The 72,089-nt window shown below is 37.0% G+C and overlaps 3 protein-coding genes across 3 annotated transcripts; 2 read left to right on the top strand and 1 right to left on the bottom strand.

Annotated features, from left to right (window-relative positions):
• Positions 1-11,342: 11,342 nt before the first annotated feature.
• On the top strand, positions 11,343-12,149 carry LOC114251353 (NADH dehydrogenase [ubiquinone] iron-sulfur protein 3, mitochondrial). The gene has a single exon (XM_089727463.1). It carries the CDS (start codon positions 11,343-11,345, stop codon positions 12,147-12,149), a length of 807 nt encoding a protein of 268 aa, XP_089583589.1.
• Positions 12,150-12,922: 773 nt separating this feature from the next.
• On the top strand, positions 12,923-49,564 carry LOC114251349 (lachesin). Its single transcript, XM_028185573.2, has 9 exons — positions 12,923-13,086; positions 22,062-22,197; positions 22,352-22,458; positions 22,524-22,709; positions 25,256-25,448; positions 25,972-26,100; positions 27,179-27,298; positions 46,257-46,427; positions 47,780-49,564. The coding sequence occupies exons 2-9, from the start codon at positions 22,131-22,133 to the stop codon at positions 48,124-48,126; spliced, it is 1,320 nt and encodes a 439-aa protein (XP_028041374.2). The 5' UTR covers positions 12,923-13,086; positions 22,062-22,130; the 3' UTR covers positions 48,127-49,564.
• On the bottom strand, positions 22,764-24,966 carry LOC114251350 (sodium-dependent noradrenaline transporter-like). The gene has a single exon (XM_089727635.1). It carries the CDS (start codon positions 24,614-24,616, stop codon positions 22,784-22,786), a length of 1,833 nt encoding a protein of 610 aa, XP_089583761.1. The 5' UTR covers positions 24,617-24,966; the 3' UTR covers positions 22,764-22,783.
• Positions 49,565-72,089: the final 22,525 nt, after the last annotated feature.

Below are 72,089 nucleotides of genomic sequence, written 5' to 3' on the forward strand. Positions count from 1 at the left end.
GTACATAGACATGTAGTAGTGAAGTATTGAAAACCCACTATTCTTAAAATGGAATTCGTATATTATAAAAAAAAATTGGAATGGGGTGGCCTGTTCTGTGTTCATAAAAAAAAGTAGAACCGAAATAACGGCGACGAAGGCTGGCTCTTGAACGGCAATGAATAATCCTCGCGTCAGCTCCACGCAAGCTGACTGCCCAATTAAAAACGTACTCTTGCCACGATTTTTAGCTTAGAATATTGTATAATAAGCCAATAAAATACCCCACTTTACGCCCTACGAGCCGGTGGCTGGCCATGAAATATGCACTTCCCTCCCTCATTACGGAAAGTACAAAATTATATGCAAGAGCCGAGACCGGAATCTCGGTTACTACTTTAATTTTGGATTTTAATGTGTCTATTTTACTTCACTGACCAAGCTCTTGACATTAGTAATGATTTTTTTTATATTCTTTCAAATTGTAAGTGCCAATGGATGTTGGGGAACACTTTTTGTATACGAGGAATTTAAAAACGGGTTGCGGTATGTTGTTTCTATAATTTCTTTCACCTGAAAATCTAACAGAGCATCAGTTTCTTCCGCACGATTCTCCTCCATTGGTTCCGACATTCAGCAAGACGTACCGCTTCGGTGACGTTAATATTGAAGGCTATGCGTATCTGTCCTCTCGAATATTTTGGACTCCTTCCTCTTGACCATACCAGAGTCATTTACTATTGAAGTTATCAAATTAATATGGTATTTTCTTAAAAGTCTAAAGCCATAAATTATCTAAGAGTTGCTTTTTTTCACCATTGTGGACACGACCTGGACACGGTGGAGCATACGCTCGCTGTCTGTCCCGCTTGGGAGGTGCAGCGCCATGTCCTGGTCGCAAAGATAGGATCTGACTTGTCACTGCCTGGCGTCGTGGCGTCGATGCTTGGCGGCCATGAGTCCTGGAAGGCTGTGCTCGACTTCTGCGAGTGCACCAACTCGCAGAAGGAGGCGGTGGGGCGAGTGAGGCAAAGCTTTCCTCACTACGCAGAAACCCGCCGCCGCCGAACAGGGGTCTGGACCGGGGTCGTATCCGTGACCTGGCCCCCTAAGAGCTTGGGCTCCCACTCGCTTTGTGCGGGGAGAGACCCAGACGTAAGGCGGCGTGCTTTGCACACTCACCCGCAATAGGAAGCCGGGTGATGGTAGACCGCGCTCCCCCGTCCGCTCCGGGGGAAGCTATAACGCGGCGCCATCAAGGCGGGCTCTCGGCCCGCTGACCGAGGGAACCGGTAGTCGTGTCGCCGGCGGCCGCCGGTCCGGCGCCTGTGGGACGGCGGGATGGATGTAGTGTGTTCTGCGACAACCCTGTCCCGCCGTCTCAATAGCCCCCCCGACTGGGCTCCGGCCTGGTCCGAGGTAGGGCACCGGTTGTGAGCGGAAAAGAGTTTTTAGTGAAGTTCAACTCCCACATACGGCGATTTTGTCATGTGAAAAAAAAAAAGAGTTGCTTTCTTAGTATAATGCAATTAGCTATCCCATCAATGAATGAGCGGTAACTCGTCAATACCAACCAATCCCAGCTAAAGATTGAACATGTAGCGCAATGTTTTCTGATTAATTGCATTTAAAACATACAAAAATAACTCAGTAAAAGAAAGATTAATACCTACTTCTATTCCCTTCGTTTCAACAGCAATTTTTACTGCAAGGGTAAGTTCATTAAACCGGTGTAAACCACGACAGACATATAAGATACATTGTCACGTCCGTTACATTATTAAAACCGCTAGTGGTCACGCTAGCGTCCATGAAAAATAAAATGAAAAAACTTATTATCTTACTTTGTGTAAATAAAGAAACCTACACATCCTTTTTAAGGGGTGCTTTAAAGAGGTAATTTGTTAATGGAGCGGCCGCAAATCTGCCGCTATCTGATGCCGCAACGACCCGCCTTTTCGAAACAAGTAAACTCCTGATGTTTTTTTTTTTCTAAGTAATGTCCGCGACGCGCCTTGTTTAGTACCCCTTCCGCGATAAGAACTCTTAAAAAGATATTAAGGGCTTTTAAAGAAATTGTCTTGTGCACTCGTTTAAGACAGCGCAGATAATCGTCTTAAGAACCATTTGCCGCAAATGTGAGTCGCTTGCTCAAAGAATTCTGTGTTAAGAAAAGTGCATATTGCAATTGTGTAAAATGTATTTGTGTGTATAAGTATGTACCTAATATTCCCAGAATACATATACATATGTATATATACATCTAATATATACCTATAACATGAAATGACTTCCATAAGTCAATAGTTTAGAAACAGGTTTCACATAGACCACGGTGGTGCTTCCGTGACTTTATTTGACAATGCCCTGAGTAACCACTCAGGTACACTACAGGTACAGGTAAAAATAATAACCATTATTTTTTCATTCAATTACACCAATAACATGTCTTGTTTAATGAATACTAAGTGTTAATGGTCTTAAATGTAACGAAATATAACACGCTAAATTTTCAGATCATTATTTCTAATATAATTCGTTCCACTCTACAGCATAAGTACTCTTAGACATTTTCTTCGCGTGTCCATACTTTTAAGGGAAATGCTATAAAGTTTTCTCCCTCCAGGGTTATCTCCGTTTTTCTGCGAGCTACGTGCCGTTTCGTCTTGCTAAATACTTGCGAGCTTAAAGTATACAAGATCTTAAGATAACCTTTCTACGCTAATTAACGCATTGCCTTTATTTTTGTGTGTACTATGAAGCTGTATCTGAAACTTAAATCAAATACTTATTTGCGTTGGAATAGTGACTACACTGCCCTTCAGACTGAAACAAGTGAAATGAGCAAGAGTCCGGTACCATCACGTTTACTGAAGGTAGGACGTCTTGTGAGTCCGCACTGGTAGGTACCACCACCCTGCCTATTTCTGCCGTGAAGCAGTAATGCGTTTCGGTTTAAAGGGCGGGGCAGCCGTTGTACTGTTAAAAGTGAGACCTTACAACTCATGTCTCAATATCGGCGGCAGCACTTACGTTGTAGATCTATGGGCTAAAAAAAAACGTGCAATAGAGGGAAGGACAACAACAGCAAACCCGCCCTCAAAATACACACGTAACTTCAACCTCATGCCACAATGAGTGAGGGTGATAGAATTCATGATGAAATTATTCTCTTTAGTAACAAACTTCAACAAGTAAGCCGTGAACATATTTTAAATTGATAGGTATAACTTTAATATGTATGTATATAAAACAAGTCAACTCCTTTATTATACTTATTTCACGAACAAAATTTTCAAAGTTACAAAAATATATTTGAAGATATCGGAATATTCTTCGTTAAAAATGAATAAAACAAACATGTTTCGAACAGCAATAAATTCATGTTAAAAAATACCTTACTTTTAATTTTCTGAACATCATCCTACAATTCGTCATCGATGGGATTTGATTTTAAAAACTTAAATCATAAGGTTGAATTTGGTTCAGAATGATGAGCAACTTATTATATCATAATAGGTTCTCATGAAATAGCGATCACACGCCTATCAGACAAACTGTCAACACGTCATAATTAGAGCGCAATGCTTTACAAGTATTGTTTACAATATCTCGGCTACCAGTGATTAACACAAACATACTTAGTCCAAAAGCGCGGTTTTGTTTACATAGGGCCACTTGTTCGACGAACATGCAAGTCGAGGGGAAACAAACAAATTCATAGATTTTTATTGTTAGTTTTAATATTTCAGGAAACACTGCTGAAAGATTTTGGAGATACTCATTAAATACATACTTGTTTTTCGATTTAAACTTTAAAAAAATTAAAAACATAATGATTTACTTATGCGTGTAAATTATATTACTACTACCAATATAAATAATTTTAGTTTTAAAACGTGTTAAATAAAATTTTGTGTCACAATTATTTAAATGTTTACATAACTTTTCTTAAAACAAAAATTATTTAAAACAAAAGTATCAATATACAATGAAATTGCTAAATTAATTAATACTTGAAGGAAGTTAAGTGAGCCAAGTAATCATCGCCCGAGGATCTAAAACCTTTTATTTTTGTTAATGTATTAAATAAAATAGAATCGTATGAACTTCGTTCAAGGTTAAAAAAATATTCAGAAGCGAAATAAAAACGAATACCGATTCAAGCTAGTTAACATTCACGTTATGATATCTATGGAATAAATAGAATCGTTCATCACTTCAAATCAGATGTGCTAGAGCTCTTTAACTTGTCTAAGCAAAAAATAATAATAATAAACTACAGAGAACAAAAACAATCGGTTCAAATCGATCCAGATTATTGAAAATAATGAACTACAAGTAGCATTTAAAGCATTAAAAGTTCGTTTTGAGTGTCGAAAACAGACATTTGATATTACTGTTCAATTTTCATGAATATTGTGTATATAAACATATCTTACTGTATCTGTACTTATGTTACATGAAACATTTCTTACGGCATTGTGTGTTCGTTTATACAAGTAAAAATTGTAGAGTTCATTCGAAATAGCCATTGAACATTTGTTTTAATTATTTGAACAGGCTACTACTAGGCTTAACTAGGCTTTAGTTATTTAAAGATTATACTTTCGGAAAATTTACCACTGCGCATCATATGGAATGGAACTATTTGAACTGGTGGTAGGACCTCTTATGAGTCCGCACGGGTAGGTACCACCACCCCGCCTATTTCGGCCGTGAAGCAGTAATGCGTTTCGGTTTGAAGGGCGGGTCAGCCGTTGTAACTATACTGAGACCTTAGAACTTATATCTCAAGGTGGGTGGCGCATTTACGTTGTAGATGTCTATGGGCTCCAGTAACCACTTAACACCAGATGGGCTGTGAGATCGTCCACCCATCTAAGCAATAAAACAAAAACAAAAAATGGAATATTTTAGGAACTCCATCTAGTGATGACGTTTGAGGCTTGCAATGCTCTCTAAAAAAGACCATATGAAAAATCAAGGAGACTAAAAGTAAAAACGAGACCACGTCCGGTAAAATCGTTTGACATATTTTCTGATCTTGTTTCCGTCCAAAAAAAAAAAAAAACTACTCAATTGGTATTCTACCACTTTTTAGGCAAACTATCTAACTGCAAATAAATTATTAAGGATCGTACTGGAAATTAAATGTTGATTCTCTCACAATGTAGTAGTTATTTTATTAGTAAATTGAATTTCTACAGAATATCAAAAAATTTGCTTGTCGAAGTTAATCGCATTTTTAAATTATTATATCTGGTCCTACTTGTTTTTAACTCGTCTGTAACATGAGTAAACTTAACATAGCAGGAAATTCTAGCTAGATGACTTTATATATCATTTAGCTAGAAAATTTTTTATTGCTTAGATTGGTGGACGACCTCACAGCCCACCTGGTGTTAAGTGGTTACTGGAGCCCATAGACATCTCCAACGTAAATGCGCCACCCACCTTGAGATATAAGTTCTAAGATCTCAGTATAGTTACAACGGCTGACCCGCCCTTCAAACCGAAACGCATTACTGCTTCACGGCCGAAATAGGCGGCGTGGTGGTACCCGTGTGGACTCACAAGAAGTCCTACCACCAGTATAGATAAACTATAAACTTGAAAACTAATAAACTTGAATATCAGCAACATAATTATTTAAATAAATTTCTTGGCAGTTTTAAAATTTCAAAGAGAACACGTCTGTTTAGATTAGAGTGGTACTGTTGGGATGAGATCGCGGTCGCGACCGGAAACTCAGATTCACCTAAATTGCCAGAGATGTTAAGTATCCTGACTCGTTTTAAAATGATTAAATATTAAATAGCTCAGGGTACGCGGAGCAGATGATACTTCTACGGTTTGGAACAGGAAAACGAGTAGTGCCTTTTTATATGTTTGTAGAAGAATCTTTTTAAAAGTGAATACTAGAACATCACTACATAGTATAAAATAAAGTCGCTTTCTCTGTTCCTATATCTGTCTGTCCCTATGTATGCTTAAATCTTTAAAACTACGCAACGGATTTTGATGCGGTTTTTTTTAATCGATAGAGTGATTGGAGAGGAAGGTTTATATGTATAATAACATTCATTAAATAGTTGAGAAATCAATAATAAATTACAGTTTCCTAAGAGAAGCGAGGGCGGGTCGCTGGTATACTATAAAAATAAAACAAACTTTATAAATATTTTGGTAATTACGAGAACTTTTGTAATGACATATCTGATCACAAATCTTCGTCTCATTAAGCCATTAGTTGGATATGCTTAGAACGCTGGTCATCTTCGTTTTAAGTGAATTGCTTCAGGTCAAAGAGCTATCTAAATAACTACATGATGTATCTTTAAAAAATTATGGAATCATCCTGTGTAGCTACAGGCGGCAGATGATATCTAATTAGCCACCCTCCTTTAATTGCATAATTTGAAACCAGTGCCGAAACAAGGAAATTTATTGTCATGTAACGTTATAATTCGTAGAAGAATTTGTAAATACTATCCAATTAATTTAGGCTCGGATTACATTTCGTTTCTATTTGGACCGCGATGAATAAAATAATCCAATCCTATTTTCTACATTAAAGTATTAACATAACCAGGGGTACGTCAAAAACAAACATAGTTGTATATGTACAATGTATTAGGTATTTTATTTAGTGCTCACCATACTGAAAGGATCCTCGTGTAGTTTTTATTAAGTATTTAAAAATACTACAACTAGCCGACAGACGTTGTCCTGTGAATGCATACACAAAAATTCATTCAAGTCGATTCAGCCGTTTAGTTGCAGTATAGATAAATAATCTAGATACCGACTGCAGCGCCATCTGCCGTGCTGATTTGTGAATCTAAACCATCCAGTGTGCCACCCAAATGCATACAAAAACAATCATTTCAATCGGTCCAGCCGTTTCGGAGGAGTTAAGTGACATATACACATATAATAGAATTATAACTAGTCAGGTCATAAGTATTGTCACACAGTAAAAACTTTTCTTTTAGAATGCTGGCCACAAAAAAGTTTATTGAATTCGAATTTCGAATTGTTCATGAAAATAAAAATGTATACTTTTAGAATTTTACTCATTTTTAAATATGGAGTGGACGCTTAAAGAAGACCGTGTTGCAGTTATTGCGTTGCATCGTTGCGGTTACGCGCCAATTCAAATTTTTAACATACTGAAAAATTTTAATATAACCAAAAGATTCGTTTATCGTACCATCAAACGATACAATGAAGACTCTAGTGTAGACGACAGGTCAAGAAGTGGTCGCCCTCGGTCTGTTAGGACTCCAGCAGTGATAAAAGCTGTGAAGGCGCGAATTCAAAGAAATCTCAAACGTAAGCAGAAACTGTTGGCCCTTCAGATGGGGTTAAGCAGAACCACGGTGAAAAGGGTGTTAAATGAAGACTTAGGGCTTCGGGCATATCGAAGAAAAACAGGACATCGTTTGAATGCTCGTCTAATGGACCTGAGACTGAAGAGATGCCGCGCTTTGTTGAAGCGGTACGCGGGAAAAAAATATCGGGAAATTCTTTTTTCGGATGAAAAAATTTTTACCGTAGAAGAGAGCTACAACAAACAAAATGATAAGGTGTACGCATGCAGTAGTGAAGAAGCGAGCAACCGTATTCCGCGTGTCCAACGAGGTCATTTTCCATCCTCGCTCATGGTATGGTTGGGAGTTTCTTATTGGGGCTTAACAGAGGTACATTTTTGTGAGAAAGGTGTAAAAACGAATGCAGTTGTGTATTAAAATACAGTCCTGACGAGCCTTGTGGAACCTGTTTCTCATACCATGTTCAATAACAGGCACTGGGTACTCCAAAAAGATTCGGCGCCAGCTCATAGAGCGAATAGCACACAAGACTGGCTGGCGGCGCGTGAAATCGACTTCATCCGGCACGAAGACTGGCCCTCCTCCAGTCCAGATTTGAATCCGTTAGATTACAAGATATGGCAACACTTGGAGGAAAAGGCGTGCTCAAAGCCTCATCCCAATTTGGAGTCACTCAAGACATCCTTGATTAAGGCAGCCGCCGATATTGACATGGACCTCGTTCGTGCTGCGATAGACGACTAGCCGCGCAGATTGAAGGCCTGTATTCAAAATCACGGAGGTCATTTTGAATAAACTTTAGTATCATAAGAATCTATGTTTTGTTAAGTTCATTTTGGTATATGAATGGTTACATAATGAATAAACTTGTTTCAATTATTTTACATTAAACATGTGACAGAATTTATGACCTGACTAGGTATATATTTTATATATATGTAAAGATATTTCGAAGTTACATTTTTTACGGCTAAGTGTTAGAAGCTACAAGACAATAAAATCTAATTTAAAATAAGTATCTTGCGAGTCCGCACGGGTAGGTACCACCACCCCGCCTATTTCTGCCGTGAAGCAGTGATGCGTTTCGGTTTGAAGGGTGAGCAGCCGTTGTAAGTATACTGAGATCTTAGAACTTATATCTCAAGGTATTTACGTTGTAGATGTCTATGGGCTCCAGTAACCACTTAACACCAGGTGGGCTGTGAGCTCGTCCACCCATCTAAGCAATAAAAAAAAGACGGATTATAATGAATCACTTTCGTATTTTTTAATCCGTCTGTCTGTTACATTTTCACGCCTTAAGTCAATGAACTAACTGATTTTGACGATATTCGGGAAACTCTGGAAAATAATCAAGCCTTCCTTTCATCCTACTGCTAGGTATGGGTCTCCGCACATGCGATATAAATTATAGTTGACGCGGACGAACCTGGAAATGGAAAGCTAGTAAAATAAAGCTAACTCGGACAAAGAATTAGTCTAGCTATTCAAAGGGGGAACGCTGCCAGTATCTTCGGAACCTTGCCTAAGGGGACTCCTTTTAATAATATATTTTAGTTATTACATTACATTTTTTAAGGTTTTTATTTTTAGATTCATTGTTCTAGTATATATTTATTTATAAACAGATATTGTCAACTATCTAAGTTACTCGACATTAAACTTTTTATTGATGTTTTGATCGTACGTTAATATATTTTGAGTCCGAGATCTAAACTAAAACCTTTTAACCACGCCAACAAATATTCAAATTAATCTTGCTCATCTACGTCACTTTTATATGGTCGTATTTTTAATGCTACTTGGCACTATCATGTAGCAGTGACGTGTCGTTCCAGTCCGTGCCCAGAACCACGCATGCGCAGCGCTACCACCGGAAGCCGGAAGTTGTGGTGTTGCGGCGCACAATCTGGAGTTGGACGGCGGGAAATACTGAATCAAGTGCAGCCTGTACCCCGTGTTATATGTATGGCACTGTTAAAGATAAATGGGAACGTTTTCGTAGTATGATATCCAAAACCATAGAGTAATTTTAGTCTGGATTAATTGCCTGACAATACGCGCTTTTGTGTTTTGGTGCAGGAATTGGAATAATAATATTTGTGCTTACAATATCAGCATTTTGATAGTTCGTTGAAAATGTATTTACGTAATTATTTATGGCTTCGGTGAAGTACTAGGAAACGAAAGAAGCGTGGAAAATATGATAAAAATTTTGAGATGAGTGACAGACGTTATTACAACGCATCCACACTCTACAAAACTTGCATACGCCCCGTCATGCGTATGCAAGCGTAGTGTTCGCTCACGGGGCCCGCACCAAATTGAAGCCCCTTCAGGCTATTCAATTCTGATTCTACAGGATAGCCGTCGGAGCACCATGGTTCCTGAGGAACGTGGATCTCCACGATGACCTGGAGCTCGACTCTATCAGTAAGTATCTACAGTCGGCATCATTGCGCCACTTCGAGAAGGCGGCACGACATGAGAACCCTCTTGTCGTGGCCGCTAGAAACTACATACCCGATCCTGTAGACCGAATGGTGAATAGTCGACGTCGCCCAAAGCACGTCATTACGTATCCTCCCGATCCATTAACGGTGCTTTTTGGCACCACAAGCACCGATCACCGTCTTCGTCGCTTGTGACGAAGGGCTCGACGAGCGAATTGACCGATAGACGCAACCCACTGAGTTTCTCGCCGGATCTTCTCAGTGGGGCGCGTTTCCGATCCGGTGGTAGATTCTGCGAAGCACTGTTCTTGCTAGAGCCAGTGTCAGCATCACTCCGGCTTGAGCCCCGTGAGCTCACCTACTAGTTAAGGTTACGCTGAAAATTAGCCTCTCAAGGCTAGATTAGGTAGGGAAAAAAACCAACATAAATAACACAGCATAGATTTCGCCGATCATCTTGAGAGAAAGGTGAAGATCGCAATATGTCTATTCCAACCACTCACAACAGAATGCAATAGTTTATGGCTGAAGTTTGTAGGATAGTTGCATCAATCCGTGTGGTGTTTCAACATGACTCATTACCGATAATAATAACCTACTTTTAAACGCTCGGGATAAATAAAAATTAAAACTGTATTAATTAGCACTTAGACCACTGACAAAACACTTTAAAATTCTTAATTCATTTCTCCGCTTCGCTTTAGGTGATCCGTTCGCTGTTTCGTCTTGAAAACCAATTACTGACTGCTTTGTGCCATCTCTGCAACGCATTTCAAGTCGATACGACATCCCTAGAATTATCGAGAACATTCCACACAAGTCGAGTATTTTCGATGTGTTCTTCCGCTATCTGACAATAGATGGCGTTATACTCCTCGATCTTTCTCGGCGTTACGAGATTCCTTTGATATTCGTTTTGGCTATTCGGCGATAGATGGCGTTACTCTTACCGGCGTAACACTACGTACCCATTGGGATTTCTGAATAACTAATTGATTTGAAACTGTAATATTGATAGAAATTACCTTAAAGCTGTGTAAAAAGGTAATACGAATTTCGTACGTTTCAAGTTTAAAATTGTATTTGTGTGTAGACGTCTAGTCTTACGGGACACATGTCGAAACTTCCACACGGAAACTTCTCCGAACGGAGAGTAAAGCCTTGTTAGTCGTGTACCACATCCCGGGCCTACGGTTTTATGTCTTCATAATTTAATAAAAACAGTAATTTGTGGGCTTTTACCGTAATTATCATTAACGAACCGGAAAGTTAAGCGCCAAGCTGGAACTTTCTTGTTTAGATTAAAGATTCCGTTCGGATGTGTAGGCGTTACACTACATGGTTTGACAATTTTCAATGTAACTTTCAATTTTCTAATAATAACGTAAAAAGTCTTAAAACGAAAAGATTTATTTCATAGATTTGTTTTCATTGTCAAATAAGACAACTGACAACAAATAAGACAGAGTGTCATTACCCTAAAAACGTCAAAAACTTTATCCGAAGCGAATTATAAATTCACATAAAGCTGTATTGATTTTTATTACACAAAAAAGCATTCAATAGTCAAATAATGAACCGTTTTTTCTCGTCTTACAGCAAAAGATCTATCACGTCGATTTTGAGACGTCAATTCCATTTGTCAAATAGGCTCCACTCAGATGACGGCAAACAATCTGTACAAATTGGCAATCCGTTTTGTCTGAAGCCCGTTGAATGCGAGAATCATACGCTCAGGAAACACGACAATTTGAGACGTCAACGACTTTACGAGTTCGGCCTGTACGTTGCCGCTTGTTTACCGAAATACGTCCAGAAGGTGCAGATGCAATTCAACGATCAACTTGAAATACTCATTGTGCCCGACGGCCTGTTCCAAGTTCTGAGTTTCTTGCGCAATCACCAACACGCATGTTGCAACCAGTGTTCCTGCGTTACAGCTATAGACGTTCCGACGAGACAGTTTCGATTTGAAGTCGTATATTGCCTGCTCAGTATAAGGTTCGGCGAACGAATTCGTGTTAAAACCTACACAGATGAATTAACGCCGCTGCACTCCGCGTGCGAGTTGTGGCAAAGCTGCAACTGGTTCGAACGCGAGGTATACGATATGTTTGGTATTGTATTTACTCATCACCCGGATCTGAGAAGGATTTTAACTGACTACGGATTCGTCGGTCACCCCCTTCGAAAAGATTTTCCATTAATCGGCTACACTGAGGTTCGTTACGATGACGAGCTAAAGAAACTTGTATATGAGCCCGTCGAGTATGCTCAAGAGATGCGCCGCTATCAACTGGAGTCTCCTTGGAATTACATGAATAACTTCCATGAGGGATACAACAGTCCAAAGCCAATAGATAAAAAAAAGAAAAATTAAAATCTACTTTTGTAAGATCACAAGTACATAATAATTGTTTTTGAATATTTAAAGTCTAGATTACAATTTGATTGTTCACTACAGTCGAGCGACTAATTACTCTCAGATAGTAGAGCATCTGGCAATTATTCTCACATACTTATGTAAACCTTTCATTTCCGCTCAATCAACCAGATGACGGTCTTTTCAAACGACTCGATTAATAACTTAAGAAATTAGCGGAAAGTGCCTTAATTATTCCATCTTCATTCAATTAATTTGGTAGATTTGTAAGTCAGCCAAATTAGATTCGGATAGATCATTATAATGCAAAAAGGACTGCGATGTTCGTAAAGTAATTAATGTTGGTCAAAGATCAAAATTGTTATTGATATCAAGATTAATTACTGAAAAGGTACTAATTGGCGTCGTTTGATTTCTCGAGAGTTGATGAGAAGATTATTTAATTGTAATTACAATATTTGTGTACAATGGAATTTTAATACATTTTTTGGTAGTATTGTAAATTGGAATAACATTGTAAATTAATATCCTATATAATATATTTATGTCGAATCCTCTTTAACGCCAAGCCATTAATTACCATGAAGCGCAATTTAAATTTCGCCAATAAAATATTTAGGTTTGTGGAAAGAAATACAAGAATATTTTGTAGGTGACATCGGCTTCATATTATCTTCCCCATTATATGGACATCTGCGTATAAGAATAACGACAGAGCGATGGACTGAATGAACAATCTGCTTCAATCGTTGTTGGTGGAGACTGGCGCCTCAGTGTGTAGCGCGCCCTCGCCTCTGCCGTTCGTTTGTTCGCGCCGCGTGCTCCCTCCGGCCCTCTCAAACTTGCCGGGCTAAACAAAAACTTTTTCGAAAACCTAAAATACTTTTACTGCTATATTATATGAACAGTAATGACAAATGTGTTGCTGAGGAAGGTGAGTAACGAAAGAGTTCGGTATTTTTTTCAAAAGAAAAATAAAAGTTTTAATTTGTGTGTATTAGTGGTGGCAGGACCTCTTGTGAGTCAGCGCGGGTGGGTACCGCCACCCTGCCCATTTCTGCCGTGAAGCAGTAATGCGTTTCGGTTTGAAGGGCGGGGCAGCCGTTGTAACTATACTTGAGACCTTAGAATTTATATCTCAAGGTGGGTGGCGCATTTACGTTGTGGATGTCTATGGGTTCCAGTAACCACTTAACACCAGGTGGGCTGTGAGCTCGTCCACCCACCTAAGCAACAAAAAAAAAGTTGTGTTTTGACTTTGATATTGTTATTGCTGGTCTTCAGGTTAATAAGTTAGTGTATACAACAAACTTTCGACTAATCCTAATCTTACGATGGTATTTTCGGTGCTTACATTAATACTTCTACTTAACTATTGTGCTTTCAGGAGCACTGTTTATGTAGGTACAGCGATGATAATGATAACTGTTCAGATATATAATATGTACTTGTCCTTAGATTGCGCAATTTGATAGCGTAAACTTTCCAACAACATCTTAAGAAGCTTTCGCAATTCAGCTGATTTTAGGTCCGGTATAGAAGTAGCGTTTTGTTAATAGGGCATAAACGGTGCGGCTTCTCGATAAAATTCATTCATTGCTCGCTTGGGTCATAGATAACGCGACAAGCGAGTATTATGACTTCAGTATTATTTATTTTTTGAATTTTTATAATAACTAGAGGTCCCGCAGTAGTCGAAATTCGACTATAATTCATTGGAATTGTAAGTTTGTACACTATTATAATTGTATTTTATACTTCTATAATCACAAATTTCGCCAAAGCTACACTATAAAAAATATTAATAAAGACAAACAATATTTAATCTATTCTCAATTTGACCACAGACGTCAAGAACAAAAGTTTGACAATAAATATTATGCATGCGTGTGTGCGTCAAATACATGGTATGTAGTGTGTGTAATGTTTTCTTTATTGATTTAATGTATCTTTTATGCATTATTTAAAAAAAAAAAATTGCATTGTGCACTTCTTCTCTATATTCTCTATAAGTGTGGAAAATTTCATACTCCTCCGTCCGCGCAATTTTCGTAAAAAGGTATATAAAGTTTTTGCTTCACGTATTAATATATAGATTATAGCGATATAAGTTAGTTTAAAAGTACCATTAATGTAAATGTCATTATGAAATCTAAGACTGTCTGATTTGCGGGTGCAAAAATTGTAGTTTACGACTTTTTTTTATTAGAAGGGTGAACGAACTCACAGTCCACATGGTGTTAAGTGACTGCCAGAGCCCACAGACACCACATAGGAATGCTATCATCCACCCTGAGACATGAAGTCTAAGCTACAACTGTATGATATAATCAATGTCCCTTCCCTCAAGCCGGAACGCATTACGGAATGTTTCATGGTATAAATAGGCAGAATGGTAGTAACTACCTACCTTTGCGGGCTCTCAACTCAAGATTACAATAATTACGCAGGTTATAATTTTTCTATCATCCAATCATTTGTCAACACGTGATAAGTATGTAGCATTAGCCATCATAGAAAAGAAGATACTTGACAGATGGCTGAATCTTGCCAACGATAAGCATAAAATATTCGGGCAACAATATTTGGACTGTTGGTCTACCAGAAGATCTTCCATTTGACGTTATCGCCCTAAAGTGGTACGTATTTCATTTAAAAAACATATTTGAGGAGCCGGGAAGATAAAATTGAGACTTAGGCCGTACTTCTCAAGGTCGATGGTTGATACACCCTATGATGCCTAAGGGTGGTGCTAACAATTGACACTAGGTTGAACATGCTCAACAGCTTGTCACAGTTTCTCAGTTTCTATTCTATGGAGCTTAATCCCTATTGTATAGCGGGTAGTAGGGAAGTAGACCGGGTTCCTGCCAATACTTGCCCACGCAGTAGCTACGGGTCTCCCGGTTGAACGTGGCCTCGTTTACCCATATACATCTGACGATGGGTCGGTAGTTAGTGTCCCCGGTGAATCGTGAGTTCGATTCAGGCATCGGGCGTGCGATGAACAGGTTTGTTTGCTCTATGCTTAGGTGTTTAATATCTATATAATTATGTGTAAATAAAAACCTTTATTATTTAAAACTCTTTAGTTTTTAAAAATGATTTTTCTTCAGTATCATAGAATGAAGGCTGTGATTGAGTAAAAAGAGAGCTCTGTTTTGTATAGTTTATTAATACTGTTTACTTTTTTATATTAGTTTTAAAAGAGATTAACGGCTTTAAATGTTGTTTTCTTATTATACATATAACAGAAAACGCAGCTAAGCCTTTTATTGTTAATTCATTCTGAAGTGCCTAATATCATTATATAATAATATTTTATGTACATGCATATTTAAATCAGTCTCTGGTTTCCGTAGTACAGGGAATCCTAGTTTGAGGCCAGTTTACCGAGTGTGACTTGCTGTGAAAATATATCAATGTTGTGGTCTTTGTAAAATGTGAAATCGAAGCCGACGCGTGTTCGAATTTCGTGCTTTATCTAACAACTGTTCAAATATTTGTATCCGGCGCAGAAAGTTTTCGAACGGAAGCCAGAAATATCAGACGCTAATTGTTTTTAAGTTTCCCGCAGTACATCAACAATCCACTAATTGAATTCTATTAGTGCTATCGCCCCTGGACATTACCGGTTATCAACCTAAATTTGTCAATTAATCATCCGATAGCAATCAAGATTGTGAACGAAACTTTTTCACGGTCCAAAGTTGAAGTTACAGACGTGAATGTGATTTCATTCTGAACCACTTCAAGGAGTACACAAGTAACCATTACAAATCATGATATAGATCAGCTTTTAAATTTTATTTTTTGTTACAAATGTTTTACTACCACGAACTACCCACACATTTGGATATGGATACTATTAAAGTAACCTAAAATTGAAAGAAATTGTGATCTAGTTCTTTGGAGTTTTATTTGTACTTTGAAATTTATTTTATGGATTTAGATTTGCATCTAGCATCGAAAGGAATACGTTTGTGTATGATACTTATATAATTTTTATTCTTTTACGATTCGTAGTACAAAATTTTTAGAGCCAACTAAAAATTGTGACTTTCTATAAACAGAGTGACTTACTTACCTTTAGCATTTCTAATTTATTTTTCATTTACCGGAGCCCACCGGAGTTTTGAAAACCTTAGGTACATTTCTATTATATGTACCTACATACCTAACTACATAATATGTACATACATAACTTACTAAGAATGTAAAATATATACATCTAAGTATATACATATAATAATTATTTACATAAATGCGACCGCATAAAAACGATTTCCAATTTTAGTGTAATGATATAGTTTATGGTAATATGGTTTGAATTACATTACATTGCTTCCTCCATAATTGTCTACTTGTAAAACCGAAGTCAGTGTACTCAGTATAAACATTAGGCATGGACTGAGTTTAGCGGCCGGTGCGAAGTTTCCGGCGTTCACAAAGTTTGTTAACACAGCCAACTTAGACTGTAGTCTAAAACAGATCGCTCAAGACAATGCACATCAAAGAGATCCTTGTAAAGTAGCTTCAGTTATTAATATAGATCTTATGATATTACAAATCCTAAAGTTGGTGGTCAATTTGAGGAGTTAACCAAGAGAGAGTATATATTTTGATAGTTTTCATTTATTTAAATTTACAGACTTTTTAATTTGATCTATTTAAAAAAAAAATCGGTGTTATTCATCACATATAATCGTTTATTATTTACTACCATATATTTCATCATTTATTAACTTCTAAGTTTTCTGACTAAGACTGACTGCTTCGATCCAGAAACAGGGAGGATATTGGTACCTGCCGATTCCGTCTCGCAACATGCCTTGTCAACGTTTTCTGCGTGACAGAAATTCAATGCGTAAACACAAAATCGTTACACTTAATTACCTTCTATTTTTTGTAGAAAGGATAGACTCTTTTTTTTAAATCAGAACTAATTATCGTCATAAAGCAAGACGTGAGCAGCAGCAATGTGCGGGACATGAGCCTTCCCCCCAAGGTTCGCTACAATATGCGATCCTGAGTTGTCTTCATACACCGACCTTTCTGTGACCTTCACCAGGTGGTCATTGCAGTCCAATCGAACACCCGACACACGGCTCAGTAATTAGGAATGCTAACTACACCACCGAGTCAGCGTGATCGATAAATTTGATTTAAATAATATTACGACATATTGTGATCATCACCTAATATTGCAAGTATTTCCAAAACGGTTATTAATCCAAATTTGACTTTTATGTATTTACTTAAAACTAACAATTTATAATATTCGGCCTAGGAAAATGTTCAATATTTCCACGGCGTTCACATTCATTTGTTTCATTGTAAGCTTTAAAGGTCAATGTTTACATACGGCCATTTTGAAATGTTGTGGCCCGACAATGTTTGCTTTATTTTGATTTAAAATGTATAATAATTTTGCCACTTCATTTGTTTTGTGTAACTACTAAGCCTTTAATGTTTTAATATTGATTTAAGCCTTGTTTCTTAAAAGGCTTTGTGAAAGTGAATTACAATGTCTGCTTGGAGTCCTCACAGAGTATTTCACTACCTCGCCTCGCACTATGGAGGACCTACTGCACCAACTGTCGAAACTGTGCGTCATATAATTTGTGGATTTGACGACCTAGTAGCGATAACTAAGATGTCTATAGATTCTTGTGTCCAAATGCTGTTACAGGATTTATGCAGGCGGTATTTGGAGATAAGGAGTAGAGGACACCATTTTATCTGAAATTATGGTTTTTTTCTTCAGTCTCAAAACTCTCAGATAGGTTTTTTTTATTGCTTAGATTGGTGGATGAGCTCATAGCCCACCTGGTGTTAAGTGGTTACTGGAGCCCATAGACATCTACGACGTAAATGTGCCACCCACTTTGAGATATAAGTTCTAAGGTTCAAGTATAGTTTCAACGGGTGGAGCAGCCACCCTTTAAACCGAAATTACTGCATTACTGCGTCACGGCAGAAATAGGCAGGGTGATGGTACCTACCCGCGCGGACTCACAAGAGGTCCTACCATCAGTTGCCTCGAGTACTTCATGGTTAAATAAAATATATTAGGTTGGCAAAAAGGCATAATATCTTCAGCCCTCCATGAAAACAAGGGTCATATTAACAGTTAATAGTAAAAATATGTATTTTTTTGTTTTATTTTTAGCTAATTTGGGCTTACGAGTTGACGATCCACGTGACGTGACCCGTCGTTACCGGAGACCATGCACATCAAACATGAAACTGCTGCCACCTGTGTCTGTAGTCTCAATTACATGAGCACAGCGGCTTACTTCCTAAATCCCTTACTTCCTAAGCCCCTGTGTATGATTACATCGTGACAGAAATAGGTCAGATATAATCCATCCGTATGGACTTGCAACTCTTTATTTATAACCATAGCAGGCAGTTCAATCTAGTGTCCATTGGTTGATGAGTGATTAAGTCGCTTATGGGTATCAATGATAGCAGTTACTGACCAATTCTCTTGTCGTTCCGAATATTTAAGATGGTGTCACGAATAAAGGAGGTAGTTAGGAAACTAGGTGAGACTACAGACACGGCTGCTACATCATCATACTAGTTATTGCTGTTGTATTCCGTTATCTTCTCAAATTTATTCCTAATTCGCGGATATTTTTTCGGCTAAGGCTACCATAAGTCCGTATAGTTGATCATCATAATCTTAAGCCTTACAGCCCAGGGTGGGCCTTAGCCTGGTCCAGTATGTCTCTCCAGACTGCTCTGTTCAGGGCTTTCTCCTTCCAGTTCCTGACACCGATAACTTTGAGATCGCTATATCGATCGGTATAGTTGATCGCTATCTCATTTAATTTTCTCGCGAAACCTTCATTTGTTCTGGTCTTAAGGGGGTGGTATATACGTATTAAAATAGTGCTTAAACGGAGAATAACATTATTTTGTCTATGGGCTTTGATAACCACTCAAAACTAGATAAACCATTAGCTAATTTTCCTGTCAATGGCAAAGGAGACTCTAAAGAGTCTTAACTCCAGAATGTTTTCATTTTTATTTTCAAAGACTCTGTTGCAAAGATTCTTTTACTTATTGGGAATTCTCATCATAATAAGCAGGAGTATTTCTTTATCAGTACAAACGTGACAGACGCCCATCGTAATAACAATAAAAGCTGTATCTGCTCTGACAGTATGTTTTTCTCGAACATTATTACGTTTACGGAAGAGTAGTTACCGGTGCGCAATCACATCCGCACTCGCTTGAACGATTCCAGGGCAAGTGCCACAGCTTCAGTACGAGTATGTGGGAGTACGAGGGTATGGCTAGAATCTGTTTTTTTTTAATTTCTAACATGGGTGGACGAGCTTACGGCCCAGCTGAAGTTAAGTTGTCACCGAAGCTTATATACATCGATCACGTTAATTGAGATATGAATTTTAAGTCTCCGTTTTATAGTGGTCTGTGCCACCTTATCAACCGAAAAGCATTACTGCTTCACGGCTGTTACAGGTACGGTGATGGTACTTACCGGTGCGGGCTCACAAGACGCCCTACCATAAGTAATCACGCAAATTATAATTTTGGCGAATTCGATTTTTGTGCACAAAGCTATTTCTTCACCGTGGAAGTCATCCTTTAACATGAACTTTTTTTTTATTGCTTTAATGTGTGGACGAGCTCACAGCCCACCTGCTGTTAAGTGGTATCTGGAGTCCATAGACATCTAAGATTTATCGTTATTATTGAAGGACAATGAACAAAGACATTTTTTTCCTGACTAATAAATTAGATTTGTCTAGCTTCGAAAATAAAACTGTTGTGCAAACAAGTCGAGAGAGAAGTTACATAAAATTAGAAAACTTCAAGCTACGAAATAAGTTACAAAAGTAGTTTGAGAACATTATAAATAATAATATGTTTTTTATTACTTTTGGAGACAGACGAGCATTCCACCCACCCAGTGGGCAGTAGTCACTGCCACATTGTCATAGACATCAGAAATGCCTACAAAATTACTTATCGCATCAAAGTATTTTTACCAAGAAAAAGATTATTTATTTTATTTATTTATGTACACACAAAAAAGAAGACATAGTACAGAGTAATAAGAAAATTATGTACAAAAACACTGCTTATTTCTTTAAGAAATCTCTTCTAGCAGACCTGCGAGAGGATTATGAGAATAATAATGAAAAGTGATACGATACGATATTATATTGAGATAAAATATTTTGAAAGCGAATGTACATGATCTCTTCTTAAAAACAAATATTGCTTGATTGTTTTGTAGTATGTTGTGGATTATATAATGTATTTTATTTGATATGCTTTACTTATCTATATATTTTGTATGTACATCTTTAAATCTATGTATTTATTTTGGTAATTTTATTATAACCTAGTGTTTATTTTAACTCATGTCTACTATAATTCTTTGAATTATCGCCATGTATTAACTTTATCACAGCTACGCACTTCTTGAATCTTTCATTTCATCAACGAGGGTTAACTGGAAGAGAATGCCTGCATGGCGTTAAGTTCGCCTTTGTACGATGTTATTGTGCAATAAAGAATTTTCAATCAATTCAATCAATACGTGGATAGCTTCATTTAACCTTTCATAGTAGTGTAGGTTAAGAGATCAATCGTCAAATCCAACTCGGATTTGCAGCTTTCGGAAAACTATGCACAATCTTCAGATCACAAATACCAGAGTCTCTTAAGACGAAAGTCTTTGAGCAGCGTGTGTTGCCAGTGACGACACATATACCATAGCACTGATACGTGATCGCTCAAAACGGGCCTTATCAGAACAGGCCAACACCCAAAGAGCAATGATGAGGACTATGCAAAGAGTTTCTGTACGGAATGAGAAAATTCGCAGGAAAATCATCGTAGCCGACATTGCCCAAAGGATAGGCGCGTTAAAGTGGCAGTGAGCAGAGCAAATTGCTCGTAGAATAAATTGCCGCTGGGGCCGAAAAGTTGTCGAGTGGTGACCGCATGCCCGAAGACGTAACGTGAGTAGGCCTCTCACAAAATAGATCGACGACCTCTTTAAGTTCACGGGGATCCGCTGGATGCAGGCAGCGCAGGTCTAGCATTTGTGGCGAGGCTTAGGGGAGGCCTATGTCCAGCAGTGGACGTGTGTGGGCTGAAAGATAAACAGAAGAATAAGAAAGATAAGATAAGAACAGAATAACAAGATATGAAGAATAGCGTAGTATTTTTTTTTTCTTTTTATTGGCAAAAATAGCACCTGATTTCGCTGTCACAATAACCACTAAACAAATAAGCTGAACTCATAACTTCAAATCATTATTGAATGATCACGTAAGGGACAAAAATGACTACCTGCTTACAGCCTCTGTAACCCTTATTTGCAACATCGCCGCGTGTTATCGATAGTATAATGGGGAATATTTGCCGCTTTATAGAAATTACCTATGGAACCATATTGTACTTGACTTTTATGTTAACGAAACCACACATAATATTCTTTTGAATGAGGCTTCACATGAACTTTTTAGTTTCATGAATGCCAAATTCATTGAATGATATATTCTTTAAGTATTCATTAAATAATTGCCCTAGAAATAAGAATTTTCCAAACTATACTTATCCCGGCTGATAAAGTATTTACTTTGTAAAGCTTTATTTTGTTTTATTATGACGTCATCAAAAAGCAACACCCATTGCGCTAAGATGTGAGAGCCAATAATAAACCCATTAAATACAAGACGTTTTCATCAATTAGTTGGGAGTGAGACTTATATATCTCATTAAATGTATCTATTTCGATCTCTTGAAGACTCATAAGGCTATCGCTAACTTTTTCGTAGAGACTACATATTTTTAATTAGAAGTTTGCAATAACAGAGTAAGTATGTAGTAACAAAGATTTAGATTTTTCTTTGTTTGCAGATTCTGATGGATCCCTTTGGTTATACATAAAGCGGGCACAAGTGTTTGAGTGTCCGCGTGACTGGAAATATGCAACAGCCATGGTCGATATATTTACTAGCAATTTTCATGTTAGGACTGGATTCGAAACTCGTCGGTTAGTTTTGTGCTTAACTTCAGTTTCTTAGCCTGCAATCAGTTCAGTAGTTTAGTTTTATTCACTACAACAAAAATATATTCTTCCAGTATTATGTAAGCCGAATTTTTAATTTATCAATAACTATAAATTGATAAACAATTTGTTTATTTAGGTCAAGCATTTCAACCGGAATTTGCTGAGCCATTGATGAATATAACGATACCAGTAGGACGAGATGCTACATTCAGATGCCTTGTACAGAACCTTGGAGGATACAGGGTACGTTTAAAATAATACAAAATGCTTTGTGAAATTCAACAAAAATTTATTAAGATACTTTTTAGGTAGGCTGGGTTAAAGCTGATACAAAGGCCATTCAAGCGATACATGTTCATGTCATAACCAACAACCATAGAGTCGCTGTGTCCCACAACGGGCCAACTGTTTGGAATCTACACATCCGTAGCGTTCAAGAAGAAGATAGAGGCCAATATATGTGTCAAATTAATACAGACCCAATGAAAAGCCAGGTACTCAATACTTCTGATTTGTCTATAAGGAAAATTTTCTAAACAAATTCAATTAATAAGAATCTGCCTAAAGCTCATGAGAAAATTGATTCTTGTTCGTTGTATTCCTGATTTTTTATGTGAGATATTTTTTTGCTCCTGTAATATCCTCGCAGGCGAACTTGTCTGTACAGAAACTCTCTCGTCATTATTTCGGGTACAAACATTTTTCTGCTCTTAAATAAAATCTTATCTCTCGGTCCCCAAGAGTCAGTCGGAGAAAATAGTTTCCAAATCATTTTCTTGCGATAGTAAACCATTAATTGCGTTGAAATTCCTACGACTAAAATAAAAATATATATGCCCATAACAACGTAAAATAAAAAATGATTAACTGATGTTTGTAATACTTTAGAATTTAAGGACATGACGTGTTCTTTGACTTCTAAATGAATGCATTTAGAAAGCAATATGAATATTAATATAACCGGATTAATCAACTGCGTAAATTTCCAAAACCAATTCGACTTAATTCCAATCATAAAAATAATATCAACGGCATGAGATTTAAAACCATAAATCCAATAAATTGGCAACGAAAACAGTAAGCTGTTTGAAATTTGAATTACTTCCGTAGTATCTAGTAGAACTGTGGTTAAATCGACACAGTAAAATGGCCACGTCAATACACAAATCAACAACATGATTAAAAATGTAAACAGTCTACAATATCTTTGTGACCAAGTGAATTGATATATGAACTCTTTTATATAAAGAAACAGTAGCCATAAATTAGAAAATAAGCAGACAAAAATAGAAGAAAACCAGAAAAATCCCCAAATAGGTATCGCATCAAAATATGACATTATTTCTGATATTGATGCAAGAGGTGCAAAAAATATGCTGTCGCCTTCCTCTAATACTCTTTCTTCTTCACTGTGGTAATAAATCATAGTCTTAACCCCTCCAAAAACTATAAGCGAGAAAATCGAACAAATAAAGACAGAAAATAAAGAAGCTACAACCGCAGTTATCGTGGCGGGACTTCGAAATGAAACGTCCTTTGATAAAAATACCATCATTCCATATCCAGTACCGACAGACAGAAAACCTCTAATTATTGAATTCATACATGAATGATAATAAAAACATCTGTAATTGAGATTGAATTTAGAAGTGTACCAAGTTCCACTAGTAGAAACTGAAACACAAAACAAAATGACTACGATTGAGCAGACATAGGTGATGGTAGTTTTGCAATAAAATTGAAATAGTTTCTCTCTTTTTAATGTTAAAATAAAGAAAATTACACCCAAAGTTAGGCTGAATGTGATACTTTTCCACTCATACATACAGCCAAACGACATTTTTGTATTTTTATCTCCAATTTCTTTGCTAAAGAATAAATAACTTGCCGTTTTGAAGCCACAATCTTCATCAAATAGAGACTGAGTTTCCAAGCAGTGCTGAAACACTGATACGTCCTTACGTTTCACCATGCATTTTGTAGTATTATAATCATCGCATGAAAACCACGGCGGAGGATCTGCCACAGCATAAAATGCGTACTCCAAATACCAAGTCGTCAAAACCATGAAATAAATAGTTTTCAGAATTACAAGATATATCATACCGTAACCAGCAATCCGAAAAATTGGAAAGAAATTCCACATTGAAATCACATTACCATTCATGTACTGCCCAATACATATTTCTGAATACACTAATGGCATTCCGATGAAAATCACAGAAATCGCATGGAGGAATGCATGAATATAAAATCCACTATGCGATATCTCCGCCGGACAGAACATCAGTGTTGTTTCGTTAAGCATCCATAGCCACACTATCAGCTTATAGTTTCCGTAAGAATTCCATCGACTTTGAATTTCTGGACAATAATTTCCAGCAAATTCGTTTTGAAACATATTTCGTAATGTTTTAGTTGAAAATCATGACCAACTAGTTATAAACTATCCACATTCAATTGAGGGAATAGAGCAATTGTCACTATTTACTACATTCATGTTAAATGACGACGGGAGACGAATTAGAATTAAGGGAAACGTACGAGTATATGTGAATTAAGCTGCACGCGAAGCAACCCCAACGCAGCGGGTGGTGATTCCTGTATGGTACACCTAACTTATTGTGTTGTTCTGTAATTTGTAGTTATTTTCAAACGTGATAAAGACTCGTGCTACTTTTTCAACATCGATGTAATTTTGATAAATATTTTCGTTGAATTTATTTTTATTTTTTTATTGCTTAGATGGGTAGACGAGCCACAGCCCACCTGGTGTTAAATGGTTACTGGAGCTCATAGACATCTACAACGTAAATGCGCCACCCACCTTGAGATATAAGTTCTAAGTTCTCAAGTATAGTTACAACGGCCCCATCCTTCATACACAAATGCATTACTGCTTCACGGCAGAAATAGGCAGGCCGGTGGTACCTACACGTGCAGACTCACAAGAGTCCTACCACCAGTAAAAGGTGTTGGTAATTCTCGTCTTAGTCTAAAATATTTATAACCATTCTAACCATTTGTTTCATTTTATCAGATAGGTTACTTGGATGTAGTTGTATCACCCGACTTCATAGCGGAAGAAACGTCAGGTGATATTATGGTGCCAGAAGGAGGTACTGCTAGGGTTTCTTGTCGTGCTCGAGGTATGCCAGAGCCACGAGTCATGTGGCGGAGGGAAGATGGGGCTGATATCGTTTTGAGAGAGTCCAACGGCATCAAAACTAAAGGTAGGTAGATTTTTATTCTTTATTATTTCCTAAAACCTTAAAGTCACGGTCATTTTCGTTTCTTATCTCTGTAGTATAACATCATATCAGTATTATTAGACACTTCCTAGGTTTGGGGGAGTCGTAGATATATTCAAAACTACTTTCATTGCTCAATCTAACGTTTATTATATCCTTTTTAGTATTCCAAACAGATATTTGTCTTTTAGTTTGATATGAGTCCTTATCGGACACCAGGAATGTCGGGGAAACAAACTGCTTAGCCTTGATACTGTATGGAAAAATTGTTCTACAAATTATGATGCTCGTTATCACACCATTAACCTGTGAATGAATAAAACCTTAGTGGCCTTTGAGTACGATAAGTACCTGAAATTTGAAGGTAAAAATTAGAAGTGCGAGATTAAACCAGAAAAATAGTTTGAATCTGTCAATAATTTATAGATGCAATAGACCTCAAATGATTTTATTCCACTCTAAAATGTTGCTGGAATAATGATTTATATGAACTTATTCTCCCTAGTCGCTGTTTATGAAGAAGAAGTACTAACTTTAAACAAAATATCTCGATCAGACATGGGTGCATATTTGTGCATAGCGAGCAACGGCGTCCCGCCTTCTGTGAGCAAGAGAATCATCATTAAAGTTCATTGTAAGTAAACACAATACCAGGAATGATGTGGGCACTCAGCCCTTTTCGTTATTGCTTTAGACGGGCAGACAAATTAACGGACGTGCGACCTATCTGGTCACGAAGACATGAGGGTTGATACCACCACCCATCTTGAGACATGAAATCGCGTGATCGAAGTCTGTATTTTTTCACTCAGCCCTCTAATCAAAAGAACTAAGAAAGATGCGCGTATCCGCATCGGGGAACGCTTCTGCCCATTCTCTAGAATGAAAATCGAATCAAAAAGATACGCTTATACGACCACAGTGTCGTGTTACATAATAAAATAAGTGTTATTTAATTTTACGTGTTATTTAATTAGTAACGAAAAACTTTTTCGATTCGGTTTAGCTGGAAAATATTTAACGGCAACTTTCATTTCGACAATGAAATAGGTCTGCGGCAAATTCGTGGTAATTGTTGTTTATCTCGGCAACTTTCGGAGGTTTCTTGTTATTAATGGTGTTCTCTAATGTCAGCGAGTAGTAGCTTTTAATTATTTCTGGCTGTAAGAGACTGTTTGCGTCTTAGCGTCAACCGAAGCGGACATTTTGCTTTTATGCAAGATTTAACTTTAATATTATTAGGCTAATTTGAGGAACAAAGTTACGCTTACAGAATTTTCACTTTTTGATGCTATTAATAAAATGAAGATAACGAGTCAGGAACTTCAGTGAGTCTTTGTTTTTAAAGTCTTGGCTTCGAAAAGTGATTTCAGTTTCGAGCATAAGCAAACATTAGATATTATCAAGATTAAACAAGACAAATATATAGGGAGAACTGTCAGGCCCTCTTTGGCACTCGGGCAGTTGTTAGCAAATTTTACCTCTACCGGCTGAGCCCGAACTCACCTACCCGTCCTAGTAAAACTGAAAAAGCCTTCGAACCACCATTAATCCTTCCATCAAAATAAAAATACAAAATGAGAACATAATAAATCATAATAACGTCTGTTTACGAACGCTAAAATTACCGGAAACTTTAATTTTTGAGAAATTGTTTTTTATTTTATGTTCGACAAAAAAATTACAATTGACCAGTAATTTCATTGTTGCAGATCATCCCGTAATTCAAGTTCCAAATCAGCTGATCGGAGCACCTCTAGGCACCGATACTACCCTTGAATGCTACGTCGAGTCGTCACCGAAATCTATAAACTATTGGGTCCGAGATTCCAGTGAGTATACATTTAAAATTCTCAATGGCATTCCTTCTAATTTTGTTGCTAATTATTTTATTCTATAAAAAGTTAAACGAGCATAGTTCCTAATTATAGTTCTCTAATTGTGGTAGAATTATTGAACTCCTAACCTACAAATAGTTACGAAATATTTAAATTCAAATAGCAAACCGTACTATTAATTAATTTCATCTTTATTTTTCCTGTTGATACTTAATGTTGTTGATCACAATAGTGGAGCGAACTGATAAAATTATTATATCATAATCGGTCCTTGATGTCTTTTAAAAGTTAATTGGAGGACTTGAAGTGGATGAAAGTTAAGTTAAGAAAATTTCGTTATATTCATACCAAGCTAATGAAAGACTGTTAAAAATTATTTTTTTTATCTTTATCTTCTAAGCGTTTCCGTGACATTCAATCAAGTGTGACGAAACTCTAAGGAAGGCCCTGCCTATTTCTGCCGTGAAGCAGTAATGCGTTTCGGTTTGAAGGGTAGGGCAGTCGTTGTAACTATACTGAGATCTTAGAACTATATATATATAGAATATCTCAAGGTGGGTGGCGCATTTACGTTGTAAATGTCTATAGGCTCCAGTAACCACTTAACACCAGGTGGGCTGTGAGCTCATCATTCAATTAAAAAAAGGTTTCTGACATACTCGTAGAACTATATACGGAAAAAAGGTGGCACATGATTAGTTTCAAGAAATTTATGTTTTTATACAAAAAGTAATAGTCATCACGGTGAGTTTCATTAGTAATACATACACCTCAGATTCTTTGGTGAGGTGTTTATCGTTGTACTCTTAAAAAAATGGTTAAATTGATATTTTTTTAAAATGTAGGTTTTCAGTTGGATATCTGAATAGTTTACATTAAAATTTGGGGTCGGTATTCCGTAAGTGACATTGCAATTTGCTTCTAGGTTTTTATTTTATTTACAAAAAAGAAAACATCTGCCGGGTCCGCTAATTTTTTTAAACACTTTATATATAACTAGGATAGGACCTTAAAGAACGAGGCATTTTGTGAAAATGCATCTACAAATAACTCATCTATAAATAGCTGTAGATAGATAATATTATAGATATATGTAGTAAGAAGTCTAAAAATCTAAGTCAAATTAAAAAAAAAATAGGCAGGGAGCCTACACCCGGGCAGAGCGGGTTGGCCCGATCCGCGCCCCGTAAGGGGTCGTATGGACCCGACAGCAATAGATATAACAGAATGTAAAAAATACCGTTAAAATTTATAAATTTGTTTGAGTGTTCACAATTTGTTCCTTGTTTATATATTATGTTATAGCTTGGTACAGTTGTTGATGATACGACGATGTGCTTTTGGGTTTTAAAGGAATGGTCGTTACACAAAGCAAAGTTCGACATCGTGTCTCAAAGTTAATGGTCACAAACAAGTTCTGATGTCTAGGGACTCCGGTAACCAATGAAGACAGGGCCGGCCGCAAGCTCATTTATGTTAAAGTTTGAGTGTATATATGTCCTAATGAATTCTAGTGTATCTATGACTTTTATTGTCTAGCTCTCTCTGGTACGCTCTGCTAATAAAGATGGTGCCCAATTTATAATGTTAATCATTTTAAATCCTCAAAAGTTTACTCATCTACGCAATAAACATGATTTATTGCCTTATGTCTTTGCAGTTAGATGATATGGTCTACCTGATGGTGAGTGGTCGCTCACGGACGTCAGCAAAACTAGGATCACAGCAAAGCCGCTATCTGCCGTTAAAATTCGAATCTCACTATAACTTCATTACTTAAACTGATCGGATTAATATGGCTCATCAATTATGTATGTAATGAGACAAACTAGTACCTACCTAAGATATAATGCAAGTCATGCCCAGTAGATACTGATTAGTTTACGATCCCTTAGGGACAACCCCGGTCACCATGACTACGACCTCTGCACCATTGAATTTAATCTCTCCCGCAGCAGTAATTTAAGCTAGTGGCTCTTAAGAAAAGTGGTCAATTAACTAAAGAACTTTGAATAGGAAATCAGGTGGATTAGTTATATTTTTTTTTTTCGATTTAAATATCGGACCGTTAATAACATATCCTATTTCCCTTTTCAACATTGTACCCAAAGGGGATCCAATATCCAGCTTTTGAGCGTTTTTTTTTTCCAAATAAAGTAAAAAATTAACGAATACGCCATACAAATTTGTTTGCCAAATAAATTACCAACCACAATAATAATCTTAGCATCGTTAATGAAAAATGTTTAAAACTTACCTATGAAAAACAAGATATTATTACGAAATAATCATAATCAAATTAATAGATTCCTTCCTACTTTCTGCTTTTGAAGATAGGCTTCAAGTGTCTACAGTTTTATTGCGCTTATGTCTACACATCTACCATTTATCTGTCGTTAGCTCTTTAGTACCCAGCCCTCAATTTGTTATGTACTACTGCTGACGGCGAATAGCGGAAATCGATTCATTTATTTTTCATGATGGCTACACGAACTCACTGCCCGCCTGGTGTGTACTCGGTTACCCGAGTACATCGACATGAACCCGTGAATATTGCCACCCACCTCGAAACATGAGGTCTGAGTCTCAATTGTATTGTATAATGGCTGTCTCACACCTCAAAGCGGGTCAAACACTATTCCGCTGAATTCCGCAGAAATAGGCAGGCTGGTGGTACCAGTGAGGGCTTATGACTAAAAATTCCTGTTGGTGATACATTGATGCATAGTGGACCGATATAATACCCACAGAATTTATCCCATTCTCCGATGAATTCTCATTAGGTGACGCCTTTAAGACGTCTACGTGAATAAAAGGTTTCTACTAGTGTATGCTATAAAAGTACGAGGGCGTTTTATTAATTTATATTTAGTCTTGCAATAAATACTGTTACTGCGAATAACTTTTATTACTTTTACAGTGTGTTATATATATACATGTAATATATAAAACAATTTAAAGTATAAAAAGCTTATTCGAAGTGGTCTCCATTGGCTGCAATACAGTCCTTTAAACGTTGAGGCCAGTTATCAATAGAAGCACGCACTCTTTCCATCGGAAAAATTTTCACTGCTAATCGTACGGATTGTTTTAGGGACTCCAAATTATCATGGCGTTTAGAGCAAGCCGTACTCCCTAAAACTGACCATAAATCATAATCCAGCGGATTAAGATCGGGACTAGACGACGGCCAGCCTTAGGCTCTGATGAAGTCCGAAATGTTCGTTTCCAACCAAGACTGCGTAGACTGAGCTATGACCTGGCACCAAGTCTTGCTGGAAGGACCATTCTTGATTATTGAACATGGTTTTGTTAAGAGGCTTCACTACCTTCTCAAGAATGGTATTTTGATACACTTGTGCCGATGTTTTGATACCTTTTTCACAAAAGTATGGATCAGTCACTCCTTCATAGCTAATACCCCACCAAACCATCCCTGAAGTCGGATAGTGTCCACGTTGCACTCTGTCGACTAATTAGGAAGCTTCCTTAGAGCTTTGAGCATAAATACGGTCATTTTGTTTGTTAAAATGTTGCTCAATTGTAAAAAATTTCTCATCCGTAAACAACATTTTTCTACGACCTCCCTTTGCGTACCGCTTCAGTAGTTGTTTCGATTTTACCATCATATTCTCTTTTAAATTATCAGTTAAGAAATGACAAGTACGTCTCTTATAGGCTGCAAGTCCTAAGTCATCTTTTAAAATACGCGACATGGTTCTAGGTGCTATCTATCTTCATCTCCCGAGATAAAATCTTTTGCTTTCGGACAGGATTTCTTCGAATTCTTTCCCTTACTGCCCACCTTTGACTACCTTTTTCGTACGAACACTACGTGGACGGCCAGATCTTTTTCTGTCACAAACAGAAGAGGTCTCATTGCACCTATTAATAGCCCGGTACACAAACATTTTACTAATACCAAGCGTATGGAGAGTTTTAAAAATTGCATTTGGCTCCATACCTACTTTGTGTAATGCAATCACAGCGATTCGGTTCTCTTTATCACCCCACTCCATTTTAATATCGTAAAATATTGTACAATGTATTGACGCCAAAATGAGAAAACGCAATGAGCAATCATATAAAAATGACAGATTCCAAATTCAAATGTAATATTTTGTTTATTTTTAATTGTAACAGTATTTATTGTCAGACTAAGTATATGAGTTCCGGTAGCTGTTTGTTAGGCGGACCGTGAGCAAGTCTGCTCATCTTAAAATTAAAGCGATTAAAAAAAACATGAAACTTTCGTCCCGCCAGAAGAATATTATACTCTGCTGTAATTAGAATTTTTTGGCTCAAGCCCTGGGCGGGTGATGCTTGCGAGTAATGAGATATTAAGTTTTAATTTACGAGTGCGTGGGTTTTAAGTCCTTCGCTGAAGCTATTGTAAATTAAGACAATGCTTGTTAGTTCCAGTGGACGCGTTCACGACTCTTCACTGACTTCACATAATGCTTTTGTTGGAATAAAGTGAATCTAAGATTTTGATTCTTAAAAAGCTACTTTGTAATTCATATTAATAGCACATTGTACATATGCATACGCTTACATATAACATTAAGCTATATTATAATATAATTTTCTTAATGAGAAAAAATACGACATTAGCAACATATTATTTATTGGTTCTGATCGAATACTATGGACAAGTGGATAACGAGGATATTTGATTAAAACTCACGTAGACCTTTGTAATAATAATTGTGTTTAGAGTGTTATTTTTTTAATTATTATTTGAGGTCACGCGAATATGCTAGTGGAAAGTAAGGCTACCGTCGCTTCACCACCTCAATAGTACTGGGGTCACAGACAAGCCGCTGTCTACCGCTGAGAGTCAGTCACTGCCTTTTTCGTTCTAAAGGAACTAGATGTTTATAGAACTCAGAAAACATTGTGGGGGGAGTTAATTCTAGAGCAATATATCTAAGTAAGATATTTCTGTATAGCACAAAATTTTAATACTTTTTTTTGTTTGAATACATTCACTTGGGTAGTATTAGTATTGGATGTATTAATATGACTATATTATAAGATCAACAAATAAGGGTACAGATTAAGGTTGGTATAATTGTATAATAATTAGGAAATATTGACGACTAAAGGGGCGGATGAAAGACGATTGCATGCAGCAGAGATGCGAATGTTGCGATGGATGTGTGGAGTAACGAGAATGAATAGAATACGGAATGAATATGTTAGAGGAGCCACAGAGAGAAAAACAAAGAGCCACGAAGGGCTTTCAGGGACACGACCTTCAGCAATGAAGTATGCGACTAAGAAGAAGAGATATTACAGGAAGTCTAAAAGTGGCACTTGTGACAGAGAAGCTGAGAAGTGCGCGTTTGGGTTGGTATGGACATGTGATGAGACGAAATGAAAATGAGATTGGTAAGAGAGTGTTAATTATGTATGTGGAAGGATATAGAGGAAGAGCTAGACCTAAGAAGAAATGGATGGATTGCGTGAAAGACGATATGTGTAAGAGGGGAGTGAGCGAAGAAATGACATATGATAGAGGAGTATGGAAGGAGAAAACATGTTGCGCCGACTGGGAGAAGGGCAGGAGAATGATATGAATTAAGAAATATGTATTTCTTGGGATAGGGTTTTAAAGAGTAGCATTGCTTAGATATTATTATATACTATATACCTAGTCAGGTCATAAATTCTGTCACACGTTTAATGTAAAATAATTGAAACAAGTTTATTCATTATGTAACCATTCATATACCAAAATGAACTTAACAAAACATAGATTCTTATGACACTAAAGTTTATTCAAAATGACCTCCGTGATTTTGAATACAGGCCTTCAATCTGCGCGGCCAGTCGTCTATCGCAGCACGAACGAGGTCCATGTCAATATCGGCGGCTGCCTTAATCAAGGATGTCTTGAGTGACTCCAAATTGGGATGAGGCTTTGAGCACGCCTTTTCCTCCAAGTGTTGCCATATCTTGTAATCTAACAGATTCAAATCTGGACTGGAGGAGGGCCAGTCTTCGTGCCGGATGAAGTCGATTTCACGCGCCGCCAGCCAGTCTTGTGTGCTCTTCGCTCTATGAGCTGGCGCTGAATCTTGTTGGAATACCCAGTGCCTGTTATTGAACATGGTATGAGAAACAGGTTCCACAAGGTTCGTCAGGACTGTATTTTGATACACAACTGCATTCGTTTTTACACCTTTCTCACAAAAATGTACCTCTGTTAATCCCCAATAAGAAACTCCCAACCATACCATGAGCGAGGATGGAAAATGACCTCGTTGGACACGCGGAATACGGTTGCTCGCTTCTTCACTACTGTGTGCGTACACCTTATCATTTTGTTTGTTGTAGCTTTCTTCTACGGTAAAAATTTTTTCATCCGAAAAAAGAATTTCCCGATATTTTTTTCCCGCGTACCGCTTCAGCAAAGCGCGGCATCTCTTCAGTCTCAGGTCCATTAGACGAGCATTCAAACGATGTCCTGTTTTTCTTCGATATGCCCGAAGCCCTAAGTCTTCATTTAACACCCTTTTCACCGTGGTTCTGCTTAACCCCATCTGAAGAGCCAACAGTTTCTGCTTACGTTTGGGATTTCTTTGAATTCGCGCCTTCACAGCTTTTATCACTGCTGGAGTCCTAACAGACCGAGGGCGACCACTTCTTGACCTGTCATCTACACTAGAGCCTTCATTGTATCGTTTGATGGTATGATAAACGAATCTTTTGGTTATATTAAAATTTTTCAGTATGTTAAAAATTTTAATTGGCGCGTAACCGCAACGATGCAACGCAATAACTGCAACACGGTCTTCTTTAAGCGTCCACTCCATATTTAAAAATAAAAATTGGTAAAAAAACTTTTAAGTTAAACGGTTTTATTTTATGTGCACTGAAAACTACAAAATAAATAAATAGTTACTTACCTATCAACCTACGTAGGTCATCTCGGTCATTAATATCTCTGATGGTAGTGGTTGTCATAACATGAACCATGACAGCGGCCGAAAGGCAGTTCATGAAAGAACACTAACACCAGGGTTTGCTTGGTAGGTAAACTAAGCACACACTATAACAAGTAGGTATTTTGACCTTCTAGTTCAGAAATATTTTAGTACTAGGCAGAATAGCTTTTAGGCATATTAGACTAAAATAAAAACGTGGGGCCCATTATTATTTCTGTATTACTTTCTACTATACTAAGTGTGGATTGTATCGACTTATTATAATCGTTATCATCATCATCCTAGCGGCTTACCCCGGTCGCATCCGAAACCTCATAGCTCCGGAGTCCAGGGTCCGCTGAATCGACTTACTATAATCGTAACTGGAGGTTTTGACCATCAATAACCAGCCGTGGCGGCTTCACCAGCGAGCGCCGAGCTCATGATCTACCAAAGTATAAGATATGCTCTGCCATAGGTATGATTTCAGAGGGGCCCCACGTTTTTATTTTAGTCTAATATGCCTAAAAGCTATTCTGCCTAGTACTAAAATATTTCTGAACTAGAAGGTCAAAATACCTACTTGTTATAGTGTGTGCTTAGTTTACCTACCAAGCAAACCCTGGTGTTAGTGTTCTTTCATGAACTGCCTTTCGGCCGCTGTCATGGTTCATGTTATGACAACCACTACCATCAGAGATATTAATGACCGAGATGACCTACGTAGGTTGATAGGTAAGTAACTATTTATTTATTTTGTAGTTTTCAGTGCACATAAAATAAAACCGTTTAACTTAAAAGTTTTTTTACCAATTTTTATTTTCTTGTTTTTAGTGTTTAGTGAAATTGTCTACCGAATATTCCTCATTCTATTTAATTCATTCAGTGCATCATTATTACATGGTTTCTTACCTGATAATTTAGTACAATCTAATTCCTCAATACATAGATAGCCCTTCCAGAGACTTGACTCGACTTAGAGCCACGTATGCTTGTCCTTCCTCAAACAATTTTGAGCCCAAATATACTACTGCATGGTCGACGGTGCTGCCCTGCATTTTATGGACGGTGGATGCCCATAACAAAACTAAGGGCAACATCCTTCTTTCAGCCGTACCATAATTGAATTTTGCTGGAAACTGTATGGCTTTAGGGTAAATAACGTGCATGCCATTACATTGCACGCCGGCAAATCCCGAAGTGAAAACGCTGTGGTCACCTTGATGCCATGAAGCCCGAATAATTCTACCAACTTCATTAATACTAATGAATACATCTGGAATTTCAATTCTTTCAGGTTCACCGTTTTCAGGTATATCTGGCACACTAAGTCGTATTAAGTCTTGTTCACTAATCTGGACATTTTCGTCAATGCGTACATCTCTATAAAGTGGGTTATTTCTAGTTAACCATCTTAAAGCGCTGTAGAATTTTTCGCGAGATATTGTGAACTCTCTTGTGATGTTCAAATTCTCCAAACATTCTGTAACTACAACGATACCCACCTGGCTGGAAGATCTTGGAAGCATATTAGGTAATCTTTCACTGACCTCAAAGATATCTTGGGCAAACAACACTGCTTGTCCGCGGAAACCGTACTGCCCGTATAGCCCAGTAAATTTTACGATTTTAACAAGCGGGATGATTCTACACAGCAATCGCTGCTCTGCTTGCGCTTGAGCGCTTGAATCTCATCTGGTATTGAACCTGGATCCAGATTATTCCAGTACGCCTTTGATGGTGCTATTGTTTTATTACTGGTCACATGTGTTTGGCAGCGCGAACATAAAAGTAATGTTGTTATTGAAGACAGTTCTGCAGGTAGATATCCTAATACAGCTGTGTTGTAACGTACAGTATGAATTTGGTTAGGATATCAATGCTTCGTGCAAATGTCACAAACGTGTATACACGATGTGTTAATGGCATTTTCAAACGCTTGTACATGATTTTCAGCTCTGCGTTGCTGTGCACGCTCACGTTGGTTATTTAACCTGTCGTGGCGTTGCTCAGGTGTTTCTGAAGCTTCTAACTCCTTTCGTCTCTCACGCCGTCCTGTTAACCTGGCCTCATGTTGCTCAGGTGTTTCTGACGCTAATAGCTCTATTTGTCTGTTACGTTGTAATCTTAGCCTGGACTCATGACGCTCAAGTGTTTCTGACGCTATTAGCTCTCTTCGTCTGTCACGTTGTGGTGCTAGCCTAGACTCATGACGCTCAGATGTTTCTGATGCTAACAACTCTCTTTGTCTGTCACGTTGTGATGCTAGCCTGGACTCATGACGCTCGGGTGTTTCTGACGCTATTAGCTCTCTTCGTCTGTCACGTTGTGATGCTAGCCTGCACTCATGACGCTCAGGTGTTTCTGATTCTACCAGCTGCCTTTGTCTCTCACGTTGTGCTATTAACCTGGTATCATGTTGCTGAGGTGTTTCTGTTGCTAACCGTTCTCTTCGTTTGTGTAGTCAACTGTGGGTTTCATTTTCACTTTCCTTTGCACGTTTCGTTCTATACTTTTCTTTTGCCTTTTCGAGCCTTCTTTTTCGTTGTGTAGCAGTTTCGTTTTTATTTTTGTTTATTTATTTATTTATTGTTACCATGTTGTTCCCACGATTAAGGGGCATTTTGACGGTCGACCCCGCCAGAAGTCCAGCAAAGGGGCAAGGCTTAATATACAACAAGATGCGCCCAATCTTGAGGGGGAAGCGCTGACGACATTACATTTTTACCCACCCTAATGCCATACAGTCCTCGGCACGTTTTAACCTATTACCTTAACTTGGGTGGTATAGCTACCGCTTACTAACGAGGTATCTAATTACCTATTTTTTTTTATCTGCCCCTCTAACGTCACACAATCTTGGACGCAACTGTTCTCGACACGACTAATCATGCCCCCACCTAATACGCCATTTTGTAACTTGTAACACCTAATACGAAATTTTGACATAATGACAGTATTCTGCTAGTGTAGCCCTTTCATTTGATACCCATATTGAGGGGTTTAAGGAAAAATATGTAATCCGCCATTTTGTATCGGCGGCCATCTTAGATTTATAATGTCATTGATTTTATTATATTGTATTGTCATCTAAATTAAATGTGTGTACCAAATTTCAGATCAATCTGACAACGGGAAGGTGCTTAAATTTCAATTTCTAATTTTGACCCAAATAAATAAAAAACAAATTCCGTACAGGTCGAGCTAAATATAAATAAAAACCGTTTAATGAGTAAAATTCTAAAAAGTATATATTTTTATTTTCATGAACAATTCGAAATTCGAATTCAATAAACTTTTTTGTGGCCAGCATTCTAAAAGAAAAGTTTTTACTGTGTGACAATACTTATGACCTGACTAGTTATATACGGATATTTTTGTGGCATAGCTCAAGTCTAAGATTTAAAATGAATTTAAAAATATCGATCGAAATATGGACCTTCAAAATATCTGCAGTTTCGTTCACTTTGCTTGGTGTTATTCTCGCTTTAGTAGTTAGTAAATTAATTCGATTTATTCTTACTCAAACAAAATATCTAACAAAATCAAACTACTCAAATAAAAACAATTTTGGTAATCGAGCGAGAAAAAAAAAACTTGATACCGAAACGCTTTCATATTACATCACCCTATATATTCAAAGAGTCGGTGTGATCATTACACACTGCGTGCGAACAGAGTTATTTGAGCACGAAATGTTCGTTTATTCAACTGATGAATCCATATTTTATTCATATTGCCTTGTGTAAGACGAGGTGAGCGGTTCCGTGCTATGCGCACTCGGGTTTCATATAAAATTCTTCAGATGTTTTATACATTTCTATGCTAATCTTCTTGTAGTTGTGTATCAAGCAAGCCCGGATAAAAGTCGTGTTTAATGAAAAGCCCGACGCATTCAAATTCAACAATGGGTATCGTCAAAATGATACACATGTGTGTACGACACATACACATATTATCTTTACTTAAATATATTTCTTCTGTGCGTGTGCTTGTCACTGAACTCCTCCTAAACAGTTGCAACGATTTGAAATGGCGTTGCAGTCAGTATCTAGATTTTATTTTATCTTTCCTAGAAATAATTTATATGGCAAAACAACGTTTGCCGAGCCAGCTAGTTTTAAAATAAAAATTGTAATGAACCTACCTGATTTTTCTATTGCTACAGTAGATGAACCCCATGCTTTGACTAATAGTATATAGAATTCGTTGAATTTAATACCTCCTAGCACCAGTCCAATTGAAAGGGGACGAGAAGAATTTGAAAGGAAGAAAATAACCGAAGAGAGCATACTGCTACTGTGAAAAAAATCAATCAATATAACAACCGTAGCTTTAAGTGGCTCTAACGAATAGCGGAATGCAGTATTATCATTGTAAGATGAGATAAGAGTGTAATGGAACCATTAATGCATTTGAGACGTTGGGCTATGAAAAAATGTGATTTTATAAATTTAATTCTTACATCTCGTGTTCTAATTGCTATTTTTAACATCGGTTTTATTTGATATTCGAACTGTTATAAGACGGCCCTGTACCCTTTACTGCTGACACATCCCTATTTCCCTGCTCAGTCAGTATTTCTAGTGGCCAGCAGTAAACTACAATTCCCATTAGCCTTAGTCCATTTTCGATCTCCGTCGCGACAACACGTTTGTTGGTTTAAAAGTTTTTTTAAAAAGGGAATATCCAGAACCCGTATAACAGAACGATAAAATTATCGTAACAATAAAAATATAAAACGACAACCTGGCATCCTTTTTTATATTTTTTTATGTTGTAAATTCTTCGTCGTGGCCTAAAGGATAAGACGTCCGGTGCATTCGTGTTGAACGATGCATCGGTGTTCGAATCCCGCAGGCGGGTACCAATTTTCCTAATGAAATACGTACTCAACAAATGTTCACGATTGACTTCCACGGTGAAGGAATAACATTGTGTAATAAAAATTAAGCCCGCAAAATTATAAATTGCGTAATTACTGGTAGTAGGACCTCTTGTGAGTCCCCGCGGGTAGGTACCACCACCCCGCCCATTTCTGCCGTGAAGCAGTAATGCGTTTCGGTTTGAAGGGTGGGGCAGCTGTTGTAACTACTTGAGACCTTAGAACTTATATCTCAAGGTGGGTGGCGCATTTACGTTGTAGATATCTATGGGCTCCAGTAACCACTTAGCACCAGGTGGGCTGTCAGCTCGTCCACCCATCTAAGCAATAAAAAAAACGTGTTTCCGTTCCATTTTTTTAATTATAACTATATTTAAATACTATTATTAAAAATTGAGTATAAACTAACTGATTATAGTTTGTTTTAGGTAATCCGTGCATTAATGATTTTCATGCTTACCAGACTTCAAAGCTAATGATATATACTCGTACATATACTAGCATAAAACAGTTGATAGTTGGGAATAAAGATTCTATATAGTATTGAGACAAACGCTAACATATGAGACGGAAAACCGATATCTATTCTTGCATTTCAATAATCGAACTCGGCACGGAACTTATAGATCGTAACCCTGTCGTATAAAGAGCTGAATGTGTTCCAATAACATTGAAAAGTAGAAAAATTACCACCCAGAGTCACAATAAAAGCACACGTGATAACCACACTGAAAAATCCATTAACACTTACCCGAGCGTAAAATAAACCAGACTTTTGTAATAAACAATAAATTTTTCTGAGTCTTTCTATCGTATAATACGACTCAAGATAATTCTTGCCATGTGATAATAACATTCGTGAACAAGATTATTAAATTTATATGATTGTGCCTTACAAAGTTTTTGCAAAATAGTAAGGGGCTCTTTATATATCTATATCTTAATACGTGAAGCAAAAACTTTGTACCCCTTTTTACGATAATTGTGCGGACGGAGGAGTATGAAATTTCCAACGGTTATAGAGAATATAGAGAAGGAGTGCACAATGCTAATATTTTTTAATGCTAAAATAATGCACAAAAGATACATCGAATCAATAAAGAAAACATTACAACTGCCATGTATTTGACACGCACACATATTTGCACATGCATTTGTCAAACTTTAGTTTGTCAAAAACTGTGGTCAAATTGAAAATAGGTTAATATTGTTTATCTTTAATATTATTTGACTATAGTGTAGTCTTTGCGAAAACTGTGATTATAGAAGTATTTAAATTATAATTTTGACATAATAATGGTCAAAATTATAATTTCAATTAATTATAGTCGAATTTCGACTACTGCGGGACCACTAGTATTTATCAAATAATAGATTTTAATTGTACTAATACCTTCATTTTTTAATTTTAAATTATTATCATCAGCCGCAGTCATCGGTAGATTATGTTATAAATAGGATTATTGTTTCTTGCCATAAACTATAAATAGATTCTATACTGTAAGTCGTCGCGGCCTAAAGGATTAGACACCCGGTTTCAAGCGATGCGAATCCCGCAGACAGGATTCTGTTCAATGAATGATTCGGGATTCTTTATTGTTCCAATTAAATACTTAATTAGCACATGTTCACATCTACAATGAAGGAATTACTTCGTGTAATAAAAATCTAATCCGCAAAAAGTATAATATGCGCAATACTGGTGCTAGTAAAACTTAGTAAATGTACGAGTATTACACATTTATGTGTATACATAAATCAGCAATGTAAATAAAATACTTAAAATATTTCAATTTTATGTTCAATCCGTTTAATCTTACTTTAATATTCCTCATGTTTGAAAAAAAAAACGTGTATGAAGTAAGTTAAAAATCACCGTTAAATCCTTTAAAACTACTTTAGTTCAATGTATTGCTTCTGTCAAGTTAGTGTTTTGATTTTAAGGTAATGATAATGAAATTGTACATAAATACGAGTATATAATACAATACACGTGTAGTTTGCGCTCGAACATATGCTTTAACGGAATTAACAATAGGTATTGCACGACTGAGCCCCTATGACTTTACGAATTAGGCATCCGTACACTCCGATGACTATAATAGCTGCAATGCATACCTATGCAACTTAAGTTTATCCAAAATCCTCACATTCACATTTCAAATATATCCACTAGTATATTAATTATTGTGCAATCTAAATTATTTTAAAATTTAAACCAGTCAATTCTATGTGTGTGTACTCATTTACTTAACCTAACAAGTATTCAGACCAAATAAAAATATTTTTATTGTTTTATTTCATTTGTTTTGCTACCTTTATTTTCATTACGAGCATGTAATAATTACAGTTAAGCATAGCACGCGCTGCTTGCATGGTCATATTAATCTAAACAAATCGACAAGCTTGTATGTTATTGTATTAAAGGAGCACTATCTGTCGATTTAGTATTACTTATATGTATTTGTTTTATGTATTTCATTATATATGTACGTATATATGGTTATGTTATTTATGTGTGTAATTGTGTGTGTATATAGTCTGATATATTATGTATTAGTGTTTATTATTATTATTGTTATTGTTATTGAATTGATTAGATTGTAACTCTTCTACTCACTTATGTAAAGCTGTCCCTCTTTAAGAACGGTTAGCTGGTATATAACTCAATTGTTGAGTTAAGCTCGCCATTTTATAACTTTTCGCAATTATTTTACTGTCTTAACTGTGTGTACAATAAAGAATATATGTTTTTTGTAAAAAACATTATTCTTGTTGAGATATTAGTTCATTGCCATATCGGCAGTGATTTCCTAATTACATGATTGATTCAAAAGCACTTCTAATTTATCAACTATTTCTATCATAAAGCAGGATATCATGTCATAAAATCAACCTTGCAATTTTCATGAATTTACGTAGGTACGTTACGTAACGTTGCTTTCTAAGGCATGGGTAATTGTAACGGCTACAAGGGCCGGGTCATAGTTATTGCAATGTATTTGAGACCTCAACCTCAATGCGTACAGCGGCTTTAACATTAGGTTATCATCTCCGTCAAAAAAAAAAAGATGTGTGGTGTCGTGGGACACAGGATAGGAACGAAGTTCCTTATTATAAAAATATTAATTTTAAGTTCTATTCGAGGTATAAAGAAAGTAATAATTCGAGTATACATTTTTTATTATTATTTTTTTATTAATAAAAAAACTACTTTACAAAGTTATCAACTTTATTTTATTCACAATGATTTATAAAAAATATGTTATTTTTTGGACGTTATTACAAAGCTAAGTCGTACACTGTGTGCATTACTAATAAAAATCTTACGTTACGGACATTTTTTCCCAGTTACGGTACCCCTCCGCATCGTCCCATAAGGAACTTCGTTCCAAAAACTCTAGATAAACTTCCAGGTTTAATTTTTTACAAGACAATCCTCTCTGAAAATGAGTAGTAGAGAGTAGGTAATGAGTCAGATGAAGCGAACCGAGTTGTAACTTCGCATTCGCTCTACAGCCGTCGGCGGTTTCTCAAAGTTCCCCATTCGGCAGTTGTCGCGTGAAATTTACGGGTTAATTTTCAATGGGAACGACTTTTGAGCCACTCGAAATTTAGGGTTCACATTATTACTAGCTTTTCTGCCAGGAATACAGATTGGGGCAAGATTGCGGTAAGTTTTTTTTTAATTCAGTCGAATTAGAAGACATTTTCTTACGCATGATTTTAAACCACGATATTTTTACATAATCAGAGTTCGTAGAATTCCTTTTCATCCAAGCCTAAAACTAACGTGTTATTATCAATTTTCTGAAAATAACTCGTTTATCAATCATATTTCGTATTCTTCTTTTTGCAACGAGACTGGTTACACTTTTATTTACATACATCTGAGGATTGAGATTTTAGATGAGGAATCTTAAATATTCTACACTACGCTACAACAAGTTGATTGGTTTAACCAACCATTTCAGACCCAAATGCAATATGAAAGCATGGTTTGCTAGTCCATTTTCGGTTGGACAGCAGCTTTGTTTGCTTTTAAGTCCATTACGCACAGCTTACAGGGCGGAGGATCTCTTGGGAGATGACTGGACTGGACTGCCTGGGACTGGTTGCGATTCTAATAATTTCTGTAGAACCATCAATGCCAGTAACCTTGTGGTGGGTAGCCATCATACAACGCAAGATATTTGACAGATGCCTGAATCTCGCTTACGAAATTTTCAAGATAAGCTTGCATATATACAAGTTCTGAACAACAACATTAGGACAGTCGGTCTACCGAGTAATATCACCAGCTCGGTGGAAGATCTTCCTTTTGTCGTAAACCTCCCACAATCTTATTACTCATCTACGACCCAAGATGTAATTTTGGTATGTAATGCCATTAGTAAAATTTTAATCCAACGTCATGAGTACCTCCAAAACCTTGAATGATAAAACAAGTAATAAAATATAAAAGACAAATTTGCCTTTTTGATTATGATTCTTTCGAAATCCTAAAAAGTTTCACGAAACAATTCTAACGCTACTAAAAGCCTCGTCAAAATATTGTTTAAACTAGCCACGTGAACAATGCTGCTTTGTATCGATCGCGTTAATTTCGGCTGAGCTTGAAGCGCTAATTATTAAAACGCATTAAGGTCACAAGTTGTTTTACGTCTACGTCCATGGACGGCTTTGTTGACGGGCCAGCTTTTGTTAGGCCGCGAACTTGTGCCCGGTGACTGGCGCTTTCACTCTGGCCTGTCGCAACAGCCAACCCGAGAGTACGAACCGCATAGGGTCGTCATTTTCGTTTGTCATCAATCTATGTTAGGGCTTCTGACATGCAAGTGTTAATTAAGCAAGCCTCACTCGAACGTAATTAAGAGTATTACAATGTTATTTTAGACTTTAATTGAGTTGAAATTTCTTGTAATATTGTACGAAAGCGGAGAGAGGTTCGGGTTTGTCGGGTAATTTTGTTTGAAGGCCATCTTCGACGCACATCATAAAGCCAAAGTACACTAGAGAGGAAACAAGCCAAAGTTTCGATCGGAAATGAAGATTAAGAAAGGCGTTGCCGATGTTATCGTTTACGCAAAAAGTTTTAGGCGTGCTATTTTAATTAACGTACATAAATGTGTTGTGAAATATGGCAAAGGCAGTTAAACTCCGCAAAATATTGTCCCCTGACATATTTTATTGCTGCTAATAAAAAGTCGCACAGTGTGAGGTATGCGTTGAACACCGCCGGTGCCGCGATGTTTCCAAAAGAAAGCTAGTCTCTTTATCATTTGCGGACAACAGACACTCGAGGCTTACCGCAGCTCGAAGGCGGTAAACGACATACTTATGTACCGCAATGTAGTCGTACGACTAAAGGGTCTATGCGGAAATTTCGACGATTTTGTGCTCCTTGAAAAATATCGCTTTCCCAACGATAGGCTATTGTTTGGAGATGGTTTTTTTTTTTGTAGAACCTCATATCACAATAGCGTCCTCAATTATTTTTATAAATTGACGCTACACTGTTCTACATGGTTTAGGGACGAAACTTTTGAGACCCCGTCATAAAAAAGGGGAATATGGTTAGCCGGATATACGAGAATTGACATTGAAAATTTTCAAATATTGTTAATTTAAGCAAATCATTAATGGATTCTACTTTCCCTAGTAGCAATCTACACCATTGTCACAAGCTTCTGTGGGATATTAAGGCGGGTGAGGATTAGGGGACACTGAACGGATGGCCATTGGAGCTGGAAAGTTCCTGAGTGGCGACCGCGTACCGGAAGACGTAGCGTGGTTTGGCCTCCCACAAGATGGACCAACGACCTATTGAAGTTCGCGGGGATCCGCTGGATGCAGGCAGTGCAGGACCGATCTTTGTGGCGAGGCTTGGGGGAGGCCTATTTCCAGCAGTGGATAACTATGGGCTGATATAATAGAATAGAGGATTCTATATATAGTCCGTCTATCTATAATGTCGTAGGCTTTAGCAATGAATCGTGACAGAGGACGCCTCACTTTCCGGCTCACGCAGGTGCTCACTGGGCATGGTTGTTTCGGTGAGTTCCTGCACCGGATCACAGCCGAGCCGACGGCAGAGTGCCACCATTGTGGTTGCGACTTGGACACGGCAGAGCATACGCTCGTCGCTTCACTTTCCCCCCTTTGCCTTTTCATGGGTTCTATCTCATGCGAGGTTCGGACGCGGGTTGTTGAGCGACAGGAGGTTTTAGTCAGTTCGACTCCGACATGCCCCGCCCTTCATCCTCAGGGGAGGGGGCGATTTCCTCCTGACCGAAATCTACACAGACCGAATGAATACGTTGTGCATACTTCCATCTTTTCTCCATTAACTATTTCAGAGTAAAGGTTTGGTCGACTGTGTTACGATTACGTCTGAAACCACACTGATAATCCCCAATGATTTTGTTTGAATACGGCTCTAGTTTTCTTAGTAAAACGTAAGATAATATTTTGTACGCTGTAGATAGTAAAAGAATTCCTCTGTAGTTACTGCATTTCTTCCGGCTGCCTTTTTGTGTATGGGGCAAATGACCCCCTAATACCACTGGACAGGTTGTTGTTCGGATTCCCATATCCATTTAATAAGGGTACAGTCTGGACTGCTAGCTAGGCTTCTCCGTATTTCCAAAATTCAGATGGTAGGTTGTCAGTGCTTGGCGCTTTGTTGTTCTTAAGCCTCATAATAGCGTTTCTGATTTCTTCGAATATTATTAATATTCTGGGGGAGACTAATGCAGGATCGGGCTGTGAAACGGGTGTACGCGGGTGTACCGTAGGGACGCTGCCCCGTAGGAAGGTCTATGTACCGCTGTTCTGACGCTGTGGAAGGAAATTTAAGTGAGCTCCAATAGCGACGTTTATTGTCGGAGGCCAAGACTCACTTCGGGGTCATTGCTCCAGCGCAGTAGTAGTAGTAATGAATGGATTGTTCTAAACATTTGAGGTTGTCTACAATGACATTATAAATATTATTATTTACCGCATTCTTACCGCGATTTTCAGCTTACTGTGTTCATGGCACTTGCAAGAGCACACAAATCACTTGTGAAATGTGAGGAGCGTGGTAGGAATCCGTTAATAGTTGTGTTTATAATTAAACGATTTGTTCTTACAGATGAGATGGTAATATCATCCAGCAAGTACGAAGTGATGAACACAGTTATAAGTTCGTTTGAGAGTCGCATGACTTTGACTGTCCGAAGATTGACAGAAGAAGATATAGGCGGTTACCGGTGCGTTGCGAAGAATTCTCTGGGCGAAACCGATAGCCTCATTAGGATATATGGTCAGTTTTCTTTCTTAATGTCTCTTGGTCTGTATTTGACGGCAATTGTCAATTATGAACACGATCGTGATATATGATTTTATTTATCTATATATTAATACATGAAGCAAAAACTTTGTATCCCTTTTTACGAAAATTGCGCGGACGGAGGAGTATGAAATTTTCCACACTTATAGAGAATATAGAGAAGAAGTGCACAATGCTAATATTTTTTTAAATAATTCATAAAAATACATTAATTCAAAAAAGAAAACATTACACACACTACATACCATGTATTTCACGCACACACGCATGCATACTATTTATTGTCAAACTTTTGTTCTTGACGTCTGTTGTCAAATTGAGAATAGATTAAATATTGTTTGTCTTTGTTAATATTTTTTATAGTGTAGTCTTGGCGAAATTTGTGATTACAGAAGTATAAAATACAATCATAATACTGTAAAAACTTACAATTCCAATTAAATATAGTCAAATTTCGACTACTGCGAGACCACTAGTTTCTTTAATAACCTGCCAAATTAGGGGCTGCGATGCTACGTAAGCGATTATGTGTCACAATTACTTTAATAATTATTTTTTCATTATAATTAAAATGTGTCGCAATTTCAGATTGTTGTAAATATCCAGTGTATTGATAATTGCACATATATTCAACGACTTACAATAATTGACAATATAGTCGTACTAAAAAAATATTGTGACTAAAAGTATATGAGTATTTAAATAAACAACTGACAAGCTGTGTCTCTCTCTCTGGTCATGGGTCTAGTACGATAACGGGATATAATCAACCAGCTATCTTTGCTTTAAATTCTCTTCATAAATTATGACAAAATTTAAATATTCCATTTATGTGTTAGTGATTGGTGGGTATTTTTTGTTGTTTCCACTTCGGAAACCGAATTATTTTCGATGTACAGAAATAAAAATTACACAATTAAAAACTCTTTGGACAATATATCGTATCTTATACCTTTAAACGAGCAATTCTTGTATATTAATAGGTATATACAATTATAATCTGAATCTCGGAAACGGCTCCAACGATTTTCATAAAATTTAGTATACAGGGTATTTCGGGGGCGATAAATCGATCTAGCTACGATTTATTTTCAGAAAATGTTGTTTTATTCGTGTTTTCAATAATCAACTCTTCCCGACATCTATTGGCGAATAATAATACTATTTTTCTTAATTGAGGGCAACTAACCGCTTTAAAGAAACAACAACATGGCGTTATCAAAAAAAAAATCGTCATCGTCTTGTAGATTTATAATAACGCGTAGATTATTCTGACCTGGCTTGCGTGATTCATTTAATGTCACTACAAAGATATTCTCTTCCAGAAATTCTCGGTCCAACAGTCAGAAACACGAGCCCGGTAACGAGGAGAGGAGACCTCAAGTACTCCACTCCCATAGAAGATCCCGACGAGCAGTTCGGTTCCGCCGAACGTTCTGACGACGAAGACGAGACCACTGACGTCACAGATCGGCTTCAGTACCAGACTAGGAATCGTACAGTACAACACACAACGAATTCAGCACACGAACAAAAACTAAGCAACAAAGTTAGGAAAATTAGCAATAAATTCGAAATTAAATCTGGATTTGAAACGAACAGCTGTTGCCGCGTACATTCCTATAATTTACATATCGCGATACTAGTTTTAAAGTTGTATGCTTATAATTGAAACTCACGTATAGAACTTTTTACAATGTTAATGGCGGCAATGTTATTTTATAAAGGATTTTTTTTTTATCAATTTGTTGAATATGAAACTGAACGAAAACGTGCATATGAAATAAACTAATTTTAAATCGGAATCAAAATATTTATGTATTAAATTACTAACTACCCCGTAAATTTTATCAATATTATATTTTTTTCCAATATGTAGTAAGTACTAATTTTTCAAGGAAAAATAAGTTTATCAACTCTAGGATACATAATCTGCGACCATATTTCTACCCAAGGTGGATATCTTGAGACATAAGTTCAAAGTCTCAATTATATTGTAAAATAGCTATCCCACCCCTGAAACTGGAATATAAATCTAGATTGTGGCAGTAATAGGTAGGATGGTGGTATCAACCCGTATATCCTTCATGTGTTAAAGGAGGAGAATCAAAAAGATTATTACAGCTATCAATACGTTATACAATTTTGACGGGGTATCATAGTAGACAGTAATGTGAGGAGGAAGGGTCCTTAAAAGACTTTGATGGACTGTACGAAAGAAGATATGTGAGAGAATTTTTTATTTTATTTTTTATTATGTGTTAGATGTGTAGATGAGCTGACAGCCCACCTGATGTTAAGTGATATAAGTTCTAAGATCTCAGTATAGTTACAACGGCTGCCCCACCCTTCAAACCGAAACGCATTACTGCTTCACGGCAGAAATAGACAGGGCGGTGGTACCTACCCGCGCGGACTCACAAGAGGTCCTACCACCAGAAGTGTATGAGTGCAGGCATGGTATGAAAGGAAAAAGAGGACATGCTGCGCCGGCCTCACGTAGTGGGATAAAGCCATTTATACATACAATTTCATAAAATAAAAACATAACATATACACATACAACATAAAAACAACACAACACAAATTATCTGCTCTTTTCATCTATGCATATAAGTACAAACTATAAGCCTTTTTTATAATTAATTGATTACTAAGTGGATTGAAAATTGTTATTGATGACAAAGTTCCGTTAGATATTAACCAATATTGCATTGGCGATGTATCGCGTTATAATTTACTAATAACCTCCCTGATATTATAATGGGGTGTCCGTAAGCTCTTTGATTTAATGGAATATAATTTAATGCAACTACAGCAACTAAATGGGTATGTTAGAACAATAAATATCTGTGAATATTTTCATATGTATATTATGTGTAATTATATAATACATGTACATAATATGTGTACATGATATTGATTCTTAATCTATGCGTATTATACTGGAATTGCGATTTGTATTATAAGATTCGCTTCAATATTGTATGTTCTGTACTATTTGCTAAACATTGCTATCTAATGTACTACTTACTATATACTAATACTAATCAAATTATCATAAATTGGCGTAAATCGCTAGAAGTGCAAAATACTAAGTAAACGTTGTTAGTGAATTGTAAAACTGTGTTTTATTTTCTTACACTTGTTTTTAATTTAAACAATTTTTTTATCATTTAAAGCTTTATTTATTGAAATTCTTAAGGCCTACTGCACATAAGTTTTAATCTGCCCCATGTACATTGCTAAAGCTAGTTAGATGCAGGATATTATGAGTATTTAGTATTAAACTTTAAACTGATGGCGGACGGCGCGATCACACGTCACAATCTAAATATGGCCACCCAACTTAGAGCATGAGCCCGAACATTCAATTGTGTTCTATAACGGCTATTCCCTCTCCGACCGGAACGGATTAGTTCGTGGCAGGAATAGACAAGACGGTGATAGGCACCTACGGCTTTCAATTCGTCCAATGAAAATAGTATATAAAAAAACGACATATCGATATCGATTCAAAAAAATAACCCTGATAATTCAAAATTGACAATACTGGTGGTAGGATCTCTTGTGAGTCCGCGCGGGTAGGTACCACCACCCTGAAGCAGTAATGCGTTTCAGTTTGAAGGGTGGGGCAGCCGTTGTAACTGTACTTGAGACCTTAGAACTTATATCTCAAGGTGGGTGGTGCATTTACGTTGTAGATGTCTATGGGCTCCAGTAACCACTTAACACCGGGTGGGCTGTGAGCTCGACCACCCAAAAAAGCAATAATAAAAAAATTGATTAAATAACAAAGAACTTTCCGAATGTTTTCACACTGAACTGAAAAATAAGTGTTAAGTCGAACACGCGAAGTTCGAAGCAACCCCGCTTGTGGTTTAAATAAAGTCTCGAGTCGAACGTGGCGGATTACCCAACATCTTCCCTCATCTTCATTATACGGCAGGAACTTTACCATTTCAACGCGCCTGCCGACTCCCACGCGTCTGTTTTGTTGCTATGTATGCAAATTAGTCGCCTTAAGTTTCACAAACAAATAAACTTTTTGGCAACGCTAATACCGTATGACTGTGTCTCGGTATTGCCGTCCTTGAAGGAACCTATTTAAGTGTTATATGTACCAAGGAAATCGATAAGATCGTTAAATGCGACCTTAAAGTTAATGCGTCTGTTTTTTATTATTATAAATCCTTCCCATAATTTATTACTTCATGTCGAACGAAGGAAAGGGAAATAGGAGGTGGTAGGGCGAGTTTTATCCCGCACGGATATCATCACCCTGGCTATTTCTGCCGCGAAGCAGTAATACTTCCCGATTGAAGGGTGGGGCAAACGTCGTACTATAAAAAGCTGACACTTAGAACTGATGTCTTAAAGTGTGTGGCAGCATTTACGTTGTCAGTTTCTGGGCTCTCGTAAGCACTTAATATGCTGGCCGTGAGCTCATCCATCTATTAGAGTAATAAAAATAAAAAAATGAATAAAAAAATCTTTGTAGTGGATAAAGTTGAGGGTGAAAGAGATTACGCCCGATCACCGGGCCGTTGGTGTGGCTAAGTAATGGTACTGACTAGTCTGTCTACGACCTCTTTTTTTATCTTACCCAAGTTGTTGCCAGTGGTCTCGAGTGACTATTCTTGACTTTGCTGTGGGTGGTGGTCTATCTCGCGCGCTCAGCTTAAGAGACGTTCGACTCTTTAGAGCTGCCGAAAGTCGAACCAATTGGAGGTATTTAACTCAAAACAAAGTTCACTATGGCCATGACATAAAAAAATACAGAGCCCGATCAAGAAGATAAAAGCCTAAACTGATCAGTCTATATCTTTCGAGATAAATCGTTAAATGGTTCGTCCTATTTCCGCCGTGAAGCAGTAATGCGTTTCGGTTCGAAGGGTGGGGTAGCCGTTGTAACTATACTGAGACCTTAGAACTTATATCTCGAGGTGGGTGGCGCATTTACGTTGTAGATGTGTATGGGCTCTTGTAACCACTTAACACCAGGTGGGCTATGAGATCGTCCATCCAAGTAAGAAAAAAAAAACTGATTCGGCGTTGAGGAAAACCGGATTTTCACATCAGGTAAACATTCGTATAATGAACAAGTCACTGGTTTCCGCAGTACAGGGAATCCTAGTTTGAAGAAAGATGACTGTGTGAGTTGTCCCCAACTAATATTATATGATCATTATTAATTGTAATTACTATTTGAAATCTTGTTTGTATACTTTTTCTACCAATTTGATCTGGTCGAACTGTGAGCCTGTATTGATTTTGATCGCAAAAAAGATTTTCTCTACTCACCAAAACGTTTCAAAGGTGAAAAAAAAAACCAAATCTTCAATACTTACAACTTGGCAGCTAGTTGAACAGTGGTTTCAATAGATAGAATAATCTACGATTAAAACGTGCTTGCTTCAACAAAGAAGAAAATATTCGAATTGTCCTGAATACTAAGAAATCTACCATCATGATAATCTAACAGAAATCGTAAATTTGTTATACAAAGAAACATAACAGAAAACGTAATCTATTATTTTTCAAAAAGAAATATCTTTTCCATTTACATTCATCTTATACTGTACAAGCGGCCCGCTTTGGCTCCTCTCGGGTCTATAACAAAAATTTCAACGATATTTGACGTTGTTTTATTTTTTTTAAATAAAAGAACACTTATTGCGGCATAACTATAATAGTTAGACATATGCTATCGCGACAATTTTTGTAAATGATAATGTGTTCTATCTACAAAGTCGTAGGACATTATTTTATTCTATCTTCAATCGTTTTCGCGGGGCACGCGATGTAAAGAATATTTTATGTAATTTTTTTACACCTTGGGTTACATTATTGGAGTTTTAGTAAGGATCCCTAATTCTTTTTATTTAAAAAATATTATAGGCTGTGTCGCTCGGGAATAGTGTAGCTTCCAAGCAGTGAAAGGATTTTTCAAATCGGTTCAGTAGTTTCGGAGCCTATTCAATACAAACAAACAAATCCTTCCTCTTTATAATATTATGATATATTATATTATAAGTATAGATTAGTATAGATTAATTGAAGCGTAACTAAAATATAAATGTAAGTACAATATATTATATTAGTTCATATTTCCAATTTGTCAATGTTTTTTTTTTTTTTTATAAATTGTTCATTACAACTCTTAAACAGTGTTGCTTTAATCCACGTAACACGTGGCGTGTTTTTTTGTCATGCGAGAGCCGTATGGTTAATTAAAACCCGACTGAATTTCGGGGTGTAAATTTTATGTTTTCCAGTTTTTTTTAACGCAACTTTTCGACAGGGCATCCAGTTCTGTTTATTTATGAGCTTTGGCCGTCGCGGATGGACGCCTGGCTTCGCCGACAATATTTTCACATTAATGTTGGCTGTTTTTTGCAATAACGATTTAAGGCATAAACATACGCTGCCGTCGGGTAACCATTGTTTAGGGTTGTTTTTAAAAATAACGAATTTACAAGCTCTATTTAAAATGAAGTACCTACACTTTTAGCTTGTTTCAATAGCGATAATGTTGTCAACACAAAATATATCCCAATTTTTGGAACGAAGTTCATTATGGGACGATGCGGAGGGGTACCCTAACCGGGAAAAAACGTCCGTAACGTAAGATTTTTATTAGTAATGCACACAGTGAACGACTTAACTTTTTAATAACGTACAAAAAATAACATATTTTTATTATATATTTTTTATTAATCGTTGTGAATAAAATAATGCTGATAACTTTGTAAAGTAGTTTTTATTAATTTTTATCAATAAAAAATTAATAATAAAAAATTAATAATAAAAAATGTATACCCGAATAATTATTTTCTTTATACCTCGAATAGAACGTAAAATTAATATTTATATAATAAGCAACTTCGTTCCTATCCGCTGTCCCACGACACCACACATCTTTTATTATTATTGAAACGTTTACAATTCCAATCACGATCACGCAAACCTTGAACCAAATATGTTTGACCTGGACACTTTCCAAGAAGGTAAAAGTTTATTAACGACAGAACACCGCGAGTCAAACAATAGAAACAGATAGAGTAACGAGAAAATAATCAATCTTCCACAAGTCCCACTTGGAAGCAATCAACGGTCTGTTATTGCGTCCGTCCAATCCGATAAAAGAGCCGATATATCAAAGACGTCCGCGGTTCAATTACAACTCAATGTGCTATCTCTTAGACGCAGTAAATGGAAAATGAAAATGGAGTAGTAGGAGGCAGTGCAGGGCTACGACATTGCAGGGACGATGGTTCGTGTCAACAGCAGTGCGGTGTCCCGTTAAATCGAATCTTTGATTTGCGGAACATACGACCCTACATCACTATTAAAAATAAATAACAGTTTAAAAAAACTAACAAAATACGCTTTTATAGAAAATGCCAACTAAAAAATAGAAAATACATTTTAATAAATTTAAATTAAAAATAGTGTAAGAGAAAACTATTACTTATTTTTCATTTTTTAGTTGAATTTAAATTTTTTATTTTTTTTATTTTGAAATGTCATCGATCCTTAATAAGTATAACAAATTTCGAGTTAATCCGACGTTTTGAAGGAAGTCAAAATCATGTTCAAAGATTCCGTTACATACTAACATACATACGTCTGAAGCTAATAAAAGCGTACTAAAAAATAACGTTACTAAGGATATATCGAATTAAAAATCTTTATTTTTTTTTACATAATATGATTGAAAGAAAAGTTCTAAATCTATAACTTTCACGTGATATTCACAAGAGCTTTACTATAAATAAATTCACGGGCCTTTTAAAGTTAATTAGCTCAGGAATACCCTATTCTGAAATATGTATAAGGAAGGCGTCGATGAAAGAAACATCATCAACGCGAGCGAAGGCTCATCTAATTTCGTAGGTGTCGTACGTCGGGACATATTAATGCAATTACGTGTTAAAAGCCTCGTCTAGTGCCCGGGGCTTTGTACTCGAAGAACGGATACACCTTTAGACATTTCATGACAGCAAAAAACCTTTTCACTGACTTTATATTATTAGTTAGCGCGCAGTTCTGCGCTATATTTAGAATAATGAAAGTACATAGAAGTGTAACTAAAATTGTACTCTTCATACTGTGAGTACGGGATGTAGCAGATAGCATAACGCTAATGCCAATAGCTACCTCAAGACAGGAAGTCAAAACTTCAATTGAATTAAATAATGACTGTCCTACGCTTCAAATTACAAAGAATGAGGCAGAAATAGGTAGGAATGAGGTAGAAATAGGTAACTACTCGTGCTTGTTCATACTGGTATTTTTTTAATTTATTTAGCAAGTAATAATAATTTGAGACTGCTTTCAGGATCTGACTATGTTTTTAATATTCACATGACTCTGTATACTGAGCGAATACTTCGCATATTTAGACCACGCATTCATTTATTTGGCTCAGCACAACGGATACAAGATTTTGTTGAGGGATCTCCCATTATCATAGATATTATGTTTTATAAGTCTGCAAGTTCTGCAAGCTTAATCAATTTGTTTTTAATTCATACTACAGTATCAAATAAATAGGGAAACAGATTTTTTTTGAAATCTTTTATCCCGATTCTAATAAACAATACAGGCTAATAGAAAAAGCAAGCACTATTTATTGAGTTTTACGCAGTTTTTCTTAGAAAACCTTCAATGTACAGACACGGTTTTCCTATGTAGAGTAAGATAGGTGACTCATCTAGTGTTATACGCATATCGGGCCCACAGACATCGAAATGTTAAACTAACAAATTCAATTATATTAAAAAACTAGCTGACTCGGCAGACTTCGTAGTGCCTCAATCGATAAATAAAAGACCTAAACTTTTGTATAAAATAAACTTAATACAAACAAAGGGAATCCGTCCGACGGGGGACACATCTAAGGAAAAACAAAATTGTTATTTTTATTTAATTCCGAGCATTTTCATATTTATCTACCTTTTAAACCTTCTCTGGACTTGCACGAATAATTCAAGATCAAAATTTGCCAAATCGGTTCAGCCGTTCTAGAGTTTTAACGAGACTAACGAACAGCAATTCATTTTTATATAGTATTATATAGATGAAGATGATTTTCAACAGAAATACCCATTAATGGTGCCACAAACCTATCAGTCGTATCGCCAGTACATATATTATATTAGGAAGAGAACTATAGAAATAAATACTTTATTTTAAATTATAAGAGATACTAACTCGAAACGCTAGGTCCCAATATCATATTGAAGGGTGAACGGCTATTTGAATTAAGCGATATTTTTGCAACTTTACAGGAGAGCCATTTCAAATTTGTAAAAATATCATAACAAAAACACATTTCATCAGCTATTTGAATGAGGTAAACTTAATTAAAGTTCAATTAACAACATCGAATTGTTGATGCTCGTAATCTCTATATATAAAAATGAATTGCCGTTCGTTAGTCTCGCTAAAACTCGAGAACGGCTGGACCGCTTTGGCTAATTTTGGTCTTGAATTATTCGTGGAAGTCCAGGGAAGGTTTAAAAGGTGAAAAAATATAAAAAATCTCGGAATTATATAAAAACAAACAATTTTGTCTTTCCTTTGATGTGTCCCCTTGATGTGTTTTTTATTTATCGATTGAGGCACTACGAAGTCTGCCGGGTCAACTAGTACCAAGTAAAATGGACCTTTAATTACAATTATAAATGTCGCGTATTAAGTGAAATGTAGCATACCTTTCACCCCTCGATGTGTCATTACAAACTCTCTGTTCTAAAACATTTTTACGTAACAACCGCTTCACACAGATAATACAATTCAAACAGATTTCTTTCCGAATAAAACGTAGTGTATCCAAACATCCAATTTGATCGAGTTCGAACTCATTTTGTATACATAAAGAGAAATTAGGCAATTTGTTGCTTGTCCCCTTTTCATGAGTCTTTATAAGAAAATATTTACTGAATGTTTGCACGTCCATTTATTAGGTAATTCGAAGATAGATTGCGTCTATTTATGTAGCATATTGTTTGTTTTGATTTACTTCGCCTTCGCTTATTTTCTTGTTAGCACAAGGGACCGCTTCGGAGATAATTGTGGTGATTTTCGACGAAATTTATTTTCTGCTTTACTTTGTAACAATAACATACGGTTCTGTGTGTATATACAAACTGTGATAGTCTCAAGTTAATTATTTATTATATCAAGGATTCTTCTAAATCGCAAAAAAGGCAACATTTTTTCCTGTTACCAGTAAACGTTACGTTAGTTTTTACTGGTGGTAGGACCTCTTGTGAGTCCGCGCGGGTGGGTGCCACCACCCTGCCTATTTCTGCCGTGAAGCAGTAATGCGTTTCGGTTTGAAGGGTGGGGCAGCCGTTGTAACTATACGTGAGACCTTAGAACTTATATCTCAAGGTGGGTGGCGCATTTACGTTGTGGATGTCTATGGACTCCAGTAACCACTTAACACCAGGTTGGCTGTGAGCTCGTCCACACAGCTAAGAAAAAAAAAGAAAAAAAAATTGCCTTATTTTCTATACTCTATTTCGCATTAATCAGATATTTACAAAAAACTTGAAACAGTTAAAGGCTGCTATTCGTATATGTTGAGAAATTTAGCTAAAATTCGGATCAAGAAATGCGATTCATTGGGATCGAACTAATGTGCGAAACGGAGCGATTCGTGCTTGAGTATTAAACATGTTTGAGACTGTTTGCCTAATCTGGTAGCTGCACTTGATACGGCACTATATAGTGGGAGTAGTATATTATAGCAGCTAAGGCGTTTACGAAATGTTCTGCTGAAATAATTATACACATAATACAATACAGATTAAATGATTTATTTTTGTGAGTATGTGTGCTCGAGATGATCAATGTTAAGCGTGAGATACATTGTTGAGCTTTCAATATACACTCACGAGGGCTCACGATTGTAAAATAAATAAAATAAAAACCTTTCTCCGATAAAACGCAAAAGTGAAATTTAATGTTCACCAGATTTCTGCCATGTCTTGTATTTAAGGTAGTGTACGCACGAATCACCCGAGCCTTAAGGATATTTTTTATCAAAAATATAATATCAGACGAAACGCCAACAATATATCCGTTTCAAACTCCCAATTCCTAATAGAAGCAGGAAATCGACGCATCATAAGCGGAAAGCAATTTTCGCTACACAATCGGCTAGGAACGTGCTCGAACGGCGGCCCGAAGCACATCCGTCCGCGTTTACGTATATCGTCGCGTTTGACAATATTTCAGATAGTAGCGAAAATTGCAACGACGTACCGACTCTAGCAATTTACACCCAAGCACGGACTCGCATATTGGGGTGCATTTCGCAGCAGGTTTCACCGATACCGCGCTAAAACACAAAGATTAAAGGTCCTTGTTTTTTAACAGACGGGGCCGTTAGCTCCTTTATATTTACGAGCCGCTGTTAATGCGAGATATTCGGTAACAAAATAAAATAAACGAATTTAGGGTTTAAAAAAAATAACATTTGTTTAACATTTACGAGGGATCTTTCGAGTCGTTCGAGATTTTTCTGCCTGAAAAAATACAACTCGTGATTTGACACAAGAACAGTTATTTGGAAGTTCGTGCTTAAAAATACAGCAGAATGTGTGGTGAATATTCGTAGCATTGTCATGGAAAATTTAAACAGAAATTATAAAAACATGAGGACTTTTTTTTTTTTTTTTTTTTTCAGAGAAAGATTACCTGCCTGAATTATGCGTGTGAAAATTTTGTATCATATCATTTGAATGTGTCGGATGTCCGTGGCTGTATAAACGAGGGTACGTCTGTATCTGTCCCGCTAATCCACTGGTGTCGGTCCGCACGTACCCACGTTATTAGCATGCGGCAAAACAAATCCAATCTGCCAAACGTTCGCCGTAACAAGACGCGGTAACTTTACGAGACTCGTGTGCGCTTTATGTAGTTGCACCAAATACAGAGAAGCAAGTCGCTTTATCGAAATATTTCTATTAACTAATTAATTTGGATTCCGGAAAACATTACAAAATATTTATATCTTAATACTGTACAGAGAGATATGGATCTTTTGTCACACATGTGTCAACTGTGACTATCCCGAAAACCAGCATGAGCTCAATTGTCCAAGGGAAATTTTATTTTTAAATTCTCAGGGCAGAGAATGTGCTTTCTGAGGAATTAGCAAGGCGAAGCAGTCCACAAAATGTGCGGAGAGATTTCTTTCCTTTACTTTCCTGAATCAGTATCAAGGCCTATCTTGCAAATATTCTTTCGCAACTTAGTGATAATATTAATCAAAGACATACTTGACGATAATCTATGATAACCACGTATGATGATTTGCCACGTACCATCCGGCTATGGAATGAGCTCCCCTCCTCAGTGTTTCCCGAGCGCTATGACATGTCCTTCTTCAAACGAGGCTTGTGGAGAGCATTAAGCGGTAGGCAGCGGTTTGGCTCTGCCCCTGGCATTGCTGAAGTGCGACGATAACCACTCACCATCAGGTGGGCCGTATGCTCGTCTGCCTACAAGGTCAATAAAAAAAAATGAAATTAAGACTTAACGCATTACTATCGGTCACAAAAAATATTGTATAGATATCAATGAATTTGTATCAAGAAGTTAGAACTATCTTGCTATTACTATGTAAATCGGTAATTAGATTAATAAAAAGTCGACAGTAATGTTAAAGAAGTTTGAATTTTTTTTTGTCTCATCTCATCTCGAATTGGGAACTATGTATTAACATTTCAAAGTAAATTCGTGTACATGAAAAACAAGTTGTAACACATCGTGTATACAAGCTTAGCAACGAACTTTCATTATGCCATGCTAGTCCTTACGTCGCGACATTAAGAATCATATTTGAACGCCAGAATAGAAGACTGCACCATATCCACATAGGATCAGTCGTAAATAAGTATTTCTGTAATTTGCTCGATATTGCTGTTGCTGTATTGTTGTGTCCCGAAAAATTAGTAAATTAGAGAATATTTACTTATTAATGTACATATTGAAGAGTAAATATTTAAAAAAAAACACTACTGATTGGAAATTCAAATGAAATACATTAATTTGAACAAAAAGTATTTGTATTACATTCGTTAGTCCTTTTTGTATGTTTTAGTGTTATTAGGCTCGTGATCGCCTCCTCATACTAAAGGGTTTTTAGAAAAGATAATTAAAATTAACACATTGAACGCTTTGCGGCCCAGCGGTATACTTTTTTTTTTTATGATGAAGGATTACTGGTCGCCCGGACGCCTTTCCAGTTTCACCAGGACAGGTGGGCGAGCAAAGGCTCAGCCAGGAGGGGTGGGATTTGCCAACAGCTACCCGAGCGCCTCCGAAGGAGACCTAACAGCTCAAGAGTAGCTGCTTCGCGAATGAATCTACGACCGGATCGGAATCGCGACCTGCTGAGAAGATCCGGCGAGAAACTCAGCGAGCTGATTCATGGGTTAGGTTGCACGGCGAACTCTTTGTCGAGTTCGACGAGTACGGTTACCGAGGTCCCTAAGCCTGCTCCTAGTGTTAGAGCTGAAGGCGTCTAATGCAAAGGTTATTGGATCTGATGGATCCGTAAGGACGTGTCTAGGGCGTCGACGGTGACTGGCTCCTGCGTGATCAGGATTCGGGGAGTAGTCAGCGGCGGCAACGATAAGGCGATTATCATGACGCATAGCCTTATCGAAGTACCGTTCCGACGCTGACTTAATGTATTTCTGGATAGATTCGAGGCCCAGGTCGTCGTGTAGGTCAACGTTCCTCACGAACCACGGAGCTCCGACGGCTAACCTGCAAAAGCGGGATTGTAGAGATTGGAGGATGTCTATGTGTGTGCGGGCCGCGTGAGCGAACACCACACTCGCGTAAGTCATGACGGGCCTTATGCAAGTTTTGTAAAGTGTCACCTTGTTCCGAAGGGACATTTTACTCCGCTTACAGATCATGGGGTAGAGTCTACCGAGAATAAACGCGGCACGGTCACGGACTGATTTTATATGCGGGCGGAATGTCATCGATGCATCCAGGGTAACGCCCAGGTACTTGACCTTCCTGGCCCAGGGTATGGGTTGTCTAAAGAGAGTAATCGGGGGTGTGAGATTCCTCCTCCTAATCTGGGAGGAAATCCGTGTGGAGCTTCCCCTCTGAAATAGCACCGCAGTACTTTTCGCTGGGTTGATGTCTATGCGCCATTTTCGGAACCACTGTCCTAGGGCTAGGGCTGCGCTCTGAAGCTTCTTCGCGATTAGGGACTTGTTTCTACTGGAATAGTAAACAGTCGTGTCGTCGGCGAATAAAGCTAAATGGGTCGGCGGCGACCGGGGAATATCGTTAACGAATAAGCTAAATAGGAGGGGTGAGAGGACAGAGCCTTGAGGGACTCCAGCTGTGAGAGGTCGTGGGGAGGAGCGGGTTCCCTCGACTCGATATCGAAAAGAGCGGTTCGACAAGAAGTCCCGTATGATGAGCACGAGACTATCCGGCACGCCCACGTTGAATAGTTTGAAAATCAAACCGTTGTGCCAGACTTTGTCGAACGCTTTTGCGACGTCGAAGAAGAGAGCTCCCGGTTATAACGGTTTTGGTCGATTAAGCCCCACAAGAATGTGCTCCGTGAGGCGTTGCACCTGTTGAACGCATAAGTGATTTGTACGGAATCCGAATTGTTCATCAATGAGAATGCCCTTGGATGAGACGAAGTCTCTGAGGCGTTTGTAGAGCAGACGCTCATACAGTTTGCCTAGAGACATGAGGAGGCTAATCGGGCGGTAGCTCGTCGGATGATTTTTTGGTTTACCGGATTTATGTATGCCGATAACGTCCGCTTCTTTCCACACCGCGGGAAAGATACAGTTCGCCATAGCGGCATTGAAAATAGATGCCAACATCACGATGAGTTGGACGGGTAGAAGTTTAATAACGCGGTTGGATATACCGTCTATTCCCGGTATACTACTATACCGTCTATACTACTATATCGGTCATCATTCTCGTCGAACCCGTCGCTTGCGACGAAGGGCTCCGCGAGTAAATTAACCCACAGACACAGCCCACTAAGTTTCAACGGATCTTCTCAGTGGGTCGCGTTTCTGATCCGGTGGTAGATTCTGCGAAGCGCTGCTCTTGATAGGGTTAGTGTTAGCAAAGACGTCAGTCAGCTTTGACCACCGTGGGCTCACCTATTAGTTATGGTTATGCTCAAATGGTGTCTCAAGACTCTAAGATTAGGTAGGGAAAAAAAAGAAATACTATTCGGGCCAAGCCAAAATCAAGGATTCAGTATTTTTTATCAACTTGCTATTTTCATTCTTAACTTTATAAAATGCGACAATTTACACGGAAAATAAAAATTTGCTACTTTTACCGTCTAGTTTTTGAGATATTTTAAAAGGCTTATAACCTTGATAAAAACTATGTACCATTTTCTATCGGATTTGAAAATCAAGCCGTTCGGTTCGGTCAAAGGGCTACGCGGCTCACTTCCATACGTGTTTTGTTTGATAGCTGCAATCTGTGGCTACACGTATAGCTTCAGTAGGAAGTGTTTACATTGGAACCCCCACGCGGCTCACGGGTGACCCTTATGGCCCGGACGATTCAGTAAGATAAGACTCACCGGTGAGCATGGTGGCCTGAATGAAAATACTCGATTTTTCATGTGGCGTTCAACCTGTTAAATATAATGTTTCTGGTTTGTAACTTCATAATATTATAATCTACACTAATATATAAATCTACAGTGGTTTTTATGGATGTTCCGTTATAACAACTGAACCATGCATCCGATTGACTTGAAACTTGGTGTCCATGTAGAAAATACATGTACTTAATGGTTAGGCTAGTATTTATATAAGTGTTGGTCCCCCTAATGATAAAGACAATAAATAATAATGTTAATTTTAAATGCCCAGTGATGTGGGCGAGTGCGGCTAGTATCGTTATAATGTTATATAGAATAAATGAAATTTTATTCACGTTTTAACTTTGCGCGACAGTTACTAGATATAGCACAAATTAAACATTTGGTGCTTTTACTTTTTTTTATTGCCTTTGTAGGCAGACGAGCATCCGGCCCACCTGATGGTAAGTGGTCACCGTCGCTCATGGACGTCAGCAATGCCAGGGGCAGAGCCAAGCCGCTGCCTACCATTAAGTACTCTCCGCAAGCCTCGTTTGAAGAAGGACATGTCATAGCGTTCGGAAAACACCGTTCATAATATTATTATGAGTACTCTATGAAACCCATTAAATTATTATTTAACAATTAACATTAGAAGTAATATTTGTCATTAACATAAAATTTAAGAAATGAGACTATATACAGAAATATATAAGAAACAATTTTCTAGTTCTTGCCTGCTCTCAATAAACTCGGAATATAATTTCTGTGATTGCTAATAATAAAGGTCTGGACGTTAACATTAATCACGTACGAGTAAATAACTTACTATCCAGCAATATATGTTCATACTGTTTTCATAATGATTTATAAATTCTACACATTTCATTATTTCAGGAATCTAATTATAATGGAAGTCTGTAGTCACACAACATTTCTGATAAAAAAAACTCAAATCATTAGTCTGTGTTCACAAAAACTTCTTTTTTACCACTACTGCTACCACTACAATATAACAATATGTATATTTATATGAAAGTACAATATCTGTAGATATGTACAATCTCTATAGACACCGAAATGGCTGGACAAATTTTGAAGAAATTTTCAGGAAATCTTCAGATTTTTCCCAGGGTGATCCCGTGCAGAATATTTTACATTTTAAATAAAGTTTTTCGAAAATTTAAATAATTTGCATGAAAACAATGTATTTGCAGCCAATGTATTAGCCAGTTTTTCTGAGTCAATATAATTTTAAAATATACTAATATGAATAATAATAATAATTTTAAATGATTTCCTATATTTTAGGAATTATTATAGGGATCAAATCGTATGTCAACAATAATAATTAATATTGCTAGAATGTTAAATTAAATTATGTCACAGTAAAATATTATGCCACTAAAAGTTTTTTTTTATCAGCGCCATCTAGAGGAAAATAGATACAACAAAGGTAAGAGTTTTTGTTTTGGAATTTCCCACTCGAAACGCTTTTGAAACCAGACAGCGCCATCTCTGTTTTGCACAGGCATTGTATAAAATTTTTCTAACGAGTAACAAATTTCACTTAAAGTGACATCTGTACAAAATTTAGGATAGCAAACCCCTCAAGGCTTCTCAAATACAAATCGACCTATTTTTCCATCTATTCATTTTCTTTGTATGTACACTAGATGGAGGATGCTCAAAAGTTAATGTGGGTTCTCAATTTGGTTCGAAGCACAGTGTATCTTTGGATAGCAGAGCCTGAGTAATCATTTCGCGTAACCTTCTATATTCGTGTTGATCCCGTCATCTCGTTTTTACCATCGCACAGCCCGTCATCAGAGCAGCGTTCATCCTTATTACTCTGAACAACTGCGTTCATCCATAGTGCCTTTCCTGGGATATTTTCTGCCACGGACCATCCGACTGCGGAACTCATCTCCTCTTCAGTTTTTCCTGAGCGTTATAATAATATGTTTTTATTTAATCATGCGTAGGCAGCGGCATGGTTGTGCCTCTAGGATTTTCGACGTATGCTCGTCTGCCTATCAAGGTGAAAAAAATATGTTTTAAATCCAATACCATTTATTATCGTTATAATGAAAAAAGAATATAATTATACGATAATTTTTTTAATTATAAAATTAATGTAATGATAATAATGTAAAATACCAAACGTTGCGAACGGTAACAAGTTCGATGCTATTAAGGTATAATAATATGTAGGTATATGAACCTATTTTTTTGTAAATGATATATTAAACTTGATAAAAGTGTAACAGATCTGAGGTTAACCAATTATTGCAGTGGCAGTTGCAGTGAAACTTGCCACGTAACTTGGAAGCGTTTTTCTAATTCCTAATCCCAATTAAATTTAACTTTTCAAGCCAGATCATAAGGATTCAAAAGGAGGTGTAGTTTTTTATAGAAAATCGATGTCGGTTACCATTTGATCTTAATTTGAAACAATTAGTGCTTTTTGCCACTACTTGTACATATTTTATAGTAGTTGAAAAAAAAAGTAAATTCGAAAAATCTGGAAAATACAATTTTTAGGTTCTGTTCTATTTCGTTCTTTTATTATTGTGAGTTATGAAAAATTTCTTTTTTTCTGTTATTAAAAATTACTTCTTTATCTAGAAATTTTTAACAGAAATCTCCAAACGCTTGAAGGAGGTTACACATGATGCTAAGGCTGGCTGGTACTTTGCACAGAGAGTGAGTCTGGCTGTCCAACGAGGCAACGTAGCCAGTATCTTGGGGACTGTGCCTCCTTCAAGCGCGTTGGAAGATCTGTTCTACTGTGTGGGTTGAGTTATGTTAAATTATTTTGATTTGACTTTTTGTTAATAAATATTACTTGTTTAGACTTCTTTATCTTAAAAAATACAGATTTTTCTCACAAGTAAAACAGATAAACAGAGACATTGAAGAGAATTAAAATTCCGAACGCATTGGACCAAATGAACCAAGTTTTTCAGATTATCTTCCCGATATCCGTAGAATAGCCTAATTATTGAATGCTTTGAAAAATGCTCGGAATTTGTGTAATTCATAATCACTAGTAATTTTGAGTTAATTAACGGCTAATACAACTATATTGTTATTTTAGTTTTCTAACTATCAAACTTACGATCATACTTTATTTATTTGTTTATGACTATTGACTGTGCAAAAGTCGCTAAAGTTATTTCAAAATCTATACTAATATATAAATCTGCAGTGGTTTTTACGGATGTTCCGTTATAACTACTGAACCATGCATCCGATTGATTTGAAACTTGGCATCCATCTAGAAAATACATGTGCTTAATGGATAGGCTAATATTTATATCAGTTTTGGACTCCCTAATAATAATGACAATAAATAATAAAGTTAATTTTAAATGCCCAGCGAAGTGGGCGAGAACGGCTAGTAACACCATACGAATACACGGAATCATAATTCATCAGTAATTTAAAATTTTATAGTTGGGTTCTCCACGGTTTTCACTGTCGCTACATAGAAAAAGTCGGCATCGAAAGCAAGAGCCCTCACGAAACTAACTCTGATTAGTTTCTTTAACTTTCTTTTAAATAGCAGTGCAGTTTTATTATTTTATTATTACTATCGATCTTATTCTTATCATGATGTTTTTTTAGGATTTTTAAGTACACAGTGCAAGATAAAATTCTGAAGCGAAAAATGTTTTATAATAAATGCGGAAATATTATTCTTTTGCCAATTAATTAACCAAAAGTAGTTTTAGTTATTGTTGAAGTAGAAATCTGAAGTAAAACTGGATAATACCTCCCGCGTGACGTGAGTCACTGGACCCCTCGCCTCAGCATAAATGTCATTGAAACAATTTTTCGTGTTTCAAACATCATCCCTTACACACAATTTAAATTGATAAAATTGAAACAATTTGTAAATTATTATAGGCGATTCTTTCAATTTCTTTCCACGCAGTAAATGAAAGATTTATAACCAAACATAGTTGGAAGTTCCCACATTTGTAGATTTACTAACTAATATACAATATATGCTTACAATAACTTTAATGTGTTCTATTATCGTTAGTGGTCTCTGAACATAAACATAAATAAATAAATAATTTGACCATTTGTTCGACTAGTAGTGCACCATAAAAGGAACTCAGGTGTTACAGAAGCACCCAACTTATTCTCTGGTCATGGCACGTGTGTGTATTTTTATCTTTATTATCAATTTATCTTTAGGAACCTTTGTTTTATTAACAAAGATAAGCAAACTAGTTTAAGGCTTACTCGATTTTACGAATTTACTGGAAAGCATAGACAATAGAACGTTAATGCCGTCACCTATAATGAGATATTAGAAATAACCAGTAGAAATTTTGTAGGGCATTATAATATGTATAATAAATTTTACAAGCCTAAGAAAATGCTTTGTTATTAATTTCCCTAAATTTAAAGCCCTATAATGAGGTACACTGTCTATCTAATAATGAATGCTACCACCAAGCAGCGATAAGAAATTTAACACCTAAAGAAGTCTATTTAGACATTTATAAATTACCGCACAAAATTCCACCGGTTCCCATCGTATCATAATGAACTGCATAGCCGTCGAAATGCCTCTACAAGTTAATAACAGCGACGTTACAGGGGAGGGTGTCGTTGCAATCATTGCTATACCTCAAACGCCTTTAGGGATGAGCACAAATGATAAATAGGAAATATATGAGTATTTATGAAACGTAATCGATGAAATAATTATTACGTATGAGCTCCACTAATGTGGCACGATGATTTTTTGGCGTACTTTGTGTTAAATGCGAAGATAAACTCAGAACTTTAGCCGGTAGGCAACGGCTTGGCCGGTAGGCAGCGGGTTAGCGTTGCCTCTGGCATTGCTGAAGTCCATGGGCGACGGTAACCACTCACCATCAGGTGGGCCGTATGCTCATCTGCCTACAAGGGCAATAAAAAAAAATAAAAAACTTTGTCTTTTCTTGAAATATTACCTAAGTATTAGTCTTAATTATGCACACTAGGCTAATTAGAAGGATAAAGATTGAGAGCGCTACGCGATATCATAGTAACCTCAGCACAATTTATCGACACATGTCGTCGTGATCTTTCACATCACTAAAGAACACTATGTTGCATAGTGTTAATTTCACGACGTTACTTAACAAATACGTCGGCGGAGCGGAACTTCTCCGCTAACACTTTCAAAGGCTTTTTAAAACTCAGAAGCACCATATATTTATTATTTTGTTATATATTTTTATGATATTGAATAAAATACCTACAATGTGTATGTAAATGTCAGAGCCAGATTCGACTTCTTAGTTAAAGGCCATAGCTAGGTTAAGAATCGAAGCCTTTGTCTGACGAATTTGCTATACAATCCAGTTTTACGTCGAAACAATGCTGTCGGCTTTTAAATAGCAAATCTAGAACATGTAGGGTAAGAGATAATTTATTTTTAAAGAAATTTTCTTTTCTTTTTTTTATTGCTTAGATGGATGGACGAGCTCGAACAGCCCACCTGGCGTTGGGTGGTTACTGGAGCCCATAGACATCTACAACGTAAATGCGCCACCCACCTCGAGATATAAGTTCTAAGATCTCAGTATAGTTACAACGGCTACCCCACCCTTCGAACCGAAACGCATTACTGCTTCACGGCGGAAATAGGCGGGGTGGTGGTACCTACCCGTGCGGACTCCCAAGAGGTCCTACCACCAATAATATTAGGTAAAACAATTTAAATTCTTCAGAAAAGCATACACTCCCATCTGATGGTGAATAATTAGTGTCGCTTACGAACATAAAGCATGTTAAGAGGGATTCGAAGAATGATATCTATACTTCTATACGTTTGTTTGTTTCGAATAGGCTCCGAAACTACTGGACCGATTTGAAAAATTCTTTTGCCATTAGAAGCCGACATCGTCCCTGATGAACATAGGCTACTTTTTTTAATTTTTTTTTATCTTTATTTTTTTTGTTTCATGTGTGTTTTAATGTTTCCGAAGCGAAGCGAGGGCGGGTCGCTAGTTCTTACTATAGATGTACACGGTGATTCCAGTTAGTAAGGATTCCGCTCTGTATTGCTTACATTCTAAGAAGTGCTCTAAACAACAGTTTGAGACGATCATGCTATCTCCTTTTTTCTTATTCTACGGTTTTTATAGAGTACCACCAGTGGTAGGAACTCTTGTAAGCCCGTGCGGGTGGGTACCACCGCCCTGCCTATTTCTGCCGTGAAGCAGTAATGCATTTCGGTTGAAGGGTGGGGCAGCCGTTGTAACTATACTTGAGACCTTAGAACTTATACGTTATGGATGTCTATGGGCTGCGGTAACCACTTAACATCAGGTGGGCTGTGAGCTCGCCCACCCATCTAAGCAATAAAAAAAAAGAAAAAAAAGAGATGGTGACCAGCATTAACGGCTTTCGTCTGCCTTCGATTGTGAATATCCAAAGTTTTTTTTCCATCTTTACACATAACTGTAAAAGAAAACCTTCCGTTCCTCGTCCCACCAGTTCCGATTTCCAAAAACATTATTGAGCAATTTACTTACGTTTGAAACTAAGATACAAATTATGCAATTTTAGTTGCACCTAAATTACTACGACTTATTTCCGACGTTAAATAAAATATGTAAACGGGCCCGTATATTTTAAGATACCCTATGAATCACGTGCATATCTTGTATGATAATGAAACGAATACAGAAATTTTAAAGCACAATACGTTTTATTTGATGACTCATAAAGTCCTTTTTCAAATGCCCATCCGTTTATCCATACAGAAAATTTTTAAAGAAAACCGTTGCGTGTTCTCATCGCGTAGAAGTTAACCGCTGTACTGAATAAGTAAATGCCTCGAATAAATCAAGTTAATTGTAGTGGACGATTTTTACATTCCAGGCTGTTTCAGGTACCAAAACCTAGTAATATCCATTTATATGTTATATATATCGAAAACGGTACTCGAAGGCTGAAGGAGGTGTTCCGGTGCAATTAACTTGATTTATTCGAGGCATTTACTTATTCAGTACAGCGGTTAACTTCTACGCGATGAGAACACGCAACGGTTTTCTTTAAAAATTTTCTGTATGGATAAACGGATGGGCATTTGAAAAAGGACTTTATGAGTCATCAAATAAAACGTATTGTGCTTTAAAATTTCTGTATTCGTTTCATTATCATACAAGATATGCACGTGATTCATAGGGTATCTTAAAATATACGGGCCCGTTTACATATTTTATTTAACGTCGGAAATAAGTCGTAGTAATTTAGGTGCAACTAAAATTGCATAATTTGTATCTTAGTTTCAAACGTAAGTAAATTGCTCAATAATGTTTTTGGAAATCGGAACTGGTGGGACGAGGAACGGAAGGTTTTCTTTTACAGTTATGTGTAAAGATGGAAAAAAAACTTTGGATATTCACAATCGAAGGCAGACGAAAGCCGTTAATGCTGGTCACCATCTCTTTTTTTTCTTTTTTTTTATTGCTTAGATGGGTGGGCGAGCTCACAGCCCACCTGATGTTAAGTGGTTACCGCAGCCCATAGACATCCATAACGTATAAGTTCTAAGGTCTCAAGTATAGTTACAACGGCTGCCCCACCCTTCAACCGAAATGCATTACTGCTTCACGGCAGAAATAGGCAGGGCGGTGGTACCCACCCGCACGGGCTTACAAGAGTTCCTACCACTGGTGGTACTCTATAAAAACCGTAGAATAAGAAAAAAGGAGATAGCATGATCGTCTCAAACTGTTGTTTAGAGCACTTCTTAGAATGTAAGCAATACAGAGCGGAATCCTTACTAACTGGAATCACCGTGTACATCTATAGTAAGAACTAGCGACCCGCCCTCGCTTCGCTTCGGAAACATTAAAACACACATGAAACAAAAAAAATAAAGATAAAAAAAAATTAAAAAAAGTAGCCTATGTTCATCAGGGACGATGTCGGCTTCTAATGGCAAAAGAATTTTTCAAATCGGTCCAGTAGTTTCGGAGCCTATTCGAAACAAACAAACGTATAGAAGTATAGATATCATTCTTCGAATCCCTCTTAACATGCTTTATGTTCGTAAGCGACACTAATTATTCACCATCAGATGGGAGTGTATGCTTTTCTGAAGAATTTAAATTGTTTTACCTAATATTATTGGTGGTAGGACCTCTTGGGAGTCCGCACGGGTAGGTACCACCACCCCGCCTATTTCCGCCGTGAAGCAGTAATGCGTTTCGGTTCGAAGGGTGGGGTAGCCGTTGTAACTATACTGAGATCTTAGAACTTATATCTCGAGGTGGGTGGCGCATTTACGTTGTAGATGTCTATGGGCTCCAGTAACCACCCAACGCCAGGTGGGCTGTTCGAGCTCGTCCATCCATCTAAGCAATAAAAAAAAGAAAAGAAAATTTCTTTAAAAATAAATTATCTCTTACCCTACATGTTCTAGATTTGCTATTTAAAAGCCGACAGCATTGTTTCGACGTAAAACTGGATTGTATAGCAAATTCGTCAGACAAAGGCTTCGATTCTTAACCTAGCTATGGCCTTTAACTAAGAAGTCGAATCTGGCTCTGACATTTACATACACATTGTAGGTATTTTATTCAATATCATAAAAATATATAACAAAATAATAAATATATGGTGCTTCTGAGTTTTAAAAAGCCTTTGAAAGTGTTAGCGGAGAAGTTCCGCTCCGCCGACGTATTTGTTAAGTAACGTCGTGAAATTAACACTATGCAACATAGTGTTCTTTAGTGATGTGAAAGATCACGACGACATGTGTCGATAAATTGTGCTGAGGTTACTATGATATCGCGTAGCGCTCTCAATCTTTATCCTTCTAATTAGCCTAGTGTGCATAATTAAGACTAATACTTAGGTAATATTTCAAGAAAAGACAAAGTTTTTTATTTTTTTTTATTGCCCTTGTAGGCAGATGAGCATACGGCCCACCTGATGGTGAGTGGTTACCGTCGCCCATGGACTTCAGCAATGCCAGAGGCAACGCTAACCCGCTGCCTACCGGCCAAGCCGTTGCCTACCGGCTAAAGTTCTGAGTTTATCTTCGCATTTAACACAAAGTACGCCAAAAAATCATCGTGCCACATTAGTGGAGCTCATACGTAATAATTATTTCATCGATTACGTTTCATAAATACTCATATATTTCCTATTTATCATTTGTGCTCATCCCTAAAGGCGTTTGAGGTATAGCAATGATTGCAACGACACCCTCCCCTGTAACGTCGCTGTTATTAACTTGTAGAGGCATTTCGACGGCTATGCAGTTCATTATGATACGATGGGAACCGGTGGAATTTTGTGCGGTAATTTATAAATGTCTAAATAGACTTCTTTAGGTGTTAAATTTCTTATCGCTGCTTGGTGGTAGCATTCATTATTAGATAGACAGTGTACCTCATTATAGGGCTTTAAATTTAGAGAAATTAATAACAAAGCATTTTCTTAGGCTTGTAAAATTTATTATACATATTATAATGCCCTACAAAATTTCTACTGGTTATTTCTAATATCTCATTATAGGTGACGGCATTAACGTTCTATTGTCTATGCTTTCCAGTAAATTCGTAAAATCGAGTAAGCCTTAAACTAGTTTGCTTATCTTTGTTAATAAAACAAAGGTTCCTAAAGATAAATTGATAATAAAGATAAAAATACACACACGTGCCATGACCAGAGAATAAGTTGGGTGCTTCTGTAACACCTGAGTTCCTTTTATGGTGCACTACTAGTCGAACAAATGGTCAAATTTATTTATTTATGTTTATGTTCAGAGACCACTAACGATAATAGAACACATTAAAGTTATTGTAAGCATATATTGTATATTAGTTAGTAAATCTACAAATGTGGGAACTTCCAACTATGTTTGGTTATAAATCTTTCATTTACTGCGTGGAAAGAAATTGAAAGAATCGCCTATAATAATTTACAAATTGTTTCAATTTTATCAATTTAAATTGTGTGTAAGGGATGATGTTTGAAACACGAAA

This window comes from Bombyx mandarina, chromosome 05, assembly GCF_030267445.1.
Source record: "Bombyx mandarina strain Sakado chromosome 05, ASM3026744v2".
Classification (NCBI taxonomy): Eukaryota; Metazoa; Arthropoda; class Insecta; order Lepidoptera; family Bombycidae; genus Bombyx; species Bombyx mandarina.

Coding starts and splice junctions, on each gene's coding strand:
- LOC114251353 (XM_089727463.1), top strand. CDS start 11,343: ATGAACCGTTTTTTCTCGTCTTACAGCAAAAGATCTATCACGTCGATT.
- LOC114251350 (XM_089727635.1), bottom strand. CDS start 24,616: ATGTTTCAAAACGAATTTGCTGGAAATTATTGTCCAGAAATTCAAAGT.
- LOC114251349 (XM_028185573.2), top strand. CDS start 22,131: ATGCAACAGCCATGGTCGATATATTTACTAGCAATTTTCATGTTAGGA. Junction 25,449..25,971: donor CAACGGCATCAAAACTAAAG/GTAGGTAGATTT, acceptor TATTCTCCCTAG/TCGCTGTTTATGAAGAAGAA. Junction 46,428..47,779: donor TAGCCTCATTAGGATATATG/GTCAGTTTTCTT, acceptor ATTCTCTTCCAG/AAATTCTCGGTCCAACAGTC.